General features: G+C 35.4%; 1 long non-coding RNA gene across 1 annotated transcript; it reads left to right on the forward strand.

Annotated features, from left to right (window-relative positions):
• Nucleotides 1-14,909: 14,909 nt before the first annotated feature.
• On the forward strand, nucleotides 14,910-16,170 carry LOC115702567 (uncharacterized). The gene is made up of 2 exons (XR_004008925.2): nucleotides 14,910-15,475; nucleotides 15,798-16,170. It is a non-coding gene; the product is annotated as an uncharacterized LOC115702567 (long non-coding RNA).
• The last annotated feature ends 55,919 nt before the right edge of the window (nucleotides 16,171-72,089 follow it).

Raw genomic sequence — 72,089 nt, forward strand, 5'->3', positions numbered from 1 at the left:
ATCAGAAATAACATTTAATGTTGCATGGTTCACAAGATTTATTTCATGATTATATGTACATAATGTATAAATTCATCTGAAACCCTTTTCACATACTTGATCCTGTTTATTGTGCCGTCAACACATTGGAAAGTAAACATGACTATGTGAATAAAGTTTCCTAGATTTATCAGACATAGGGTTTTACTGATATGATAATCTACAACAGAGTTTACTTGCATTTGGAGAAGTACTATGTTCTTTCCAGAGCATTGGTTAAAGTAAAGCTCAGGTTGGATGCATGGAGTATGCATCGGAAGGGACCGATATTGAACTTTGACTTAGATTTATTAAACTTACCGTAATATCTATTCAAGTCAATATCGCCTAGTTGATCCTAGATCAAATGTTCTTAATCCTGTTATGATTAGGCTCAATCTCGAGAGGCTATTCGTGTTCTTTGACATGTTAGTTAAGCCTACTTTTAGGTCAGGGTGATACGTACATTTTGGGAACACGGTAGTGCAATTGAGTGGGAGCGCTATCATAAACATGGAATCTATAGCTTCTATCTGGAAAATAGTAAGCAAAGGATGATCTCCTTCGAGCTTGACCAAACGAACATAAATGGTGGAGTACTCATTTCACATAAGCTGAAATATCATTTATACGGGGTCAAGTGTTTTAAGGAATAAATACATTGTAGGGTGTAACGGTAATTTAACCCCTTTACAGTGTAGATCATTCATATAGAGGATCATTGATCACATTAGGATTATAACAATGGATAACTAATGATGTGTCTATATGGTGGAACATATAGAGCATTCTATATACTGAGAGTGCAATTCTAAGTTCTATGCGTGGATTCAACGAAGAATTAATAAGTTAGTGAATTTTAGTGCTAAATTCTTGATCTACTTATTGGAAGCTCGGTTATATAGACCCATGGTCCCCGCACTAGTTGAGATAATATTGCGTGTAAGACTCATATAATTGGTTTTGATTAATCAATTATAATTCTCAATTTAGACTATGTCTATTTGTGAATTTTTCACTAAGTAAGGGCGAAATTGTAAAGAAAGAGTTAATAAGGGCATATTTGTTAATTATGATACTTTGTATGGTTCAATTAATAAATATGATAAATGACAATATTATTTAATAATTATTTATAGTTATTAAATAGTTAGAATTGGCATTTAAATGGTTGAATTAGAAAATTGGCGTTTTTGAGAAAATCAGATGCAGAAAAGGTAAAACTGCAAAATTGCAAAAAGTGAGGCCCAAATCCACTAAGCATGGCCATCCACTTTTATAGGCAATTTAAACTGATATTTTCATTATTTTAATGCCAAATAATTCAAACCTAACCCTAGTGGAATGCTATAAATAGATAGTGAAGGCTTCAGGAAATTTACACTTAAATTTTCTACTTTTTCATTCAGAAAAAAACTGAGCCTCTCTCTCTCCCTATCTTTGGCCGAACTCACTCTCTCTCTCTTCCTCATTAAGATTTCGAAAATCTTAGTGTATGAGTAGTGCCCACACACAGCAAGTGATACCTTAATCATAGTGAGGAAGATCGTGAAGAAAGACTTTCAACAAGAAGGAGGTTTCAGCATCAAAGATTCAGAGAAAGAGATCCAGGTTCAGATATTGATAATGCTCTGCTACAGAAAGGAATCAAGGGCTAGATATCTGAACGGAAGGAGTCATATTATTCCGCTGCACCCAATGTAAGGTTTCCTAAACTTTATATGTGTTTATTTCATCGTTTTAGAAAGTTCATATTTAGGGTGTTAATCAACATACTTGTGAGTAGATCTAAGATCCTGGTAAAATAAATTTCCAACACATAACTCTAACAGCCCCTATAACTCAAAATCACTACTTGAAACCAACTAATATCTTGAGAAAAACATAACTAGAGAGTAACTAGGGTTTACCTTGATTTAATCCCCCTCCAACCCTTGCCGAAAACACAAAATCCAGCAATGAATTCCCTTGGTCTTGGCTGGTTCGAAGAGAGAGAAAGGAAAGAGAGGGTTTCCTTTGATTTTTCTTCTAATTTCTCTAATTTTCTTTAGTTGGATAAAGGTTAGGAAAATCAATTTCCTTGCTGAAATTAACTTTGCTAGGTGTCAAATAATTAGTCAGCCACCTAACTCTCCCCTTTGACAAATGACTAAAATGCCCTTTAACTTAAAACTAGGGTATTTTCAAGATTATGGGTAAAATGGTCAAATTCATAACCCCGCTCAACTCCGATATTTTATTTTCTCCAAAATAATCCCACTAAGAAATAAAGTTCTAAACTTACCCATGAGATCAAACTAGTCATCCTTCGCATTTTGCGTTGTCGCCAAGCAAAAATTACAAAAATAACACAATTCACATATAAGTCAAATAATACCCCTAGAGTTTAATAAAATCTCCAAAATTGAGAAATTATAACTCTAATGCCCATTTCTAACAATGAGGCCTACAGATAATTAAATTCATAAATAATTATAAAAATAACATAAATTAGTGCTAATTGCCTTTACTAATCCAAATTACTAAAGCGGACATTACACTTGTTCAGTTGTATTATTTGTGCTCTTCAATCTATTTGTTAAAGTTGACCAATAGATCTTCCCGTGACATATAGTTTAAGGACATTGTAGTTCAATCGAGTGGGAGCACTAATCATGGATACAGAATCTATAGCTTCTATCCGGACATAGAAGTGAAACGATAATTTCCTTCGAGCTTAGCTTAATAGAGATAAATGATTAAGTACTCATTTCAGTGATTATATTAGTTCACTGAAATATCATTTATAGGTAAATGTTTTAAGGATAAAATACATAACGGTAAATTTATCTCTACTCAATGTAGATCATCTGTAGAGGATCATTGATTATTAGGATTATAAGAAATGGATAATTCATAGCGTATCTATATCCTTGAACATATAGAGCGCTCTACATAATTGAGAGTGCGATTCCAAATCTATAGTGGTGTAAGGAGGAATTAATAAGTTAGAGAATTTACTTGGGAAATTCTAGATCTACTTATTAGGAGCTCGGTTATATAGGTTCATGGTCCCCATACTAGTTAAGACAATACTGCTTGTAAGACTGGGTTAATTTATTTTAATTAATTAATTATAATTCTAAATTAGATTATGACTTATTTATGAATTTTTACTAAGTTATGGCTTGATTGTGAAGGAAAAAGATTTTAGGGTTTATTTGTTAATTAAAAGACTTTGTGGAGTATAATTAATAAATCATATAAATGATAATTTTATTTGATAATTAATTATAATTATTAAATTAATAATTTTTGCATTTATAGGATTAGAATTGGAAAATTTGGCATTTGTGAAATAATAGATAAATGGTTGAGAAAAATGATAAAAAAAAAATATAATTAGTGTAGGGCCCACATATGGCCAGCCACTATAGCCTTATTTTGCTATTATTTTATCATTTTTATTCCATATAATTCAATCCTAACCCTAAGTGAATTAGTATAAAAAGAAAAGAATAGTCTCATTATCCAACTAATGCTTTTAAACCTAGTTTTCATTCTGTCATTCAACTGGTGTTTAGAGACTTCTTCTTCTTCTTCCTAATTTCAAAATCCAATAGTTTTCATCACAAAATAATTTCGAGCCTTAATGATTGAGTGCATGCCCACCCATAGCAAGTTAGTCCTTAATCATAGTGTGTAAGACTGTGAAGAATCCAAACAACAGAAGGAGAATCGGGCTCAGATCTTGATAATACTCTGCTACAGAAAGGAAACAAGGGTGTTAGAGATCTGAGTGGAAGGAAACATTATATTCCGCTGCAACCAACGTAAGGTTTCTCATACTTTATATGTGTTTAAGTTTCATTGTTTTGTAAATTCATATTTAGGATGTGAAAAACATACTTGATAGTAAATCTAAGTCTGGTAAAATATAATCCAACAGTTTGACCATTCTAGGGTGGAACGTCATTGTTGCACCCAACATTTTGAGTTCTTCGGTTAGTGCGCTCACCACTAGGGTAACTAGTGGCACTATCCTCATTCGAATTGGGGTAAGACTCCCCAGTGCGAAACCTACTCTGGCCTTGCCTTGGCGGGACATCTGACCGTCATTGGGTTAATAGGATGGTGGCCTTGTTTGGGACATAGTCGATCCCCCTGCCCGTGAGGTTTTCCCATGATTCCTAGGGCGGTGAGATCCCTTTGGGACATAGGGACCTTTTCTCCAAAGGGGATCCCTTATGAGGTGGCTCTTCAACCTGAGATCCTACCCTCTTGTTGAACAATCTAATTAGGTTGTTAGCCTCCCTATTTTAGCGGTTCAACTTTGCCTGTTGGGCTTGGAGGATTGTAGCTTCCTGATCCATCCACTCTTGAAGTTCGCATCTCTACTGGGCAAAAACATCGCCCATAGCAGCGCGTGTTGCTTGTTGGTCATGATGAAGGAGATTTGTATGACCCTGTACTTGTCCTACGACCTCTCTCAACCAGGAAAGTTTAGAGTCGTCCCCTAGGTCCACGTGGGGTTCGTTATAGGGTTGCCAACCGCAGGTCAAGTCTCACCATCATAAACACGAGGTCCAACCCTCGTGCCAGGAACTTCAGTTGTTGGTTGAACAATGGCCCCCGTAGGAGGCTCTTTACTTGGTTGGACCTCTGTTGTAATATCACAATAAGCCTAATGGTAAATAATTAGGGTTTATATTTATATTATGAGTTAATCAGGTAATAAGTGGGATTATGATCCTACTAATTTATTTCACCATAAAATGTAAAATTTGCTAAAAGTGAGTAAATAAGCGTAATTTGTAAATTACGGAGATTTATATAGCATGTGTGAATATAATATGAGTTATTTGTGAAATAAATATATTTTCAGGTTCGACGACCCTAGAGACCCGATTGGAGGCCAAAAATGTCACAACAGTTTTAGTTAGAAATATTGATGGAATTATTAATATAAGTTGATTTTAGCAATATGAGGGTATTTTAGGGTACTCGAAGTTGGCGAAATACCCTAAAAATAGAGATTTCTTAATAGCTAAGAAATAATAAGATAACTATTAATAATAAATTTTTTATTAATATTATTATTAATATTATATATATAAAACGATACTTCAGTTTCATTTCGTTTTAAATATATATCTATATATATATATATATTAAGTTTTAAGTTATAACAGTAGAAAGAATGCAGAACGAAAACCTCGTTCTCCCTCCTTCGACAAAACCTTCTCCTCCTATATTCATTTTCTTCGATTTTCATCCCGAAACTTAGTGATCTAAGCTCCGGTAGCAGTAGGATAGCAAATCTTTGAAAAACAAAAGCTTAAGGTATGGTTTAATTTCGTTTTAAGTTTAAAACAATTAGTTTCGTACAGGGGTTTTATAAATTAGAATAGTTATGAAGGTTCTGACCTTATAAAATTATTCTCGGGTAGTCATGGGACTAGTTTGATGTTTACTTGTTGAATTTGAGGTGATTTTGAGTTAGAAATCGAGTTTTGAACTTTTAAAAGCTTAGTCCGAACGTTAATGGCGTTTTTCATTTAAGGGGTCGATTTTTATTTCTGTTACGTAAGGATGGTAATATTTATGGTATATATGCGTCCTGTGAAGCTTGGAGTGATTGGGATAAGTTTTGGTAGTATTTCGGTGAGTGCGAAAATTGGGATTTTCGAATTTTATAGTTTTTATAAATTCTTAAGAGATCAGAAATCGTATTTTTGTCATAACTTTTGATTCGGGTGTCCGTTTTGGACATTCTATATATCATTTCGAAGCTTGCGACGAGCTCTACAAAATGATGTATGTTTTAGAGCCAAAATATAATTTTTATTTTAGTGTATTTATACTGCGGGGTTTGGTAGAAAACTCTAGATTGTCTTATGTGAATATAAGCAGTATTTTGGGATAAACACTTATTCGTTTATCATTGTTGTGACATAGGGTCGAGATCATTGGGGATAGTTCTCCACTTGGGTTGGCTGAAATGTATGAACCTGGATTAAAGGTAAGAAAAGTATATTGTACTACATAGTACATTGTATGTAATACAATTAGTATTGTTATGAATTGATTAATATTGAGATATAGTTAATATTGTTATATATTGAAAAGATTGATTGGTTGAGTATTGATAATGTGATAATATTATGCATGTGATATATGGGCTCACCTAATTAGGTGATATAATTTTCCTGGCGACGTACTGGATGTAAGTACCGCCGTCAGTGATATATGATGAGTACCGAGTGTATGTACGGGCTCACCTGATTAGGTGATGCGATTTTCCTGGCGACGTACTGGGCGTAAGTACGCGCGTTAGTGATATATGATGAGTACCGAGTGTAGGTACGGCTCACCTGATTAGGTGATGCGATTTTCCTTGCGACGTACTGGGCGTAAGTACGGGCGTTAATGACATGATAAGTACCGGGCGTAGGTACGAGCTCGTCTACTTAGACGATGCGATATATTGGTGCCAAATTGTGGCACGGGCTCACCTGATTAGGTGATGCAATTATATGATATATGGGTGCAGGTTTTTGGCATAGGCTCACCTGATTAGGTGATACAGTTACGCAACATATGAGTGCCAGGCTATAGCACGGGCTTGTCTGATTAGGCGATACAATACAAGATTATCAGATTAAAGCATCGACTTGCCTAATTAGTCAACATGATGATATGAAGATGGTGTTGGAAATATTTTACCAGGATCTAGATTTACTACCAAGTATGTTTCATTAACATCCTAATATGAATTCTAAAACAATGAAATAAACACATAAGAGTTTAAGAAAACCTTACATTCGGTGCAGCGGAATATAATGACTCCTTCCATTAAGATCTCTAGCCCTTGATTCCATCTGTAGCATAGCATTATCAAGATCTAAATCTGGATCTCCTTCTCTCCTTCTTTGATGCTGATTATCCACAGTTTTACACACTATGATTGAGATACCACTTGATGTGTGTGGGCACTACTCTATCACTCAAGGGATTTTCAAAATTTTGAAGAGAAGAAAAGAGAGAGGAAAGTGGCGGCTCAAGAATTCTCTCTGAAAGAATGAGATACAATTGTGTGTTGTTTCCTGAAGCCATTACTTTCTATTTATAGAATGCCCTCTAGGTTTAGGTTAGAATTGTGTGTCATTAAAATAATGGAAAAATAAAATGGTAAAAGCCTATGCATAGTGGGCGGCCCATATAAGGAAATTGGGCCTCACTTTGCAACTTTCCCATTTTGTTATTTTTCAATCCCATTTTCTCAAAAATGCCAATTTTCCAATTTAACATTTTAAATGCCAATTCTAATTATTTAATAACTTAAGAATAATTATTAAATAATATTGTCATTTAATATATTTATTAATTTAGACATATAAAGTCTCTTAATTAATAAATAAACCTAGAATCTCTTTTCTTTAAAATTTCGCCCTTGCTTAGTGAAAATTCAGAGAGTAGACATAGTCTAACTTTAGAATTATAATGGATTAATCAAAATCAATTAACTGAGTCTTACAAGCAGTATGGTCTCAACTAGTATGGAGACCATGGGTCTATATAACCGAGCTTCCAATAAGTCGAACCGAATTTACCAAGTAAATTCCCTAACTTATTAATTCCTTATTGAATCCACTCTTAGAACTTGGAATTGCACTCTCAGTCATATAGAACGCTCTATATGTTCCACGATATAGACACGTCATTAGTTATCCATTGTTATAATCCTAATTTGATCAATGATCCTCTATATAGATGATTTACACTGTAAAGGGATTAAATTACCATTACACCCTACAATGTATTTTATCCTTAAAACACTTAACCCTGTATAAATGATATTTCAGCTAAGTGAAATGAGTACACCACCATTTATTTTCATTTGGTTAAGCTCAAAGGAAATCATCCTTTACTTTCTATCCGCCAGATAGAAGCTATAGATTCCATATTTATGTTAGCGCTCCCACTCAATTGCACTACCGTGTTCCCAAAATGTACGTATCATCCTGACCCAAAAGTAGGCTTAACTAACAAATCAAAGAACACGAATAACACTCTTGAGATTGAACCTAATCATATCAGGATTAAGATCATTTGATCTAGGATCAACAGGTGATATTGAATTGAATAGATATTACGGTAAATTCTAATATATCTAATCAAAGTTCAATATCGGTCCCTTCCGATGTATACTCCATACATCCGATACTAGTAAACTTTGCCAATGTCCTGGAAAGGACATAACACTTTTCCAAGGTGTAAGAATACCTATCGCTTATTATACCATGTCAGTCTAAATCCAGTGTTCTGAAAAATCAGGGAATAAACTTTCGAACATATAATTAAGATTATATTCCACTGTGCTGACAACACTATAATCATTAACAAATTCATATGTTTTGGACTTAAATGGAATTCATACATTATATATATAATCATGAAATAAATCATGTGAACCATGCAACATAAGATATTATTTCCGATCTTTATTAATAAGTAAATCTGATTATATTAAAATGAGTTTTATTTAGGGCACAAAACCCAACAAACTCCCACTTGCACTAATATAAAACAAAATGTGCATTTCTAATAATCTCAACACCTTGATATACAAATCAAGTGTAATAGTAGTAAACTCCTCGTAATAGGATCTGACAGGTTGAATTAAACACAACCTCTGCTCCACCATTACTCTTCCTTAATCACAAAATCCTTGATAATGTGAAATTCCTCTCTATATGTCTACTCTCTTGGGATACTAGATTCTATACTTTTGGCAACTACTTTTTCGTTATTTAGGAAGTAACCCTAGTAGTTAAGGCAAGTCGGAACGGTGCCACAAATGTATAGAACTTTCCTTAAACTGAATAAGTACCTTTCCTGCAACTTGAAAATTCAGTCTCTTTCTGGTAGACTAAGAGACTTCAGATAGGTTTTTACACTTCTCCAAAATCACTACTCCACCCCTAGAGTAATCACCATTTTATCAATAGACTTTCTAGCATAAAGGCAAGTCTTGAAATCTGATGTGGTGTAGTCTAAGAGTTTTAAACACACCCTTATTGACTAACATATAGTTCCTCTTCTTAATCTTAAGATTTACTTGATTGTCTTCCAATGTTCCTCTCCTGGATTAATCTGATACCTACTCATTACTCCCACTCAACAGCAGGTGTCTGGTCTAAGGCATACTAAAGCATATCTGAGACCTCTCACTGTTGATTTAAGAAATTCTTCAATGGCTTTATCTTTTCTGGAATAGTTGAGACTTTCCTTAGATAAATAAAATCTATGCTTAGAAGTTGTGAAGCTTCTATAGATTTCCATTGGAAAGAAAATGCTTCAGCATCTTACTAAAGTAAGTTGCTTGCATTAGAGTAAGTAATTACCAGGTATACCACAAGCCATAGATTTAGATAAACTCAAACCTATAATACTAGGAACAGGAAGTTTTTTTGAGTCCATTGAAAAGACTTATTAACGAAAATTTCCTTTTATGTCCTTGTAATAGAAAACTTTAGGTTACTCCATGTGAATGGATTAAACCATAGTTCTCTTGGCTTTCTTCTTAGTTTCTTATCTTGACAATCCATTACTTGTTTAAACTTACAATGGATTTTAATCACTAGTGTCTTCCAAGTCATAATAAGGTGAGTTCCTAGAAACTCTCCCACTACGACAAGGTACCGTGAATTATGTCTAAGAAAACTAAATGGTATTGACCTCTTCAGTTGTGTTAAGACAACAAAGGCAGTGGGATCATCTTGTAACGAATAAGATGATAGAACACTTATGGAATCAAGAAAAAATTATCTCCTTTATTTGCTACTTTATTTTCAGACTTAGTCATTTTCTTAGAAAAGTAGTATTTGTTTAAACAAACACTTTCTTATCTAATGACTATGGGATGGTCCACCCCTAATCACTTAGAATAGCTAACAAACATGCAAACCAGGGTTAACAGTTCTAGCTTTTCTTAAGATTTCGATTAGGTCATCCATGAATCTAGTAATGATTTACATTAAGTATACAACCATTGCATCATTCTGAAATTATATTACCATAGAAGGATTTAGGCAACGACTAGTAACTAATTATCAATATGCAAATTGAATTTCTGGGGAGGTAAGTTTGGATATAATTAAAAAATCAAATTAATGATCTTTGAACTGCATATCTACTAACTTTTTTTTCTCCAACCTTATCAGTTCGCAAGATCTTTAACCACTTACCTTAATGGTTTTCCACCACTGCTAGAAATTCATGAAATTTTTCAAACATTTCAAATTTCTTTTGCATAAGGTAAAATTTAGAGTGATCGTTTTAAGAATACAACGAAAACTCATATCCACCCCTGAATGTACATCCATCTACGAATGAGATTATTATACTTTCAGTGGATATAGGCATATTAACTCTTTGTAGAGAATGATCTTGTCAAAACCACTATGAACAAGATACAAATGCCATAGATTTATAAAATATGGTTGTGTCTTTTGATGACTTGGATTACATCAAAGAGTTCTTAGAATAGTGCAAGTGGATTCTAGTCACAGAATACTAAACTCATACTGTTTGAATCCAATGAAAGAAAATAGTTATTAAACACTTGTGAAAGTGTAACTGTATAATGAGTAATTCTTTCTTGGACCACCACTACTAATCTAACTCTAAGTTTGATTTGCTCATACAAGTAGGAGATTTCTAAGATTGGGGATTTATATCATCTTGGGATAGAATTTCGAGAATATAATCATATGCGTCATTTAATATCTTAAGAGAAAATATAAAATGACATTAAATGATTTATAGACCATTCATCCAATGATATGTTATAAGCTAAGAGGAATTAGAATAATTTCGTATTTAAATAAGAATCTAACGATGCTCCCATTAGCGAGAGTCAAAGTAATCTTATTTATACAATCTTCTTGTTTCATATTGTAAATACTAGTCTAAGGTGTCATCAATTGATGAACAGCTAGATGTTGCATTTACAATATTTATCTTTCGAGATCTAACACTATTATGTTTGTCTAATGGTGAAAATCCATTAGGGATTTATCTCATTAGAACAACAAACCAAGTTAGACCAGCAATGAAGATTCGAAATTAAACTACAAATTAATAACAGAAAATAACATGGTTCAATATAAATTCGTACACAATTCAGAAATTATTAAACATATAGCAAGTAGGAATTACCGTTATAATCCTAATTTGATCAATGATCCTCTATAGATGATTTACACTGTAAAGGAATTAAATTACCGTTACACCCTACAATGTATTTTATCCTTAAAACACTTAACCATGTATAAATGATATTTCTGCTAAGTGAAATGAGTACTCCACCATTTATATTCGTTTGGTTAAGCTCGAAGGAAATCATCATTTACTTTCTATCCGTCAGATAGAAGCTATAGATTCCATATTTATGTTAGCGCTCCCACTCAATTGCACTATCGTGTTGCCAAAATGTACGTATCACCCTGACCCAAAAGTAGGCTTAACTAGCAAATCAAAGAATACAAATAACACTCTTGAGATTGAACCTAATCATATCAGGATTAAGATCATTTGATCTAGGATCAACATGTGATATTGAATTGAATAGATATTACGGTAAATTCTAATATATCTAATCAAAGTTCAATATCGGTCCCTTCCGATGTATACTCCATACATCCGATACTAATAAACTTTGCAATGTCCTGGAAAGGACATAACACTTTTCCAAGGTGTAAGAATACCTATCGCTGATTATACCATGTCAGTCTAAATCCAGTGTTCTGACAAATCAGGGAATAAACTTTCGAACATATTATTAAGATTATATTCCACTGTGCTGACAACACTATAATCATTAATAAATTTATTTGTTTTGGACTTAAATGGAATTCATACATTATATATATAATCATGTGAACCATGCAACATACAATGTTATTTCTGATATTTATTAATAAGTAAATCTGATTATATTGAAATAGATTTTATTTAGGGCACAAAACCCACCAGATGGTTGCTTTATGAGGTAACATATATATTATTTATATGATTAAATGAATATGAATTCCATTATTGGTATAATGGTTTTGTATTGCCAAATATCTGTATACTGATGTTTATTCATGGCAGATGCCAGTTGTGATTTGGATTTCATCTTATGAACAATGGGTGATGGGACAATGTTCGAATAACAAACTATATGATTGTTATTATTAGTTTTCTTGCTGAGTCCTTGTGACTCACAGGTGCTATGTGGTGCAGGTAAAGGAAAAGAAAAGTTAGATCAACCATGAGGTGACAGTCTTCTCCAGCAATGTACTGTTGGGTTTTATGCCCTAAATAAAACTCATTTCAATATAATCAGATTTACTTATTAATATAGATCAGAAATAACATTTAATGTTGCATGGTTCACATGATTTATTTCATGATTATATGTATATAATGTATGAATTCATCTAAAACCCTTTTCACATACTTGATCCTGTTTATTGTGCTGTCAACACATTGGAAAGTAAACATGACTATGTGAATAAAGATTCCTAGATTTATCAGACACAGGGTTTTACTGATATGATAATCTACAACAGAGTTTACTTGCATTTATAGAAATGCTATGTTCTTTCCAGAGCATTGGTTAAAGTAAAGCTCAGGTTGGATGCATGGAGTATGCATCGGAAGGGACTGATATTGAACTTTGAATTAGATTTATTAAACTTACCGTAATATCTATTCAAGTCAATATCGCCTAGTTGATCCTAGATCAAATGATCTTAATCCTGTTATGATTAGGCTCAATCTCAGGAGGCTATTCGTGTTCTTTGATTTGTTAGTTAAGCCTATTTTTAGGTCAGGGTGATACGTACATTTTGGGAACACGGTAGTGCAATTGAGTGGGAGCGCTAACATAAATATGGAATCTATAGCTTATATCTGGCGAATAGTAAGTAAAGGATGATCTTGTTAGGTTTTATGCCCTTAATAAAACTCCATTTCAATGTAATCTATTTTATTCAACATCAATAAAGAAACAGAAGTATTTTTCATTCATTGGTGTATGTTTTGGTTCACTTTATCAATTATTTTTCTATTTGATTTATAAATTCATATTAAACCCTTTTCACATACTTGATCATGTTTATTGTGCTGTCATCACATTGGAAAGTAAACATGACTATGTGAATAAAGTTTCCTAGATTTATCAGACACAGGGTTTTACTGATATGATAATCTACAACAAGAGTTTACTTGTATTTGGAGAAATACTATGTTCTTTCCAGAACATTGGTTAAAGTAAAGCTCAGGTTGGATGCATGGAGTATGCATCGGAAGGGACCGATATTGAACTTTGACTTATATTTAATTAAACTTACCGTAAAATCTATTCAAGTCAATATCTCCAAGTTGATCCTAGATCAAATGATCTTAATCCTGTTATGATTAGGCTCAATCTTGAAAGGCTATTCGTGTTCCTTGAATTGTTAGTTAAGCCTACTTTTAGGTCAGGGTGATACGTACTTTTTGGGAACACGGTAGTGCAATTGAGTGGGAGCGCTAGCATAAACATGGAATCTATAGCTTCTATCTGGCGAATAGTAAGCAAAGGATGATCTCCTTCGAGCTTGACCAAACGAAAATAAATGGTGGAGATCTCATTTCACATAAGCTGAAATATCATTTATACGGGGTCAAGTGTTTTAAGGATGAAATACATAGTAGGGTGTTACGGTAATCTAATCCCTTTACTGTGTAGATCATTCATATAGAGGATCATTGATCAAATTAGGATTATAACAATGGATAACTAATGATGTGTCTATATGGTGGAACATATAGAGCATTCTATATACTGAGAGTGAAATTCTAAGTTCTATGCGTGCACTACTACAAAATTGGCTTTTCCCAACGGTTAATAAGGGGGTCAATTATAAAAACTGTTGGAAAAGGCAAGAGGATATTTTTTCCAACGGTTTAGAACCGAAGCAAAGAAACCGTTGGGAAAAACTAATGCCAACGGTGGAGAACCGTGGGCAATACTAAATGGAATTTTTTAAAAGAAACAGCGAATGGCAACAGTTTATAACCGTTGGGAATACTAAATATTCCCAACACTTTATAACTGTTGGGAATACTTAGTATTCCCAATAGTTATAAAGTGTTGGGAATACTTATTATTCCATGTTCTTTTTAGTATACAAAAACAAGTTTTTAGATTAAAGAAAAGATTTTTTTCCTTAATAAAAAAAATTGTATTTAATAAAAGAAAATACTAAAAAAAAGTTTCAGATCTAAAAAAAAAATTGTACTTTTTTTCTTAGTAAAATAAGTTTGTATTTAATAAAATAAATTACCAAAAAAAAAAGTTTCAGATTTAAAAAATAGAAAAAGAATTTTTTTTGCTTAATAAATTTATAAATTGAGAAATTTAGAATTTATATATTTTAATTAGAGGATAATTTTAGAAATTATTTGTATTTAAAAATTTATTGTGAAAGTTATTCGAAAAAAATTATTGTGAAAAAGAAAAATAAGGACTAAAATACTATTGGATAATTATTTGAGGTCTTAGAATTATTTTGAATTTAGTTACAAAAATTTTATTTAGTAAAAGAAATTTATATACTTTTTTTTTGCTTTATATAAGAAATTTATATTTAATTAAAAATAATAAAAAAAAAAGTTTCAGCGATTTAAACCAAAAAAAAAAAAGATATAAATAGAACATTATAAAATATTATTGCACAATTCATGTGAATTTAGTTATAAAAAATTGTAGTTAATAAAATTCTTATATTTTTTTTATTTTTAATTTTTTCTTAATAAAAAAATTATATTTAATTAAAGAAAATAACTAAAAAAAAATATGTTTCAGCTATAAAAAGAAAAAAAAAGAGGGGTATAAATAGAACTTAGTATATAATTTATTTTTGTTTGATAGGTATATTTTAAGAATGTGAAGTAAAATAAAAATATTTAAAAAATTTAGTATAATTAAAAATATATATTTTATAATAAAAATTATTAAAATAAAGTGTTTTTGAGATAAATAAAATATCTCTAAAATAATTAATTAATTAATTGGGAGTAAAATGAAATAAAGTATAATTAATAAATAATCAAAATTTCTTTTGAGAAAATAAATAACCAGGTTTAATGTAAATATTTTGGTAAATAAATTTAAGGGTATAAAAGGAAAAATATGAAAACCCTAATCTAAACCCTATTTCCTCTTCTTCTTCCTCCTGCCTCTTCTTTTATCCTCTCTCTCTGGCCTCTTTTCTCGAGCAGCTCTGCTCGCTAGACGGAAGTGCTCCGGCCACCCCAGGTCCCGATGGACCTCACCACGTAGATCCCCACCCCAGAAACCCCCAAACCCACCCCTTTCCTCCCACTCGATCCCTCCTTTCTCCCTCTCACCATCACTCTCGTCTGATTTGGGCACCTCCAGGTATGAATATTAGTAACAACCACGGTGAGATCTCATTATAGTTATATTTGGCCTAATTGTTTTAAAATTTTAATTCAGATTTTCATTATGGTTATATTTTTATTTTCATGTTTTATATATATATATATATTCTATCGATGACCCACTCTCAATTTTAGGTAAATAATCTTTTTTTTTTTTTTAATTTATTGGTATGATGATGATGATGATCGAGGACACACATAATATTTGAATTTTGTTTCTCATTGTTCATTTTATCTTTGCTATATGATTTGTTAGATTACATATATATATGTAATTAATTATTTTCTTATTTGTGTAGGTTTTGTTTCATATTTGGTTGAGTAAAAAACCCAATTTGTGTAGGTGTGTCTCGTTTCTTTGTGAAGAAAACCCAATTTGGGGTTATCCTCCTTAAGGGCTTCAAGAATATGTGGCTCGATCCTTCTTGCATCCACTCTGACTGAGAACTACCGCCACTAGTGGAGGAGCTCTGGCGAGCATTTCAACCAGCCGTAGCCGTTGTTCTTAGAGTTTGAGTTTATTTATTTGGATATAAATTATTTACTATTCAGTGTAATTGTTTGAATTCGATAAACGTGTGTAAATTAATTCTTAAATTGTATATACTTTATATTGAAAAATATTGTAAACATAATAATTTAAATTTATATTTATGATTGTAATTTCTTTAATTTTTGTTTGTATTATTATTTTTTTTCTAAATTTATTTATAATATTATTGTAATTATATAATAAACTAGCTTAAATTTATTTTTTTAATCTACATAATATTTTTGCCAACAGTTATAAACTGTCATTTAAAGTAATTTTTTTCCAATAGTTGTAAACTGTCATTTAAAGTAACTTTTCCCAACAGTTATAAACTGTCTTTTAAAGTTTCATATTTTTATGACACCCACATAGCCAACGGTTTTAGGAACCGTTGGGAAATATTATAAAAGACAGTTATAAACCGTTGCAAAAAGCCAATTTTGTAGTAGTGGTGGATTCAACAAAGAATTAATAACTTAGTGAATTTTAGTGCTAAATTCTTGATCTACTTATTGGAAGCTCGGTTATATAGACCCATGGTCCTCCCACTAGTTGAGATAATATTGTTTGTAAGACTCATGTAATTGGTTTTGATTAATCAATTATAATTCACAAATTAGACTATGTCTATTTGTGAAATTTTCACTAAGTAAGGGCGAAATTGTAAAGAAAGAGTTAATAGGGGCATATTTGTTAATTATGATACTTTGTATGGTTCAATTAATAAATATGATAAATGACAATATTATTTAATAATTATTTATAGTTATTAAATAGTTAGAATTGGCATTTAAATGGTTGAATTAGGAAATTGACATTTTTGAGAATATCAGATACAAAAGGTGTTAAAATTGCAAAATTGCAAAAAGCAAGGCCCAGTCCACTAAGCCATGGCCGGCCACCTTTGTAGGCTTTTTAAGTTGATATTTTCATTATTTTAATCCCAAATAATTCAAATCTAACCCTAGTGGAATGCTATAAATATGTAGTGAATGCTTTAGGAAAATTACACTTCTGATTCAGAAAACCTGAGCCTCTCACTCTACCTTGGCCGCCACCCTCTCTCTCTCTTCTTCCTTGATAATTTCGACCTAACTTAGTGATTAGAGTAGTGCCCACACACAGCAACCAATACCTCAATCATAGTGAGGAAGATCGTGAAGAAAGATCATCAACAAAGGAGATTCAGCATCAAGGATTCAGAGAAAGAGATCCAGGTTTAGGTCTTGATAATACTCTGCTACAGAAAGGATTCAAGGGTTAGAGATCTGAACGGAAGGAGTCATTTAATTCCGCTGCACCCAATGTAAGGTTTCTTAAACTTTATATGTGTTTAATTTATCGTTTTAGAAAGTTCTTATTTAGGATGTTAATAAACATACTTGTGAGTAGATCTAAGATCCTGGTAAAATAATTTCCAACAACTGGCCTCAGATCCATGGTAATTGATTTACTTGCAAGAAATTTAGACTTTAAAACGATTGTTTGTATGTTTTTGGATTGTATCATGTTGTATTGAGTGTTATTTGATGATTGATTGATGTTTGTACATTTTCGTGAAAAATAATTAAGCAAGTTACTTTTTTACAGAACTCAATTTCGATTTTATTTGAATTAGTTATGAATTTTTGAAGATTTGAAAAAATCGGGGCTGTGCTGAAATTTTCCTGCGATCGCGAAAACTGTCCGTACAGCTCACAATTTTTTTCGTTTTTTTTCGATTTTTCATGCTTTTTCATGGAATTAACTTCCGATTTTTTGTGTAGTTCTATATTTATACTATTACTATTCCTAATTCAATTCTAATTATCATTTTGAATTAATTTAATATTTTTTAAATTTAATTCAAGATATTTGTGTAATTTGAATTTCAATAGAATTAGTATCTATCTTCTTGCTTAAAAATCTATCTTATTTTAAAATTTGATTATATCTTATCTTATTTTAAATTTAAAATAAGATAATTATAATCATGTAATTTTTAAATGATATAAGATATTTTGCTAATTTTTTAAATTTTGTTATTTTATTTATTTAAATTACATTTAAAATTTGAAAAAGATATTTATTTATCTTTTCTAATTTTTTATTTAATTTTTATTTATAAAATAACATTTAAAAATTTAAAAGTAGTTAGCAGATTTTTGAAATGATATTTAGGTTGGTTGAAACCTAATTTTTCAAAATTGTAGGTTTAATTTTAAATTTAAATATTTAATTAATTTTTCGAAATTTTTTTTAAATTTTCGAAAATTTTTTTTAATAATTTTTCGAAATTAATTATTTAATTTAAAATTAAATAAATCCTACATCCAACTATCCAACTAACCTTGTTGCAGGAGTATGTGTTTTAACTTGTGTGTAAGTTTTCAAAACCTATTATTACTTGATTGCAAATAGCCATGGTTACTTTTTGCCAGATCTAATGATCCGATGGCTCCCTTGGTCAAGATAATAATTTGTAACAGGTAAATTTACAATCTTCTTTCATCTGTGTATGACCTAGCAACATGATAGGATCCATCCAAAGTGTGCCTGTGTGAGCCTATGTGTTTAATTTTATTATAGATGCATATAGGTTGTTGTTGCTAAAATAAATTATCATAGTTCTTGATAGAATTTATTTAGGCCCATTTAGTTTTTGGGCCTATTCAATTAATAACAGTTATTCTTATCAAGGTTAAATTCCTCTCTTTTGGGCCTTGTGTGAGAGTTGGGAGCCATAGAAGTGGGTACGACATACTGAACCCAGCCCCCCTCACATGAACCACCCCAATTGTGAAGGCCCATTTGCCTGATTTGAATGACTGTACTAGGTTAATTACACTAGTTTAACCTAATTAAAATTGATTAGCAACATAATTAATTTCATTTATTTTGAAATTAATTTAGAAAATCATAGTTTAAGAATTTTATATTCTAAGCTAAACTATATGTATTTTCTTGTATTTAATTAAATATAGAATTATAACCATCTAGATTCTTTCTGAAACTTAATTTAAATTTTTCATTAAATATTCCTATTTAAGTTGATATTTAGTTATTTACAACTAACCAACTTAAATCTGAATATCTTTTGGATTTAAAATTTCAAAATTAAGTTGAGGAATTTTAGGCATTGGTTATTAAGATTCTTTAGATATTTTTTAGGTTAATATCTTTTCGAATATTAACTTAAAATGGAATATCTTCAAATTAAGTGGTTACAACTTAATTTTAATTTAATTAAATCTGATTTAAAAGATATTTAAGTTGATTTTTTAGATTCTTCTAAAACAACTTAAACAAGATATTTTCAAATTTGTTCCATTTAATATTCAAATTTATTTTTTGAATTTAATTAATAATTGAAAATTAATAAAGTTGATTTTTTATTTAAATCAATTTTGATTTATAATTTTTCATTATTATATTATGGAACTTGTTCGATATTTATTTGAATTTTTTTTTTAATAATTGAAAATTAATTAAAGTTGATTTTATTTTAAACCAACTTTAGTTTGTAATTTTTCATTATTATAATATCGAATTAAAATGATTATACAAAATACATATAATAATTTTTTAAATAATGAGTTTTTAATCAAAAGACATTCGATCTCCATTGTGGGTTTTACACCGCGTTTGTTTTAGTGAGTAATCCTCCCTAATGGAGGAACGTTCATTAGCAATTTCGCACCGTTTAACCTCGCATGATAAGTAGTTTGTAAGTGTTTTGTATGGTATAAATCACCCTAATGGTGGCGACCATACTTGACTTGCAAATTATGAAACAATGGTGGAAGCTCATAAGATAGAATTGCCTTGACTCTCGCCTAAACGGGACAACGCTGAATTCCAATCTTGATCGAATAAAAGGTCGCTAGAATGGTTATCATTTTAGATGAGCTGACAACTCTATTCAATGGATGATGCTTTGACTCTCGCCTAAACGGGACACTGTATCAGTTTGTTGAAATACCTTGGAAAATAAACTATGTTAGATTTAGTATTTCTATAACATATGTCATTACTTGTTATTTTCTAAACTGTGTATGAATTTATGAGCCAAAACCTTACTTCTGTTTTATTGATGTGTTGTAGTGTCATTATGAATAACCCTCACCCCGATCCTCTCTCAGTTACTATCTTAGCAAAAGAACTCTATAGTGTGAAAATGCATCCTGGTAGTCGCATTAACTCGCACCTGTTGATGATGAATCTGAAGTTCCAAAAGGCAAATCTTGTAACACCCTAACTATTTTAGGCGTATTACGTGATTTTTAAACGTACTGTGCAGCTCGTTGCTAATCAACGAGGTTTATGGAAAAACGTGATTAATTAAAAATTTTGCTTTTTCATTAACTTATAAACCATTTTACAAAAGTCTCGGGATCCCGATTTATAAAAATATTTACAAACGTTTTAACTGTTTAACTTTTACATCAAAATGAAAGTCGTCTAACGACAGTTACAAAAATCTCAGCCCTGCTGTCCCGAGGATCGTACGCTCCAGGCCTAACCGCCCCGACATGTACAATCTCATAAGCTCGCTCACGGTCCATCAGCAACTGCCTTGCCTTTACCTACGCATGAACATAAACTGTGAGTCGACAAACTCAGTAAGAAAAGCATAATAATATCATACATAAAACTGACTGCCGTGTCCAACACGATACTGAGTCCCGCTACTGCCATGTCCAACATGGTACTGAGCACTACTGCCATGTCCAACATGGTACTGAGTTTTGAACGTTCAGGGGACGGTACTATTGACAAGTATCCTCCTGATCGGTCGAACCGGTCATACTCCGGCTGCTGGTCATACTCCAGCCTGTACCGACGGGATAGGTCAATAGCAGTGAACCACCAACCAAGTGTCAGCCTGATCGGTCAAACCGGTCATACTCCGCCGTCTTGGTCATACTCCACTCGTACCGACGTGACGGGGTTGGATGGTTCGAAGCCTAAATACATATCTAATGTAATCTAGCAGTGCTTCCTACATGCACGCTAAACATGTAATCTACATATGCATACTGTTATACTAATCTTACCTGGATTCCGATTTCGTGTGTGCCGGTCAACCCGACCGGAACCGAAGCCGAACGGCGGATTACATCGGCTCCTAAACCATAAAAATCACAACGCTATAAGTGACACGCTAAATCACTTCCCGGGGACTAAAACTTGAAACTAAAAGTTTCCCTATCGATAAAAAGCATGGCAATACCGCTAAAAACCCAAAAACGAGGAAAACTAGGGTTCTGAAAAATCCCCAACCGGCAGACGGTTGCCCAACCGAATTCGGTTACGGGAAATTCTGAACCCCCATCCGACCCGGATGCTCAATCGAATTCGGTTCCTCGCAGGCAGCAACCATAAAATCTCATAACTTGACCAATTCGACCCCAATTGGTCCCAAACTTTCCAGACCTGTTCTAAATACCCTAAAGAACAAATCCAAGGCAACAAACCTACCCAGAAACCACAAATACAAAATTTGCCATTGGAGCTCAAGCTTTGAGTTCCAAACTCAAGCTTGAGCAAACCACCTAAACAAGCATGCAAACCAACTTAATTCAACATAACTAAGCATAATATCACCTCTGCAAACTAACAAGAACAGCAGCAACAACACAGAACATAATCACAACATTTTCCTTCCAAAATTCATACTTTTTCACATAAAAACTAAAAGCTTAACAATCTAACCTACATGCTTTCAACATAGCTTAATTCCTATCAATTTAACATGCTTTGAACCACATAAAATAATCACAAAACACAGCAGCCAACAACATCCAAAACAACATGCATTCATCATCTTTTTCACACATTTTCCTCAAGAAAAACAAGGTAGAACAATTATTTAAAGAAATACCTCAACAATGGTTACTAGAGCTAGCAAACTAGGGCTTGAATCACCACCAAAAATCCTAGCTTTGAACCCCAAGTCTCAGCCGAAATGCAAGAGGAAAAGAGAGAGAGTTTTCTATTTTTTAAACTTTCTAATTTTTGACTAAGTGTAAAATTGAGAGAAAAGGGATTTTCAAGCTTAATATACCATTTTATTAAATCCATTTCAGCCAAAAGCAATTAAATAAATAAACATTTATTTCATTTAATAAACTCATATAAGACAAAACACTAATGGGGCAAAAAGACCAATTTGCCCCTCCACCATAAAATCATGAAAAATCATACTAAAGGGGTATTTTTGGGACATTCTAAATTCCCGGCCATTCCCGACATTCCCAATGTCTAAAACCCGTCCCCAAAATACTAACATACTAAGTTGTGATTTCTACTGAGCCAAACGCCGCGTTCCAAAATACCGGACACCGGAAATACGAAACATAAAAGCTACTGATAACATACTCATGCATATCTGAATTCCATAAATATCAATACTAAATTATTTAAATAGCTATAAATAATTTCATGATTAACATAAATAACTGCTAATTTCCAAATTAACTAAGCGGGCTTTACAACTATTCCCCCCTTAAAAGGATTTCGTCCCCGAAATCTAACCTGAATAACTCTGGAAATTGAGCTCGCATATCTGATTCTAGCTCCTGTGTGGCTTCTTCCACCTTACTTGTTTCTCCGCAGAACCTTGACCAACGCTATGGTCTTATTCCGAAGGACTTTATCCTTTCTATCCGGGATCCGCACCGTCGTTCCTCATAAGACATATCTGACTGAAGCTGAAGACTCTCATAGCTGAGTATATGAGAGGGGTCTGAAACGTATTTTCTCAACATTGAGACATGAAATACGTTGTGCACTGCTGATAAAGCTGGAGGCAATGCTAACCGATATGCCACTTGACCTATCTTCTCGAGAATCTCGAAAGGTCCTGTAAACCTAGGGCATAACTTGCCTTTTTTCCCGAAACGTTTAATCCCCTTCATCGGAGATACTCGCAAAAACACATGGTCCCCTACTCGGAACTCAACATCCCTACGTTTCGGATCTGCGTAACTCTTCTGTCTGCTCTGTGAGGCAAGCATTCTAGCTTTAATCTTTTCTATTGCCTCGTTGGTCCGCTGAACTGACTCTGGACCTAGGTATTTCCTCTCCCCTGTCTCATCCCAGTGGATAGGGGATCTACATTTCCTACCGTACAACAGTTCGTAGGGTGCCATCCCTATCGTACTCTGATAACTGTTGTTGTACGAGAACTCTATCAACGGTAGATATTTACTCCATGAACCCTCAAAGTCCATAACACAGGCTCTCAGCATATCTTCCAATATCTGAATTGTCCTTTCGGACTGACCATCTGTCTGAGGATGAAATGCTGTACTGAATTTTAACTTCGTACCCATTGCCCGTTGCAAACTCTGCCAAAATTTGGAGGTGAATTTCAGATCTCTGTCCGAAACTATAGATTTCGGTACCCCGTGAAGTCTCACTATCTCCCTGACATATAACTCTGCCAACTGATCCACTGAAAATGTCGTTCTAACCGGCAGAAAATGAGCGGATTTCGTAAATCGATCCACCACTACCCAGATGGAATCATGCAAACCCGTGGTCCTAGGTAACCCGACCACAAAATCCATTGTAATATCCTCCCATTTCCATTCTGGTAGGGTTAGAGGCTGCAACAACCCTGCTGGTCTCTGATGTTCAGCCTTGATCTGCTGACACGTGAGGCATCTCGATACGAATTCTACCAAATTCTTCTTCATACCGCTGCACCAGAAGTACGGTTTCAAATCTTGGTACATCTTGGTGGTGCCGGGATGCAAAGAATATGGAGTAGAATGAGCCTCCTCAAAGATCTCGTTTCTCAAGTCCACACTGTTCGGGACACAAACCCTGGCTTTATACAAAAGCATTCCACTAGCTGACACTGAAAAGTCTTTGGCCTGACCAGCCAATACCTCATCTCGGATCTTCACTAACTCCGGATCTGACGTCTGAGCAACCTTTATTCTTTCTAACGGTATCGATTGCAGCGTTAAGTTGTGAAGCCGACCTACCACAAACTCAATGCCGGATCTAACCATATCCTCTCGCTAGCCGAGGTGAGATCCGAACCATGCTAGCTACCCGCCCGGACCCTTTCTCGCTCGTGGCATCGGCCACTACATTGGCTTTCCCGGGATGGTAAAGGATCTCACAATCATAATCCTTCACTAATTCCAACCAACGCCTTTGTCTCATGTTCAAATCTTTCTGAGTAAAGAAATACTTGAGACTTTTATGGTCGGTATAGATCTCGCACTTCTCACCATACAAGTAATGCCGCCAAATCTTCAGTGCAAAAACCACTGCGGCCAATTCTAAATCATGGGTCGGGTATCGCTGTTCATAATCCTTTAACTGACGGGAGGCGTAAGCGATAACCCGATCGGCTTGCATCAATACGCACCCCAAACCCTGTTTGGATGCGTCACAATAGACCACGAACTTCTCCTCGTCCGAAGGCAAAGCTAGTACGGAGCGGTAATCAACCTCTCGTTTCGGCTCTCCCCGAAAACTAGCTTCGCATTTATCCGACCGGTATAAATCGCCGATTCTTCTTTGTAAGCTCGGTTAGGGGCATTGAAATTTTGGAGAACCCCTCCACGAACCTACGGTAGTACCCGGCTAATCCCAAAAGCTTCGATCTCTCGTCATCGTCTTCGGTCTCGGCCAATCCTCGACGGATTCGATCTTCCCGGGATCCACCTTGATCCCGTCCTTACCCACAATGTGTCCTAGGAAGGACACCTGAGACAACCAGAACTCACATTTCTTGAACTTGGCGTAGAGTCTATGTTCTCGAAGTCGTTGCAGTACCATTTGAAGATGTATCTCATGCTCCTCTTCTGACTGAGAGTACACGAGGATGTCGTCGATAAATACAATCACACAGATATCGAGGAAATCCTTGAATACTCTATTCATCGTGTCCATGAATGCCGCAGAGCATTGGTTAGTCCGAATGACATAACCGTAAACTCGTAGTGTCCATACCTAGTGCGGAAAGCCGTCTTTGGAATGTCCTCCTCTCGAATTCTCAACTCGATGATAACCCGAACGGAGATCAATCTTAGAAAAGACCGTCTTCCCCGAAGCCGATCGAACAAGTCATCGATCCTAGGTAATGGATATTTATTCTTCACCGTCGCCTTGTTCAACTCTCCGTAGTCGATGCACATCCTCATAGATCCATCCTTCTTCTTGACGAACAAAACCGGGCTCCCTGTGGTGACACACTGGGCCGAATGAACCCTATGTCAAGCAACCCCTGGAGCTGAATCTTCAATTCCTTAAGTTCAGCTGGAGCCATCCTATACGGGGCTTTAGAAACCGGATCCACCCCTGGTGCCAAGTCAATCACGAAGTCAATCTCCCGCTGAGGTGGTAACCCTGGAAGTTCTTCGGGAAAAACGTCCAAAAATTCCCGAACCACTCTGATGTCCTCTGGCCGAATGGTGTCTGGCCGAGTGGTGTCCACCACCACGGCCAGAAACCCTAAGCACCCGCCGTGCAATAATTCTCTCGCTGACATAGCCGAGATCACCGGGATCCGAGATCCCTGAACCGAACCCACAAACACGAACGGTTCTTCACTTTCCGGTTGGAAGACCACCATCTTACTCTTACAGTCAATGCTCGCCGAATATTTAGATAGGAAATCCATTCCTAAAATAATATCAAATTCGACTAAGCTCATCTCTATCAGATCAGCGCTTAACTCTCTACCATCTATCCTGATCGGCATAGACCTAATCCACCTATTGGAGATAACCAATTCTCCGCTGTGTAATGTGGTTCCAAACCCTGATTCATATCTATCAAAGGGTCTACCCAACTTACTAAAAACTCTGGCCGCCACATAAGAACGTGTAGCCCCAGAATCAAACAGCACTGAATAAAGTGAGTCGTTAATAAAAAGCTGACCTGTGACAACTGATGGGTTGGCATCTGCATCAGCCTGCGTGATGGCGAATACCCTGGCTGGAGTGGGTATCGCTGGAGCTCTCGGTGCCTCTGGCCGGAGCTGGGGACATTCCCTCTTGAAGTGCCCGGGCATGCCACAATGAAAGCATCCCTGTCCCTTGCACTCACCCCGATGGTGCCTCTTGCAGCTAGGGCACTCGGGATAGGAGAATCGGGTCTCATTACCACCAGACGACTCCCTCGTTCCGGTTCCCCCGAACCTCTTGTTCGACTCGAGCCGCCGGAAGCGATGGGTGCCCTCTTCCTCCGATCAATGGCCGAACCACTACTCCCCCGCCGAAGCCCGATGCAGAGGGGTAGGAGCTCCGCCACTAACCGAGTACCGGCCGATTCCGACATGCACCCCACCGCGCCCCCGCTCGCGGTGCCTTCTCCACCATCCGAGCATAGGTGGTGCCGTCGTCCTGTGGTAATCATCGGGTCATGCTCGATCTTGGGACTCAACCCGTCCCGTATACTTCTCCTTCCCCGCCGAAGTCGGTCGGCACAATTCCCGAGGCTAACCTCGCCAACCGGTCAAACTGAGTGGTATACTCAGTGACACTCATGTTCTCCCGCTGGGTCAGGTGAACGAACTCTTTCCTCTTGGCGCTTCTGACCGCCTCATTATAGTATTTCGCGTTGAAGAGTTCCTGGAACCTTTCCCAGGTCATGGTGGTGACATCGTGAATCTGAGACACCATGTCCCACCATACCAGGGCATCCTCCTGGAACTGAAATGTGGCGCACACCACTCTGTCATTACCGGTGACACCCATGAAGTTCAAGATTCTGGTGATCACCGTCAGCCCACCGGCCGGCTTTCGATACATCTGGACCTCCCAGGAATACCGGTGGTGCTTGTTTCCGAACCGCTCATACAATGGTTCCAATCTATGGGCCGCCACCACTATCTCGGCACAGGCGGCGAGGGCGGTGTGCCACCGGAACTACGGGCACGGAACCGGCAGGAGCACCCCGCCGTCTCAACCTCTCGAATCTCGAGGTCTTGTTCTTCGATCCGGCTTGCATCTTCGCAAACCGCAACTCCCGGTCGGGGCTCCACGATCGAGGCAGGGGAGCCTGGGCAGCCTGTGGCGGGTCCTCAACACCCCGACCACGAGCCCTGCCTCGGGGACCTCTACCTCGGCCCCTAGCAGGTGGGGGAAATCGAGCTCCCTCTCCCTGATTCGACCCCACAGAGTTGCCCCGACTCCTGGTAGTCCGCCTGGCGTCCATCTATTTAGAACCGCCTGCGAAACCAAGAGTTGGCATATCAGGTCGTATTCAAGGCGAGCTTACTAATGCCGCTTAATTTGGAAATTAGAAATGAAACATGCGCCTATTCTACTATCAGGCTACTAACATGCTTCCTAACAAGCTTTTCTTTTTCATAATTGAATAAAATAAACTACTAAAGCAATAAAGGCTTACTGAACCGTGAACCGAGCTAACTGCTGATGACGATTGTACATGTCGTGACGATCTTCGGAAGACAACCTGGCGGCTCTGATACCAAAATTGTAACACCCTAACTATTTTAGGCGTATTACGTGATTTTTAAACGTACTGTGCAGCTCGTTGCTAATCAACGAGGTTTATGGAAAAACGTGATTAATTAAAAATTTTGCTTTTTCATTAACTTATAAACCATTTTACAAAAGTCTCGGGATCCCGATTTATAAAAATATTTACAAACGTTTTAACTGTTTAACTTTTACATCAAAATGAAAGTCGTCTAACGACAGTTACAAAAATCTCAGCCCTGCTGTCCCGAGGATCGTACGCTCCAGGCCTAACCGCCCCGACATGTACAATCTCATAAGCTCGCTCACGGTCCATCAGCAACTGCCTTGCCTTTACCTACGCATGAACATAAACTGTGAGTCGACAGACTCAGTAAGAAAAGCATAATAATATCATACATAAAACTGACTGCCGTGTCCAACACGATACTGAGTCCCGCTACTGCCATGTCCAACATGGTACTGAGCACTACTGCCATGTCCAACATGGTACTGAGTTTTGAACGTTCAGGGGACGGTACTATTGACAAGTATCCTCCTGATCGGTCGAACCGGTCATACTCCGCCGCTGGTCATACTCCACTCGTACCGACGGGATAGGTCAATACCACTGAACCACCAACCAAGTGTCAGCCTGATCGGTCAAACCGGTCATACTCCGTCGGTCATACTCCACTCGTACCGACGTGACAGGGTTGGATGGTTCGAAGCCTAAATACATATCTAATGTAATCTAGCAGGCTTCCTACATGCACGCTAAACATGTAATCTACATATGCATACTGTTATACTAATCTTACCTGGATTCCGATTTCAGTGTGCCGTCAACCCGACCGGAACCGAAGCCGAACGGCGGACATCGGCTCCTAAACCATAAAAATCACAACGCTATAAGTGACACGCTAAATCACTTCTCGGGGACTAAAACTTGAAACTAAAAGTTTCCCTATCGATAAAAAGCATGGCAATACCCCTAAAAACCCAAAAACGAGGAAAACTAGGGTTCTGAAAAATCCCCAACCGGCAGACCGGTTGCCCAACCGGAATTCCGGTTCTGGGAAATTCTGAACCCCCATCCGGAATTCCGGATGCTCAACCGGAATTCCGGTTCCTCGCAGGCAGCAACCATAAAATCTCATAACTTGACCAATTCGACCCCAATTGGTCCCAAACTTTCCAGACCTGTTCTAAATACCCTAAAGAACAAATCCAAGGCAACAAACCTACCCAGAAACCACAAATACAAAATTTGCCATTGGAGCTCAAGCTTTGAGTTCCAAACTCAAGCTTGAGCAAACCACCTAAACAAGCATGCAAACCAACTTAATTCAACATAACTAAGCATAATATCACCTCTGCAAACTAACAAGAACAGCAGCAACAACACAGAACATAATCACAACATTTTCCTTCCAAAATTCATACTTTTTCACATAAAAGCTAAAAGCTTAACAATCTAACCTACATGCTTTCAACATAGCTTAATTCCTATCAATTTAACATGCTTTGAACCACATAAAATAATCACAAAACACAGCAGCCAACAACATCCAAAACAACATGCATTCATCATCTTTTTCACACATTTTCCTCAAGAAAAACAAGGTAGAACAATTATTTAAAGAAATACCTCAACAATGGTTACTAGAGCTAGCAAACTAGGGCTTGAATCACCACCAAAAATCCTAGCTTTGAACCCCAAGTCTCAGCCGAAATGCAAGAGGAAAAGAGAGAGAGTTTTCTATTTTTTAAACTTTCTAATTTTTGACTAAGTGTAAAATTGAGAGAAAAGGGATTTTCAAGCTTAATATACCATTTTATTAAATCCATTTCAGCCAAAAGCAATTAAATAAATAAACATTTATTTCATTTAATAAACTCATATAAGACAAAACACTAATGGGGCAAAAAGACCAATTTGCCCTTCCACCATAAAATCATGAAAAATCATACTAAAGGGGTATTTTTGGGACATTCTAAATTCCCGGCCATTCCCGACATTCCCAATGTCTAAAACCCGTCCCCAAAATACTAACATACTAAGTTGTGATTTCTACTGAGCCAAACGCCGCGTTCCAAAATACCGGACACCGAAAATACGAAACATAAAAGCTACTGATAACATACTCATGCATATCTGAATTCCATAAATATCAATACTAAATTATTTAAATAGCTATAAATAATTTCATGATTAACATAAATAACTGCTAATTTCCAAATTAACTAAGCGGGCTTTACAAATCTACTAGGAATTGATTTATCAAGAGAACAATGGGTCCAACTTATCCTTAATAGTCTTCCTCCGGAGTATAATGAATTTGTTATCTCTTACATGATCAACAATTCTAACTCCTCCGACATGGACAAGCTCGAAGCAGAATTACGAGCCCATGAACGGAACTTGATTGCAATGGGTCCCCCTGGGTTTGCAATCAATAATCGAAGGAAAAGGACTAGGTATGAAGGATCTAGCAAAACTGCTTCTTCAAGTACAATTATCAGACATAATCTTCTATGTTCGAATTGTAATGGAAAGGGTCATCATGAAGAACGATGTCCCAGGCTTCTAAACAATTCAAACGAAGGTAATGCTTTTGTCTTTGAATCGTGTGTTTTAGAGAATGACAAATCCATCTGGATTGTTGATTCTGGGTCTACTAACCATGTATGTTCTTCACTGCAGTTGCTTGAAACTTGGGAAAATCTGCTTCCAGGAGAGTTACAGCTTAAAGTTGGCAATGGCGAATTAGTATCGGTCAAAGCTAGAGGAAAAGCCCGCATCAAGTTTCAACAAAGATTTTTAATTTTAGAAAATGTTTTGTTTATTCCAAACTTTAGTAGAAACTTGATTAGTGTCTCATGTTTGCAAACACAATCTTATATATTGAATTTTTCGAGTACAAATTGTTCAATTTCTCGTAATGGATTTCAAATATGTGTTGCTATAATGGAACAAGGGCTTTATGTTTTAAGACCAAGTACTCAAATCTCACTAAATAGTGAACTTTTCAGTGTAGCTAGACCTAGAAACCTAAAAAGAAAAGAGATTGATAATGATGATCAAACTTATCTATGGCATTTACGTTTAGGTCATATAGGCTTTGATAGACTCAATAGGCTCACCAAAGACGGTCCATTGAAAAATGTCGTATTAGGTGAACTGCCAGTATGCGAGTTCTGCCTAGAAGGAAAAATGACTAAACGTTCTTTCTCTGCAAAGGGAGAGCATGCCAAAATCCCTCTAGGGTTAGTACATTCCGATGTCTGCGGACCTTTGAATGTCAAAGCCCGAGGTGGTTATGAGTATTTTGTCACTTTCATTGACGATTTCTCTAGATATAGTTTTCTTTACCTAATGCAAAAGAAATCTGAAACGTTTGAAAAGTTTCAGGAGTTTCATGCTTTGGCCCAAAACCAATTAGGTAAATCATTAAAGATCTTGCGAACTGATAGGGGTGGAGAATATATGGATATGCAGTTCAAAGATCATTTAATTGAACTTGGAATTGAATCCCAATACACTGCCCCAGCCACTCCACAACAAAATGGAGTTGCAGAAAGAAGAAATCGCACTCTTTTGGAAATGGTTAGGTCTATGCTGAGTTATTCAACTCTGTCTACGTCCTTCTGGGGATATGCTATACAAATGGCAAATGACATTCTAAATGTTGTTCCATCTAAAGCAGTCCCTAAGACACCCGTCGAACTTTGGAATGGTCGAACACCTAGTTTACGCCATTACAGAATTTGGGGGTGCCCTGCTCATGTCTTAAGAAAGAAAGAAGGCAAACTTGAATCACGTACCGAAGTATGCATGTTTGTCGGAAATTCTAAAGAGACTAGGGGTGGACTATTTTAAAGTCACAAGGATAATAAAGTGTTTGTTTCTACAAATGCTACTTTCCTTGAAGAGAACTATATTAAAGACTACAAACCGAAAATTAAAGTTGTTCTAGAGGAATTGCTATCAGATATAAGTCCTTCCAATGTTCCGTCCTCTTCCACTCGTGAAGAAGACAATCCCACTCCCTCAGTTGAACAAACTGAGAAATCTACTACTAAAGTTTACGTTCGTAAGACAACCGTACCTCGTCGTAGTGGGAGGGTTTCAACAAAACCTGCTCGTTATGGCTTGGATGGTGAAATCAATATGGTCGTAGGTGACGGTATTGATGACGATCCATTAACCTATAAACAGGCAATGGCTAGTCCGCAACGGAAACGATGGTCAGCCAGCATGGATTCAGAAATGGATTCCATGAAAAAGAACAAAGTCTAGGAATATGTAGACGCACCTGACGACTATCATCCGATAGGATGCAAGTGGGTTTACAAGAAGAAAAGAGGAGCTGGAGGCGAAGTCGAAACTTTTAAAGCTAGACTTGTAGCCAAGGGTTATACCCAAAGAGAAGGTGTGGACTATGAGGAAACTTTTAGTCCTGTTGCCATGCTCAAATCCATCCGAATTCTTCTCTCCATAGCTGCTGCTTTCGATTATGAAATCTGGCAAATGGATGTCAAGACTGCCTTCCTTAATGGGGTACTTGAAGAAACCATCTATATGGAGCAACCAGAAGGTTATGTTCTTCCTGGGCAGGAAAAGAAAGTTTGCAAGTTAAACAGGTCTATCTATGGACTTAAGCAAGCTTCTCGCTCATGGAACAAAAGGTTTGATGAAATCATCAAGACCTACGGCTTTCTTCAGAATGAAGATGAACCTTGTGTTTACCAACTCAAGGAAGACCAAATAGTAGTATTCCTGGTCCTTTATGTTGATGACATTTTGATCATTGGAAACAATGTCAAGAAAATGACTCACGTCAAGGAATGGCTCAACACTCAATTCGATATGAAAGATTTGGGTGAAGCAGCCTATGTTCTTGGTATTCAGATTATCAGAAACCGGAAGAACAGATCTCTTGCTCTCTCTCAAACAACCTACATAGATAAAGTCTTAGAGAGATTCTTCATGAACAATGCCAATGGGGCAAACATGCCTTCTAGATATGGTATTCGTCTATCTAAGGAACAATCACCGACTGATCCTCAAGAGATAGAGGACATGGCGAATATTCCCTATGCATCTGCAGTTGGAAGTCTAATGTATGCAATGTTATGCACTAGACCTGACATCTGTTATGCTGTATTGGAATGCAGTTAAGTATATTCTGAAATACTTAAAGAGTACAAGGAATCTTGTGTTAGTCTACAAGGGTGGTGCTTTAAATCCCATAGGCTACACTGATTCAGATTTCCAGGCAAGTCTTGAAGATAGGAAATCTACATCTGGGATGGTGTTTACTCTTGGGGGTGGAGCAGTGGTTTGGAGAAGTGCTAAACAAACCGCGATATCGGACTCAACTATGGAAGCTGAATACATAGCAACAGCCGAAGCTGCTAAAGAACTTGTCTGGCTAAGAAAGTTCTTCACCAGCATAGGAGTTGTTCCTGGAATGGAAAAGCCTCTGGTACTACTCTGTGATAACAATGGAGCAATAGCAAACAGCAAAGAACCTCGAAGCCACAAGAGAAGCAAACACATTGAAAGGAAGTATCACATTATCAGAGAATACGTGGCAAGAGGGGATGTACTAGTTGAGAAAGTTGACACAGAGGACAACCTAGCTGATCCATTTACCAAAGTCTTGGCAGTGACAGCCTTTGAAAAGCACCGTCAGAATTTAGGATTAATTGATATGTACTAATTAGTTTTATATTAGTGCAAGTGGGAGTTTGTTAGGTTTTATGCCCTAAATAAAACTCCATTTCAATGTAATCTATTTTATTCAACATCAATAAAGAAACAGAAGTATTTTTCATTCATTTGTGTATGTTTTGGTTCACTTTATCAATTGCTTGTCTATTTGATTTATAAATTCATATTAAACCCTTTTCACATACTTGATCATGTTTATTGTGCTGTCATCACATTGGAAAGTAAACATGACTATGTGAATAAAGTTTCCTAGATTTATCAGACACAGGGTTTTACTGATATGATAATCTACAACAAGAGTTTACTTGTATTTGGAGAAATACTATGTTCTTTCCAGAACATTGGTTAAAGTAAAGCTCAGGTTGGATGCATGGAGTATGCATCGGAAGGGACCGATATTGAACTTTGACTTATATTTAATTAAACTTACCATAAAATCTATTCAAGTCAATATTGCCAAGTTGATCCTAGATCAAATGATCTTAATCCTGTTATGATTAGGCTCAATCTTGAAAGGCTATTTGTGTTCCTTGAATTGTTAGTTAAGCCTACTTTTAGGTCAGGGTGATACGTACTTTTTGGGAACACGGTAGTGCAATTGAGTGGGAGCGCTAGCATAAACATGGAATCTATAGCTTCTATCTGGCGAATAGTAAGCAAGGGATGATCTCCTTCGAGCTTGACCAAACGAAAATAAATGGTGGAGATCTCATTTCACATAAGCTGAAATATCATTTATACGGGGTCAAGTGTTTTAAGGATAAAATACATAGTAGGGTGTTACGGTAATCTAATCCCTTTACTATGTAGATCATTCATATAGAGGATCATTGATCAAATTAGGATTATAACAATGTATAACTAATGATGTGTCTATATGGTGGAACATATAGAGCATTCTATATACTGAGAGTGCAATTCTAAGTTCTATGCGTGGATTCATCAAAGAATTAATAAGTTAGTGAATTTTAGTGCTAAATTCTTGATCTACTTATTGGAAGCTCGGTTATATAGACCCATGGTCCCCCCACTAGTTGAGATAATATTGTTTGTAAGACTCATGTAATTAGTTTTGATTAATCAATTATAATTCACAAATTAGACTATGTCTATTTGTAAAATTTTCACTAAGTAAGGGCGAAATTGTAAAGAAAGAGTTAATAGGGGCATATTTGTTAATTATGATACTTTGTATGGTTCAATTAATAAATATGATAAATGACAATATTATTTAATAATTATTCATAGTTATTAAATAGTTAGAATTGGCATTTAAATGGTTGAATTAGGAAATTGGCATTTTTGAGAAAATCAGATACAAAAGGTGTTAAAATTGCAAAATTGCAAAAAGCAAGGCCCAGTCCACTAAGCCATGGCCGGCCACCTTTGTAGGCTTTTTAAGTTGATATTTTCATTATTTTAATGCCAAATAATTCAAATCTAACCCTAGTGGAATGCTATAAATAGATAGTGAAGGCTTCAGGAAAATTACACTTCTGATTCAGAAAACCTGAGCCTCTCACTCTACCTTGGCCGCCACCCTCTGTCTCTCTTCTTCCTTGATAATTTCGACCTACCTTAGTGATTAGAGTAGTGCCCACACACAGCAAGCAATACCTCAATCATAGTGAGGAAGATCGTGAAGAAAGATCATCAGCAAAGGAGATTCAGCATCAAGGATTCAGAGAAAGAGATCCAGGTTCAGATCTTGATAATACTCTGCTACAGAAAGGATTCAAGGGTTAGAGATCTGAACGGAAGGAGTCATTTAATTTCGCTGCACCCAATGTAAGGTTTCTTAAACTTTATATGTGTTTAATTTATCGTTTTAGAAAGTTCTTATTTAGGATGTTAATAAACATACTTGTGAGTAGATCTAAGATCCTGGTAAAATAATTTCCAACAGATCTCCTTCGAGCTTGACCAAACGAAAATAAATGGTGGAGATCTCATTTCACATAAGCTGAAATATCATTTATATGGGGTTAAGTGTTTTAAGGATTAAATACATTGTAGGGTGTAACGGTAATCTAATCCCTCTACAGTGTAGATTATTCATATAGAGGATCATTGATTAAATTAGGATTATAACAATGGATAACTAATGATGTGTCTATATGGTGGAACATATAGAGCATTCTATATACTGAGAGTGCAATTCTAAGTTCTATGCGTGGATTCAACGAAGAATTAATAAGTTAGTGAATTTTAGTAATAAATTCTTGATCTACTTATTGGAAGCTCGGTTATATAGACCCATGGTCCCCGCACTAGTTGAGATGATATTGCTTGTAAGACTCATATAATTGGTTTTGATTAACCAATTATAATTCTCAAATTAGACTATGTCTATTTGTGAAATTTTCACTAAGTAAGGGCGAAATTGTAAAGAAAGAGTTTTAGGGGCATATTTGTTAAATATGATACTTTGTATGGTTCAATTAATAAATATGATAAATGACAATATTATTTAATAATTATTTATAGTTATTAAATGGTTAGAATTCGCATTTAAATGGTTGAATTAGAAAATTGACGTTTTTGAGAAAATCAGATGCAGAAAAGATAAAACTGCAAAATTGCAAAAAGTGAGGCCCAAATCCACTATGCATGGCTGGCCACTTTTGTAGGGAATTTAAACTGATATTTTCATTATTTTAATGCCAAATAATTCAAACCTAACCCTAGTGGAATGCTATAAATAGATAGTGAAGGCTTCAGGAAAATAACACACACTTTTCTTCTGACTTTTCATTCAGAAAAAACTGAGCCTTTCTCTCTCCCTATCTTTGACCGACCCTTCTCTTTCTTCTTCCTCTTGAATTTCAAAATTCTTAGTGTTAGAGTAGTGCCCACACATAGCAAGTGATACCTCAATCATAGTGAGGAAGATCGTGAAGAAAGACTTTCAGAAAGAAGGAGTTTCAGCACTAAAGAATCAGAGAAAGAGATCCAGGTTCAGATATTGATAATGCTCTGCTACAGAAAGGAATCAAGGGCTAGATATCTGAACGGAAGGAGTCATATTATTCCGCTGCACCCAATGTAAGGTTTACTAAACTTTATATGTGTTTATTTCATCGTTTTAGAAAGTTCATATTTAGGGTGTTAATCAACATACTTGTGAGTAGATCTAAGATCCTGGTAAAATAATTTCCAACAACTGGCCTCAGAGCCATGGTAATTGATTTGCTTGCAAGAAATTTGGACTTAAAACGATTGTTTGATGTTTTGGATGGTATCATGTGGTTTGATGATCGATTGATGTTTGTGAATTTTCGTGAAAAATAATTGAATATCTGTTTCTGGAATTATTTTTATTGGATAGTATGGAAAAAATTAAGCAAGTTACTTTTTTACAGAACTCAATTTCGATTTAATTTGAATTAGTTATGATTTTTTGAAGTTTCAAAAATATCGGGGTGGTATCGCAGCACCTCGTGCGCGCGCGGAAATCATGCAACCTCCCCCTGCGCCGAGTTTTCACGCCCAAACACCCCCCATGCACGCGCGGACATGTATGCTCAGCATACTGTCCATACAGCTCGCATTTTTTTCGTTTTTCTTCGTTTTTTCATCCTTTTTCATGGATTTAACTTCCGATTTTTTGTGTAGTTCTTATTTATACATTTACTATTCCTAATTCAATTCTAATTATCATAATTAAATTAATTAATATATTTTAAATTTAATTCATGATATTACTGTAATTTGAATTTGAAAATAGTAAATATCTATCTTTTTTGCTTAATTATCTATTTTATCTTTAAATTTGATTATATCTTATCTTATTTTTAAATTCAAGGTCAGATATTAAATTTTTTAAATTAAATCTTTTTTTAAATAATTTGACCTTATTTAAATTTAAAATAAGATAACTATAATCATGTAATTTAAATTGATGTAAGATATTTTGCTAACTTTTAAATTTTGTTATTTTATTTATTTAAATTACATTTAAAATTTGAAAAAGATATTCATTATCTTTTTTAATTTTTTATTTAATTTTTATTTATAAAATAACATTAAATTTTTAAAGTAGTTAGCAAATTTTGAAATGATATTTAGGTTGGTTGAAACCTAATTTTTCAAAATTGTAGGTTTAATTTTATTTTTTTTTTTAAATTTCGAAAATAATTTTTTTTATTTATTTAATTAATTATTTTTTGAAATTATTTATTTAAAATTAAATAAATCCTACATCCAACTATCCAGCTAACCTTGTTGTAGGAGTATGTGTTTTAGCTTGTTTGTAAGTTTTCAAAACCTATTATTGCTTGATTGCAAATAGCCGTGGTTAACTTTTTGCCAGATCTAATGATCTGATGGCTCCCTTGGTCAAGTAAATAATTTGTAACATGTATATTTACAATCTTCTTTCATCTGTGTATGACCTAGCAACTGTTGGGTTTTATGCCCTAAATAAAACTCATTTCAATATAATCAGATTTACTTATTAATATAGATCAGAAATAACATTTAATGTTGCATGGTTCACATGATTTATGTCATGATTATATGTACATAATGTATAAATTTATCTGAAACCCTTTTCACATACTTGATCCTGTTTATTGTGTCGTCAACACATTGGAAAGTAAACATGACTATGTGAATAAAGTTTCCTATATTTATCAGACATAGGGTTTTACTGATATGATAATCTACAACAGAGTTTACTAGCATTTGGAGAAGTGTTGTGTTCTTTCCAAAGCATTGGTTAAAGTAAAGCTCAGGTTGGATGCATGGAGTATCCATCGGAAGGGACCGATATTGAACTTTGACTTAGATTTATTAAACTTACCGTAATATCTATTCAAGTCAATATCGCCTAGTTGATCCTAGATTAAATGATCTTAATCCTGTTATGATTAGGCTCAATCTTGAAAGGCTATTCGTGTTCTTTGATTTGTTAGTTAAGCCTACTTTTAGGTCAGGGTGATACGTACATTTTGGGAACACGGTAGTGTAATTGACTGGGAGCGCTAGCATAAACATGGAATCTATAGCTTCTATCTGGCGAATAGTAAGCAAAGAATGATCTCCTTCGAGCTTGACCTAACGAACATAAATGGTGGAGTACTCATTTCACATAAGCTGAAATATCATTTATACGGGGTCAAGTGTTTTAAGGATTAAATACATTGTAGGGTGTAACGGTAATCTAATCCCTTTACAGTGTAGATCATTTATATAGAGGATCATTGATCAAATTAGGATTATAACAATGGATAACTAATGATGTGTCTATATGGTGGAACATATAGAGCATTCTATATACTGAGAGTGCAATTCTAAGTTCTATGCGTGGATTCAACGAAGAATTAATAAGTTAGTGAATTTTAGTAATAAATTCTTGATCTACTTATTGGAAGCTCGGTTATATAGACCCATGGTCCCCGCACTAGTTGAGATAATATTGTTTGTAAGACTCATATAATTGGTTTTGATTAATCACTTATAATTCTCAAATTAGACTATGTCTATTTGTGAAATTTTCACTAAGTAAGGGCAAAATTGTAAAGAAAGAGTTTTAGGGGCATATTTGTTAATTATGATACTTTGTATGGTTCAATTAATAAATATGATAAATGACAATATTATTTAATAATTATTTATAGTTATTAAATAGTTAGAATTGACATTTAAATGGTTGAATTAGAAAACTGGCGTTTTTGAGAAAATCAGATGCAGAAAAGATAAAACCACAAAATTGCAAAAAGTGAGGCCCAAATCCACTAAGCATGGCCGGCCACTTTTGTAGGAAATTTAAACTGATATTTTCATTATTTTAATACCAAATAATTCAAACCTAACCCTAGTGGAATGTTATAAATAGATAGTGAAGGCTTGAGGAAAATTACACTTCTGATTCAGAAAAACCTGAGCCTTCTCTCTCCCTATCTGGCCAACCACTCCCTCTCTCTTTCTTCCCTCTGGAATTTCGAAATTTTTAGTGTAAGAGTAGTTCCCACACACAGCAAGCGATACCTCAACCATAGTGAGGAAGATCGTGAAGAAAGACTTTCAGCAAGAAGGAGTTTCAGCATCAAAGATTCAGAGAAAGAGATCCAGGTTCAGATATTGATAATGCTCTGCTACAGAAAGGAATCAAGGGCTAGATATCTGAACGGAAGGAGTCATATTATTCCGCTGCACCCAATGTAAGGTTTCCTAAACTTTATACGTGTTTATTTCATCGTTTTAGAAAGTTCATATTCAGGGTGTTAATCAACATACTTGTGAGTAGATCTAAGATCCTTGTAAAATAATTTCCAACAACTGGCCTAAGAGCCATGGTAATTGATTTGCTTGCAAGAAATTTGGACTTTAAAACGATTGTTTGATGTTTTGGATGGTATCATGTTGTATTGAGTGTTATTTGATTATTGATTGATGTTTGTGAATTTTCGTAAGAAATAATTGAACATCTGTTTCTCCAATTACTTTTATTGGATAGTATGGAAAAAATTAAGCAAGTTATTTTTTTACAGAACTCAATTTCGATTTAATTTGAATTAGTTATGATTTTTTGAAGTTTCGAAAAATTCGGGGTTGAGCAGCACCCTCGTGCGCGTGCGGATTTCATGCAAATCCTGCATTCCGCCGAGGTTGCACGCCCAAGCACCCACCAGGGCGCCCATGGACAGGACAGTATGCTTGGCATACTGTCCGTACAACTTGCAATTTTTTCGTTTTTCTTCATTTTTTCATACTTTTTCATGGAATTAACTTCCGATTTTTTGTGTAGTTCTGTATTTATACTATTACTATTCCTAAGTCAATTCTAATTATCATAATGAATTAATTTAATATTTTTTAAATTTAATTCAAGATATTAGTGTAATTTGAATTTAAAAATAGTTAGTATCTATCTTTTTTGCTTAATTATCTATCTTATTTTTAAATTTGATTATATCTTATCTTATTTTTAAATTTAAGGTCACATTTTAAATTTTTAAATTAAATCTTTTTTTAAATAATTTGACCTTATTTAAATTTAAAATAAGATAACTATAATCATGTAATTTTAAATAGATGTAAGATATTTTGCTAACTTTTAAATTTTGTTATTTTATTTATTTAAATTACATTTAAAATCTGAAAAAGATATTCATTTATCTTTTTTTAATTTTTTATTTAATTTTTATTTATAAAATAACATTTAATTTTTAAAAGTAGTTAGCAAATTTTGAAATGATATTTAGGTTGGTTGAAACCTAATTTTTCAAAATTGTAGGTTTATTTTTTAAATATTTTTTTTATTAATTTCGAATTTTAATTTTTTTTTTTTAAATTTTTAAAATTTTCGAAAATAATTTTTTATCTAATTAATTATTTTATTTTTTGAAATTATTTATTTAAAATTAAATAAATCCTACATCCAACTATCCAGCTAACCTTGTTGCAGGAGTATGTGTTTTAGCTTGTTTGTAAGTTTTCAAAACCTATTATTGCTTGATTGCAAATAGCCATGGTTAACTTTTTGCCAGATCTAATGATCTGATGGCTCTCTTGGTCAAGTAAATAATTTGTAACAGGTATATTTACAATCTTCTTTCATCTGTGTATGACCTAGCAACATGATAGGACCCATCCAAAGTGTGCCTGTGTGAGCCTATGTGTTTAATTTCATTATAGATGCATATAGGTTGTTGTTGCTAAATAAAATATCATAGTTCTTGATAGATTTTATTTAGGCCCATTTAGTTTTTAGGCCTATTCAATTAATAACAGTTGTTCATTTTAAAGTTAAATTCCTCTCTTTTAGGCCTTGTGTGAGAGTTGGGAGCCATAGAAGTGGGTACGACATACTGAACCCAGCACCCCCTCACATGAACCACCCCAATAGGTTAATTAAAGGGTTAAGAAGCAAAATGGCCCTAAATTTGGTAATTAAGTTAGTAAATGTCCACTTTTTAAAAAAATTAAGAAAATGGCCAAATTTAATAAATTAGCTAATAAAAATTATAAAATAAATTTATCACATATTTTTTTAAAAAATATATATAATAACAAAATTAAATTACATAATTTTTTTAGCATTGCATATTATTATATTGTAACAAAAATAAATAAATATATTAGATCATTTAAATATATACAGCAGTATTAGATATATCGTAGTACAGAAAATTAATATATCGTAGTAATAAAATTATATACCACAAAGAAATTATAACAATACTAAATTAATACTCAAAAAATATATATATCATGCTAACAAAATTATATATACCACCATTAAAATATAAATACATACCAAAAAATTTATATATAATAAAAGAGAAACTAAATATCATATTAAATAAATAATATATTATAGACAACAAAAATCATATACCATACAATAAAATATAATAAAATATATATACGTACAATAAAAAATAAAACAAAATAATATAATATTATTAAAAAAATTATATATATATATATATATATATATCATATTAACAAAATTATGTATCACCTTTATGTATACTAAAATAAAAACTAAACATGCATTATCTAAAATAAAATGATATACTATACAATAAAACTTATATACCATATAACATAAAATATATACCTTACAATAAAAATATATATAATAATAACAACAAATAAAAATAAAAATATATAGGATGCTAATAAAATTATATATCATGTCAACAAAAGTACAATAGAAAATAAAACTTAAATATTATTTAAAAAAATTATATACCGTATAACAAAAAATACATATACCATACACCAAAACATATATACAAAAAATAATAATAATAAAAATATAGATTACTAATAAGTAGAACCTCTATCCAAGAATACACTTGGGACCAAGTAAATTATATTCTAATTGGGAGGTTATAACTAAATAGAGTTACACTAGAAAAAAAAAATTAAAAAACCAAAAAATATCAATGTAACAATAATAACAATAAATAATCATTAATACTATATCATAATAGAAATATTTTAGAGTAAATATAATTTCATACATATATTATAATTTAAAATAAAATTATTAATTTCACATAAATAAATTTACAAAATACATGTATATATTTTATTAAGATGTAATTATTCTTATATAGATGTATAATGTTAATACGGGACTTAGAATATGTATAACTAATTACAATTTAGAGGTTATTCTTATTTATAACTGGCCCAAATCGGGACTTGATTTTTTTTATAACAAATTAGAGGTTATTCTTGAATAGAGTATTCTTAAATAGAGGTTCTACTGTACATATATATATATATATATGTATGTATACTATACTAACCAAATTATATACCACAATTAAAATATATATACTATGACCATTGTATATAATAAAATAAAAACTACTTAAATATTATTTAAAATAAATAATCATACAATCAAAAAATATAAAAATAATAATTAAATATATGTAGCATGGCAATAAAATTATATACATATACTAAAATATTTTTATTATGCTAATAAAATTATATACCACTATTATACATATCATAATAAAAATTAAATATAATCTAAGAATAACAATATACCATACGACAAAATAGAAATATACCGTACAACAAAATCTATATACCAGCAACCCAAAATAACTTATAAAAAATTAAAAAAATTGACATAACTTTAAAATAAAAAAGATTTTAACAAAACTAATGTAGATATACCATAATGTTTAAATAATTTGCTTCTAATTCTAAAAAAAAAAATAAAAATAATAATGATTTTGAAATGAGGACATTTACTAACATAGTCTTATGATTTAGGGCCATTTGCTTTTTTTGAAATGAGGACATAAACTAACATACTTCTATGATTTGGGGCCATTTACTATAATTTTCCTTAATTAAACTAGTTTAACCTAATAAAATTGATTAGCAACATAATTAATTTCATTTATTTTGAAATTAATTTAAGAAAATTATAGTTTAAAGAATTTTTTATTCTAAGCTAAACTATATGTATTTTCTTGTATTTAATTAAATATAGAATTATAACCATCTAGATTCTTTCTGAAGCTTAATTTAAATTTTTCATTAAATATTCCTATTTAAGTTGATATTTAGTTATCTCTAACTAATCAACTTAAATCTGAATATCTTTTGGATTTAAAATTTCAAAATTAAGTTGAGGAATTTTAGGCATTGGTTATTAAGATTCTTTAGATATTTTTTAAGTTAATATCTTTTCGAATATTAACTTAAAATGGAATAGTTTAGATATTTTTTAAGTTGATATCTTTTCGAATATTAACTAAAAATGGAATATTTTCAAATTAAGTGGTTACAACTTAATTTTTGATATTTAATTAAATTTAAATTTGAAAATATTTAAGTTCTAGATGTTTTTTTCTAATACAACTTAAATTAGATATTTTTTCAAATTTTGTGGAAAAGATACTTAGTCAAATAAAATATTTTCTAGATAGTTATTTCTAGACTACTTATTATTTCTAATATTAAATAGGAAAATATTATACATTGTGAAATTAATTATTTATATAATTAATTTTGGTACAATTTATTTTAAGTATATTTTTGCTAGTATTAAACTAAAGATTAACAATTAAGCCTTCTCTACACTTAACTATTTATTTCTTGAATTTAATACATTTAATTAATTTGAAAATTAAATATCTAAGTTGATTTTCATTATGATACTTAAATATTTCTTTTTCATGACACTTAATTAAATAGAAAATTGTTTTAGTTGAAATTTATTTTTTCAACTAAATTTAAATAATTTTCAAAATATATTTTTTCTTTATTTTATTAATCAATTTTCGAAATTGCATTTCTTAAATGCTGAAATTTCGAATTATATTTGAAAAATAGATTAAAGTTGTAAATTATTTATTTTAATTTTGGACCAACTTAAATCAATAATTTTTTCATTAATTGATTAATTTAAAATAAATGAATTAAAATATATTATTAGAAATTGAATTAATTAGTCAAAGAAAAATCTAGATAGGTGATATTTTTGCTTGAAGTATTTTTCTAGTGTATTTAATTAAATAGAAAATTAATATTTAAGTTAATTTTCATCATCATACTTAAATATTTGAAATTTTTCTTATATATCTAATTAAATAGGAAAATTATATTTTTTGTTGTAAATTAATTTTATTAATTAATTTTGGGCCAACATTAAATTAGAATAATTTTTTCAGGATTTATTTTTTATTTTAACATACATTTTTCGAAAATTGTATTCTTAAATACTTTAATTTTTCGAAATGCAATATATATTTATAGAAAATTAAATTTGAGTTGTAAATTAATTTAAATTAATTTTGTAACAACTTAAATTGAATAGTTTTCTAAATATTTATTGGAAATTATTAATAAGATGAAAATAATTCATGTTATTTTCATATCCATCTAAGTAAAATTTATAAATATTAAATTAAAATTTATATTTAGAATTTTTCATTCTAAATTGGAAATTTTAATTAAATAAATATATATTTAAAATAAATAGATTAAATAAAGAGAATCAAAGAAAATACAACTCACTTTAAATAATGAGCTTTATTATTATTAAGATATTCGATCTCCATTGTTGGTCTTACAATAGTTAAATGTTTTCAATATAACCTCGAGACGCTAGACTTTGTCCCCCTATGGATGGTTATTCGTTGAACGCATTTAACACCGTAAGATCTCATTTGATAAATGTTTTGTAAGTTTTCGTCTCTATTAGACTCTCCCCTACGGTGACTACTTAGAGATAAACTTATAAAATATGAAACAATGGTGGAAGCTCATAAAATGAGAATAACCTTGACTCTCGCCTACCGGGACAACGTTGGATTCTTATTTTGATCGAATAAAAGGTTGCTAGAATGGTTTGCATTTTAGATGAGCTGACAACTCTATTCAATGAATGATACTTTGACTCTCGCCTACCGGGACACTGTATTAGTTTGTTGAAAACCTTGGAAATTATTTAGGATTGTATGTTTTAGTATTTTCACTTGTCATTCCTACTTGCTATATGTTTAATAATTTCTGAATTGTGTATGAATTTATATTGAACCATGTTATTTTCTGTTATTAAATTGTAGTTTAATTTCGAATCTTCATTACTGGTCTAACATGTTTATTTTTCTAATGAGATAAATCCCTAATGGATTTTCACCATTAGATATACATAATAGTGTAAGATCTCGAAAGATAAATATTGTATATGCAACATCTGGCTGTTCATCAATTGATGACACCTTAGACTAGCATTTTTACAATATGAAACAAGAACATTATATAAATAAGATTACTTTGTCTTTCGCTAATCGAAGCATTGTTGGATACTTATTTAAACAACGAAATTATCCTAATTCCTCTTAGCTTATTCATTTCGAATTAACTCAATAACATATTGTTGCCCCTGATTTTGCCCAATATACGTGGACCAACCAGACAAGGACACGTGGATCAAGCAACTTATAATCCAAACTATTTGCTAAGTCTTTATGCAATGAAGCAGCATCCGGGACATGTCTCCCGGAGAAGGCATATGGAACTCCATATGCTCCCGGAAGCCCAAGTAACGTTAAGGCATCTCCGCGAGGTGTCAGATTTCCCCTGAGCAATCAAGTCGCATTTAATGCCGCATGGGAGGAAGCGTGTTGGGACTGCTACACGCAATAAGTCTGACGGCACAACCTCCAAACAGCAGCTACAAAGTAATGATCATTTAAGTCTATCGACGGCTACACTGTGAAGAGTCACATCAGTCAAAAGACAATAAGGACATTCCACATAAAAGCCCTACAACACCTAGGGATTTGACCATGCATTACTCATGGTATATTCATTGGGAATGCCCAACTTTATGGACACTTACAGATACACTTGTACAGTAGTTCTGGGGATCACCCCACCAAAAACACTATAAATACCCCCTCAAAGCTCATTAAATGGGATCGAGAATCTTGGGCTGCATAAGAGCAAGAACAGTAAATACTCACCAAGAACATTCTCTATATTTATAAGAGTGAAACATTCACCCAATACATTCTCTGTATCAAGTACATCCATAAATAAGATAGACGCGTGGACTAAGGCTCATTAACGCCCCAACCACGTAAAAATCCTTCTCTAATTTTCTTACAGCTCTATAAACTTATAATATTTTATTGGTTGCCGAAAACCTCGATCAACATTTTGGTGCTTTCATTGAGAGCTGAAGAAAGCTACTGCAAACATACACTTCACTTCACAAAAATGGTGGAGACTAGAAGTACTCGTCAACCTCGCCCACTAGAAGATGCTCAAGATCAAAATGAGGAAGATGTAGCCTCAAGAGCAGTGGAGGATTCTGAGGAAGAAGAAGGAATTCCTGATGATGACTACGAGGGACACCTCGATGAGTATGCCTACGACAAAGGTAGCTACTCAGAGTTGGTGCTTCTCAGGCAGAAAGCTATCGATCACAAAGCCGAGATCGAAGCCCAGAAAGCACAAAACCAAAAAATGCAAGAAGTGATGCTGGCCATGCAAAAGGCCATGGAGGCGGCTGGCATTCACGTGCATCCCAAGGCAGTGACTGCTGGACTTGGCAAGGAACCAGAGGAATCCTCGCCTAGTACCCAACAGCAGAAGTCTAGGGAGCCTAGCCCCATAAGGTATCCTGCTGAAGGGAACCAAAAGAAAAACCCTACCTCTACTCCTGGGCGAAAGAAAAAGGTGCAGGGTCCGCGAAAGGTCCGCTCAGATTTCCCTAAAGGGAAAGGTCCGCAGAGGGGCAAGCTCCAAAAAGGGAGTCCTGGCCCTCAAGATCGAGAAGACCGAAAAAGTGTTTCCGTGCACCAAGAGCCCAGAGGTAGAGGGAGAAGAGGACAGAGATGTCCTCCCATTGATTTGAGAAATCAGATCAATGGGAGTCAAGGTGACCTTCGGGATCACCTTGACCAAAAAAGATACGGGCCCGCAATCTCCACGGGTACGTTGAATGAAGGAATTATGGCAGAACTCGCCATACTTCGAAAAGACATTGCCCGAGTCTCCCGAAGGCAAAAAGGGGATGACTCCGACTCAGACTGCGAGGACCGGGAGCCATGTGCTAAGCAGATCCTTGAGGCGGAGCTCCCCAAGAACTTTAAGATGCCCGGAATGGTCGCTTATACCGGGAACTCCGATCCAAGCGACCACTTGTCACGGTTCAACCGTGTCATGACGGTCATGAGAGTCAGAAATGACGCAAAATGTCTGTGCTTCCCACTTACTTTAAGTGGGTCCGCGGAGGAATTGTTCAAGAAACTGGAACCAGGATCCGTGGGCTGTTGGAACAAGTTACAGACCAATTTCTGGAGACAGTTTGTCACCGCAAGAAAGGTCAACCTGGAGGTCAGTGCCTTGACTAACATCAAGCAACTGCCCACCGAGACCTTGAAAAACTATATAAAGAGGTTCCGAGAGGAGGCCTCAAAAACTAAGAAAGTTGATGACGGACAACAGCTTGCGCTTCTCCAGGCAGGCATCCGTACAGGGACTCCCTTCTGGAATGAACTACAACAAGAGGGGGCTGCTAGCCTTCAGGACTTCCAGAAGAGAGTCCAAAAATATATCAACCTTGAAGAAGCCCAAATAGTGGCCTATGGAGGATACTATCCCACCGGGATAGCAGGGTACATGCCCGGAGTACCGCCCTCGGGTACCGCCCCGACCGCAGCTCCACCGATAAGCAGCATCCCATTTTAGAAATCCCTCAGGGATGAATGGACAAGCTCCCTCGCACTCCGCTCCGACCGCTAGCTTGGCAGGCCCTTCCCAGGGCTCGAGGAGTAAGAGATCCTCCAAAGGCAGCACCCGGACGGGGGAGAAGCGCCAGAAAAAGGGGTACACTCCCCAGTACACCCAGTACATGGAGCTGACGGACTCCCAAGAGCGTGTGTACTTTGCTACTAGGCAAAATACGCACTACCGGAGACCGCACCCGTTGTACAAAGATAGCTCCCGGAGGGATCCGAGCAAAAGATGCGAGTACCACAATGACATTGGTCATAGCACTAACGAATGCAAGAATCTCAAGGACGAGATTGAAAACCTAATTCGATTGGGCCACCTCTATGAGTGGATCAAGAATAGGCTGCCTCACCTCAATCCGGGCCAGGCGACAAGGGGTGAGCCCCATGGAACACCGGGGGGTGCAACAGGAGCATTGGCTCTAGCTGCTCCCGCGGGCGATGCCCAGTACATCCCTGGTCTGCCGCCCAGACCCAACGGGAGGGTAGCCATGATCTCCGGAGGTCCCCATATTGGAGGAACTACTCGCAAGGAGCTAAAGCGGTACGCGGGGGCCGTGAAACACAATGAGGTTTGGGAGGTCACTCAAGTCCCAGCTCAAAGGCCCTGGCTGATGGATCAACCCATCATGTTCACGGAAGAAGACGCCAAGACGGTGCGCTTCCCTCATCATGACCCGTTGGTTATAGAGACCCCCATCGCTAATAAAGTGGTGGCCAGAGTCTTGATTGACAACGGAAGTTCCGTGAACCTACTCTTCAAGGAGGCCTTCACTGTAATAGGCCTGACGGACCGAGACCTTTCACCCAGTGGGTCCCCACTCACAAGGTTTAATGGAACGACGCTTATCCTAATGGGAAAAGTAAGACTTCCACTCACCTTGTGTCCGGACACCCCTCAGAGCACATTCAAGTACTGCACTTTTGTGGTGGTGGACTGCCCGACCGCTTACAACGCGATCCTCGGCCGACCGGCCTTGGTAGATTTCGGCTCGGTCACGTCCATTCGGCACCTGTGCCTAAAGTTCCCAACCCAGGAAGCTGGGATTGGGACGGTGAGAGGAAACCAGGGGGAAGCAAGGCAATGTTACAATGTTGCAACCCACCTCCCCGTACTGATGGTCCGGGAAACCATTGAGCCAGAAATGGCTGAAGAAGATGAGTTGGATCCCCGGGTGGGGTTCGAAAAAATTGTGGAACCAATGGAGGATGTCGAGGAAATATCAGTGTGTGACCTCGACTCCACCAAAGTACTCCGGCTGGGAAAGAGCCTAGATTCGGAGGAAAAAGAAAAAATAATAAAAACACTGAAGGGCGCCAGCGACATCTTTGCATGGCGCCAAGAGGACATGACTGGCATAAGTCCCCACATCATCACCCACGTCCTCAACGTCAATCCGGACATGCCACCAGTCCAACAAAAGCGACGCCTTCTCGACTCGGTGAAAGCCGAGGCTCTAGAGAAAGAGGTGGATAAGCTTCTGACCAACAACATGATCCGCGACGTATACTATCCGGAATGGCTAGCCAATCCGGTCCTGGTGCCCAAGCTGAATGGAGCTTTGCGAGTTTGTATAGATTTCACTGACCTAAACAAAGCTTGTCTGAAGGACTGCTTCTCGCTGCCCAGGATCGACCAGATGGTAGACGCCACTTCTGGATTCAAATTACTATCCTTCATGGACGCCTATGCCGGGTATAATCAAATAAAGATGCATACGGAGGACCAAGAGTGCACTAGCTTCAGGACCGATAAGGGGGTATACTGTTACCTAGTCATGCCCTTCGGACTAAAGAACGCCGGAGCGACCTACCAAAGAATGGTCAACCGGATGTTCAAAGGCCTCCTGGGACGAAACATGGAGGTTTATGTAGATGATATGCTCGTCAAGTCTAAAGCATGCAATAGCCATGCAGACGACTTAGAAGAGTATTTCGAGGTAGTCCAGAGATACGACATGAAGCTCAACCCAAAGAAATGCACCTTTGGGGTCAAATCAGGGAAGTTCCTCGGCTTCATCGTCAGCCAGAGGGGAATTGAGGCAAACCCGGAAAAAATCCAAGCACTCCTGAGCATGTCATCCCCCAAAAAGCATAAAGATGTCCAGAGCCTAACCGGAAAGGTTGCTGCCCTGAGCCGTTTCATCTCACGGTCTACAGACAAATGCATCCCCTTCTTCAACATACTAAAGAAGTGTCAAAAGTTTGAGTGGTCGGACGAATGCGAGGAGGCATTCAAGAAGCTGAAAGAACATATGGCCAAGCCTCCTATCCTGTCAAAACCTGTTCTCGGAGAGGACCTATTTCTATATTTGACTGTCTCTGAGCACGCGGTCAGCGTTGCCCTAGTCCAGGAAGAAGAGAAAACTCAACATCCCGTGTACTATGTTAGCAAGCGCATGATAGGAGTAGAAACGAGGTACCCCATCATCGAAAAGTTGGTCTTTTGCCTCCTGATGGCCTCAAGAAAATTGAGGCCATACTTCCAAGCGCATCCAATCAAGGTACTAACCAACCACCCGCTCCGGCAAGTCCTCCAAAAACCTGAAGCATCCGGAAGGCTCCTCAAGTGGGCAATGGAGTTAAGCCAATTCGACTTACACTACATTCCCCGAACCTCCATAAAAGGCCAAGCCTTGGCAGACTTCATTACAGAATGCAACGAAGCCGAGGCAACCGCAAATGTGCCAGCACCATCGGTCCCCACATGGAGAGTGTTTGTGGACGGAGCCTCAAATGAAAATGCATCCGGAGTAGGAGTGGCAATGATATCCCCGACCGGACTGCGACTCCAGGCAGCCCTACGGTTCGACTTCCCAGCTTCGAACAATGAGGCAAAATATGAAGCCCTAATAGCAAGGCTGAAATTAGCAAAAGTCGTAGGGGCCAAAAGAGTGGAAGTCTACAGTGATTCCCAGTTGGTCGTAAATCAGATATCGGGAGAATACCAAACGCGCGGCGAGCGAATGGCCGCATATGTAACAATAGTCCGGGAGCTGCTCCACGAGTTCACGGACTACAAAATAGAAAGAATCCCCCGAGAGAAGAACGCTCATGCGAACTGTCTGGCTAAGTTAGCTTCAGATAGTGAAATCGAGGGGCTGGGGGTAGTACCAGTGGAATGCTTGGTAGAGCCAAGCATCAAAGTAAAAGAGGCCATAATGACGGTTGGGCAAGAACCCAGCTGGATGGTCCCCATCATAGAATACATAACAAAAGGTGAGTTGCCCCAAGAAAGGGCACTGTCTCGAACGATTCAGTATCAGGCTCATCGTTATGTAATGATGGATCAAATTCTCTACCGAAGAGGACTCAGCATGCCTTATTTAAGGTGTGTATCAGACCCTGAAGCTAGACAAATTATGCCAGAGGTCCACGAAGGGTTCTGTTGAGATCATACAGGAGGACCTAGTCTCTCGAAGAAAATATTGAGACAGGGATACTTCTGGCCAACAATGAAAATAGATTGCATAGACTACGTCCAAAAGTGTGATTCGTGCCAAAGGTTCGCGAACATACCGAGAGCTCATCCCAATGAAATTACCCTGATGACTAGTCCCTGGCCCTTCGCGGTTTGGGGAATAGATCTTATTGGGTCCCTGCCAACAGGAAAAGGAGGAGTAAAGTATGCAATAGTAGCAGTAGACTACTTCACCAAATGGACGGAGGCTGAGCCCATGAAGACTATAACTGCTAAAAAAACACTAGACTTTGTTATTAAAAACATAGTGTGTCGATATGGCCTGCCTCACAAAATAGTCTCTGACAATAGAAAGCAATTTGATTGCGAAGAATTTACTGACTTCTGCAACCAACACGGAGTAGTGAAAAGCTTCTCTCCGGTGGCAAGACCGCAAACAAACGGTCAAGCAGAAGCAGTCAATAAAATCCTAAAGGTCACCCTGAAGAAAAAGCTGCTGGCCTGCAAAAACAACTGGCCCGAAGAGTTGGCAAGAGTGTTATGGGCCTACCGGACGACCCCCAGAACCACGACCGGCCACTCGCCTTTTTCAATGGCGTACGGTTGCGAAGCGATGGTCCCGGTAGAAACGTTATTCCCGTCCCACAGGAGAACGACTTACGATCCAGCCACGAATCAGGCTTTGCTTCAAGAAGCTCTGGATCAAGTTGAAGAAATCCGGGACGAGTCTCAAATACGGATGGGAGCTTATCAAAAGAAGGTGACCAAATATTTTAACTCCAAAGTTAAAAACAGAAAGTTTGCCATTGGGGATATGGTCTTAAGAAGAGTCTTTCCAGCTACCCAAGAACCCGGAGTGGGGGTACTTGGGCCAAATTGGGAAGGACCATATGAAATCGAGGACAAAATCAGTTCAGGCACTTACAAGCTAAAAAGGACGGACGGAACCATTGTGCCAAGAGCCTGGAATGTCGATCACCTCAGAAAGTATTACCAATAGCCAAAAATGTAACTTAGATTTTGTTTAAAGAGTTTGTACCGGCTAAATGTATACAGCCTCCGCATGATAAATAAAACTGAGTGCCTTAAAAACAAAGTTTCTATGCTACTCAGGGGGGTACTAAGGTATACCACACGGACAGACAAAAAACAAACTAAGTAAAATATCCTGACCCAAAGGGCAGGTCAAAATATCCTGACCCAAAGGGCAGGTCAAAAAAGAGTATGCACAAAAAAGAAAAATGAAAAGCATAAGTATAAACATCCTGACCCAAAGGACATGTCCAAAAGAAAGATATGTGCATTGAAAAAGATCATAAATAAATATAAAAATCCTAGCCCCAAGGGCAGGTCAAAATATATACAAATGGCCCGGGGACAGTCCTTAAATATTGTCTCCCCTTTAAATAAAAAAGAAACAGCTATGTAAATATTGTCTTAAATACAAGAAAATTGGCTCTAAATAAAAAAAAGAGAGAAAAAGAGTGAAATCCTGGTTGTAATGGGTTGAACTCGAAGCAGCCTAATCAATGCAGGGAGGAAGGCGAGGACCGATGCGCGCCTCCACCATGGCATCAAGCTTTTTCTTCTTCTCCCAGAATTTTGCGATCATCTCCTCGGGTTTGGGGTAGAAGGTAAGCTTGATGTTCTGGTCATTTGTAGACCAGGCCATGAAGACGCCATCATCAAAACGCTTGGCGCACCGGCTGTAGGAGACAGGAGAAAGAAGCTCATCTCTTTTTGCCTTCTTTAAGGCTTGGTCTTTGAAGTCTTTGAGCTCCTTCAACTCCGCGGCCAGGTTGGCCCTGGACTCCAAGTTTGCCCGGTGAGTTTCCTCTAAGGACCTCACCTTGGCAGCCATTTCATCCAAGGCTTCCCTGGCCTCCCGAAGCTCTCGCCTGGCCTTAGCAGCGGCTTCGCCCTCCTCCCTCAGCTCCTCTTGGTGCCTGGCCTCCAGCCTATCTCTCTGAAGGCCTCCTGCTTTATCATTGCCTCCGCTTGCGCTTCACTCCGCTTGCCCTCTTCCTCACTGGCCTTGGCAAGGGCCTCCCGGCGCTCAGCATCCTCCTGATAAAGCCACCTTTCAGCAGTAAGGTCCTAAAGGATCTTCTTAACTTCGTCCATGTCCCCAAAATCGGACAGGATGAAGCCATGATTAATTATGTTCTTGGAAAGGCGGCCGGCGTCAGCAGCAAGCTGGGAAAGGATACAAGTATAAGTAAGAATCTCCAAGAAAAAATAATAAGGAGAAAAGTAAACTACAAAATACTTACCACAGTGAGGGAGTGGCTGAGATCCTGGACTTGGAAGATGGAGTTCAAGGATGCACAAGCAGCGAACCGCCTGGGTGAACACCGGGTAAGCTGGGACGCAAACTCGCCGGTCATCTCCGCAGCAAAGGGAGCTAATGTGGGCCCGAGGAAACGATCGAACCAATCCGACAAGGGATCCAAATTTCAATCCCACGGATTCTGGTATTCCGGGTTGTTGAGAGTATTTTGCATCTCAACTCGTAAAATCCTCTTCAGAGCCTCCACTTCAGCATACCCCCGGGAGTATTCATCCATGGCGTAGTTGTGTTTAGCTATCCGGAGCTCCTGTCTCGCCTCATCTCCAGGAATCGGAGTCAGCACAATGTTGGGAGTGGCAGTGTGTTCCTCCATCTCGGGAGAGATCCCGCCATCAAGACCATGGGCCGGAGTATCACCTCTCCGTTGCCGTTTAGGCTCCTCCTGGGCAACCATTTTGCCCTTGCGCTTGCGAATCAGAGCAACTTCTTGCTCTTCTTCACTTTCTTCAACTTCCTTAGGAAGAGCCCGTTGCTCTTCTTGACCTTCTTCAACTTCCTCAGACAAGCCCCATTGCTTTTCTTGACCTTCTCCCGGAAGCACCTCCTCATCCACTAAGTCAATAGTGTCTGGAGGGGCACTGGAAGAAGTCTTTAAAGGGGTGGTCATCTGGGAAGAAGTTAAAGGAGGGGGAGCTTCAGGAGTGTGAACCGCGACAAGTTCGGCCAAAATGGCATCCATGGAAATGCCTGCTACAACAAAAGAAAAAAGGCAAGTGTTAGAACATCCATGGGAAACAACAAACACTCAGATATAGCAATCAAGCTAGTCCTACCCTGACTCTCTAATTCGGCCCTAGCAAAGTTCCGAATCTTAACGCTGGCAGCATCGTCTCCCAGATAGCTGTCTGAAGGCCAGAACCAGCTAGATGAAATATAAGCCGAAGGGTCTAAGGGAACGGGCTCCGGAGGACCAGAACCCATCCGGGACCGACCTAGGAAATCTCCTAAGTTAGAAAAATAAAATTCCTTCATATGGTCTCCCCACCGGGTCTAGGGCATCCTAAACCTATAAAGACGCTCATCGAACCCTACAGGCCTAAGACTGGCATATTCGCCAACAGAAGGGACGTAATGTACTGCTAAAGGAGACTTACCGGAGCCGGAAGTGCTGGCGCCAGGAGCCCCAGAGTTCGGCTCCTGAGCCGAAGGCTTTGGCCTAGGAGCCCTTCTCTTAGCCGAGTCCCCAATACGAAGGGGCTTCCCAGGGATCGCCTGGCTTCTCCTCTCGACCGGGCTCCCCACGCGAAGTGGCCTCCCGGAAGCTGCTTGAGCCTTGGAGTAAGCTTTCTCCTGAGCCTTCCGGTAGAGATGGTACTTCTTCTCAGCAGTGGCGATGATCTCGTCCCTGAAGATCTTCTCCGCGGCAGGCGCCTTCACATTGGGACAGATAACCCTGGAGAGGTTAGAGTCCTCCACTGATTGGTGCGGCAGGATGAGCTTGGCCTTCCAGCAATTCTCCGTCGTGACCAGGCCCCCGACGTCGAGGTCTGCCCGGTCATAAGTGGCAAAGGCCTGGGCTCTCTGAAGAAAGACCTGAGTAGGCGCGGTCCGCTCATAAGGGGGAATCCTAACCCACTCCGTGAGGAGCTCCAGATGTTCCACCGCTCGGAACCCGGAGGAGAAGAAAAAATGATGGCGATACTCCTTAACATGAGTTTGCCTATTATAAGGGACCACCCATCATTGGCAGGGTGGGCCCGGAATCCATAAAAACCATCTTTAAGTTTGTCCCCCTTCTTGGGGACGGAAACAAGTTCATAAAAATACAATATCTCCGCTGGGCTGGGAGAGCCCCATCCCCGGGCGGAGTAAAAAATAAATAAGCCTGAGAGCAGGCGGTATGCTTGAGGAATCAGTTAGTATGGCGCAAGGCCGACAAAAACTAAAAAATTAACAAAGTAATCCTGGAGAGGAAGCATGGCCCCGACCATCAAGTGCGTCTAGCTCCAAGCCCCGAAGCCGTCGTAGTTATGGTTGGGCGTCTCCGCATCACGAGGCAGCCGGTGGTACGTCCCGAATGTGGAAGGCTTGATTCTAGCTACCTCCATGATGTTCTCAAGTTGATGGGGGCAAGTTAGAGTAGAGTGAAGCTCTACCGCCTCCCATCCGGTGGCCCGAGACTTATACCCCTCCTGGGCAACGGGACCCAGTGAGACATCTTCGAGGGTAGCCAGACGCTTACTACTCTTTTGGGATGACTTTGAACCAGATGCAGACATGTTTTGATTCTGTAAAAAGAATTAAGATTCCAGCAGTTAGGCCCCATACCAAACCCTAAACCAAGAAAAAGGGAATGGGTCTCCTGGACAAGAGTCGGGTGCAATAAATTCACAGAAGACGACATTGCGCACCAAAGAAAAAGAAAGGGCAGAAAATCGAAAGAGAGCAATCTCTTCTATGCCCTAAACGACCAGTATACGAAGAACGTATGGTCTTTTGCAAAAAATAGTAACAAATACGTGACAAGAGTAGTCCTAACACCAGAAATGGTGAATCTAGACCTGTTACGTGAAAAATCTAAAAGAGTGTATTCCCAGAAACTTCAAATACAAAACCCAAAAAAAAACGAACAGATAAGTAAAAGCATGCCATGTACATTAACAGTAAAGTAAGGGGCCCAAGAAACTTACAGTGAAGTGTTGAGACTGGGGGTTCTGCTGTAGATCAAACAAAGATAAGAAGGATTGACAGTAGTGAACGAAGATGGACTGGGAAAATTGCAAAGTGTTCAACAGTGTTTTCTTGGTCTGAGAATTTTTTCTCTCTGGGAAACTTGAGCAAAGTTGGCAAGAAATGGGAAGTAACCGAAATGAAGGAAAGGTGGTGGCTTTTATAGGCAAAACTGCATGAGGAACAGGCACTATCACCTACCAATCGAACGGTTGGGGAAACGCGCGATTCAAATTCTCAAAGATCAACGAATCAGATTGATTTGTAATTAAGGCAGTGGAAACATTTGAGTGTCCGTCTGACACCATTAATGCGCCGTATCAATCAATGGGCGTGAAACGAATCAACCTCTGCAAAAAGTGAATCGCTGCATTAAAGGCCATCATTAAATGCACACTCACGCGCTCAAAGCTCGTGCCAGGAAACCGAGGAGTCAACCGGAGGCACTTGAGCAAGCCTTGTTTTATTTTTCAAATAAACAAGGCTTGGGGGTAAATGTTGCCCTTGATTTTGCCCAATATACGTGGACCAACCAGACAAGGACACGTGGATCAAGTAACTTATAATCCAAACTATTTGCTAAGTCTTTATGCAATGAAGCAGCATCCGGGACATGTCTCCTGGAGAAGGCATATGGAACCCCATATGCTCCCGGAAGCCCAAGTAACGTTAAGGCATCTCCGCAAGGTGTCATGTTTCCCCTGAGCAATCAAGTCGCATTTAATGCCGCATGAGAGGAAGCGTGTTGGGACTGCTACACGCAATAAAGTCTGACGGCACAACCTCCAACCAGCAGCTACAAAGTAATGATCATTTAAGTCTATCGACGGCTACACTGTGAAGAGTCACATCAGTCAAAAGACAATAAGGACATTCCACATAAAAGCCCTACAGCACCTAGGGATTTGACCATGCATTACTCATGGTATATTCATTGGGAATGCCTAACTTTATGGACACTTACAGATACACTTGTACAGTAGTTCTGGGGATCACCCCACCAAAAACACTATAAATACCCCCTCAAAGATCATTAAATGGGATCGAGAATCTTGGGCTGCATAAGAGCAAGAAGAGTAAATACTCACCAAGAACATTCTCTGTATTTATAAGAGTGAAACATTCACCAAATACATTCTCTGTATCAAGTACATCCATAAATAAGATAGACTCGTGGACTAAGGCTCATTAACGCCCCAACCACGTAAAAATCCTTCTCTAATTTTCTTACAGCTCTATAAACTTATAATATTTTATTGTTTGCCGAAAACCTCGGTCAACACATATCATTGGATGAATGGTCTATAAATCATTTCATGTCATTCTATATTTTCTCTTAAGAAATTAAATGAAGCATATGATTATAATCCCGAAATTCTATTCCCAATTGATATCAATCCTCAATCTTAGAAATCTCCTACTTGTATAGGCAAGTCAGACTTAGAATTTAATTAGTAGTGGTGGTCCAAGATAGAATTACTCATTATATTTGGTATAAATTTAAGTCTTTGACTTTAATTTTAGATTCCAAACAGAAATTTCTTATATTTCTAATTCCAGGATGCAATACAGTTACACCTTCACAAGGGTTTAATATCTATCTTCTATTAATGGATTCAAACTGTATGGAGTATGAGTTAGGTATTCTGTGACCAGGATCCACTTGCACTATTCTAAGAATTCTTTGATGTAACTAAACATAAGTCATCAAAATAACACAGCAACATTTTTATTAATCTATGGCATTTGCATCTTGTTCATAGTGGATTTGACAAGATCAATCTCTGCAAAGAGTTAATATGCCTATATCCACAGAAAGTAGTTCATCTCATTCGCAGATGGATGTACATTCAGGGGTGGATATGAGTTTTTCGTTGTATTCTTAAAACGATAACTCTAGATTATACCTTTTAGCAAGAAATTTGAAATGTTTAAATATTTCATTAATTTCTAGCAATGGTTAAAACCATTAAGGTAAGTGGTTAAAGATCTTGCGAACTGATAGGGGTGGAGAAATAGTTAGTAGATATGCAGTTCAAAGATCATTAAATTGTTTTTTTGAATTATATCCAAACTTACCTGCCCAGAAATTTCGAGTTGCATATTGATGATTAGTTATTAGTCGTTGCCTAATTCCTTCTATGGTAATACAATCTCAGAATGATGTAATGGTTGTATACTTAATGTAAATCATTACTAGATTCATGGATGACCTAATCAAAATCTTAAGAAAAGCTAGAACTGTTAACCATGGTTTGTTAGCTTTTCTAAGTGATTAGGGGTGGACCATCCCATTGTCAATAGATAAGAAAGTGTTTGTTCAAACAAATACTACTTTTCTAAGAAAATGACTAAGTCTGAAAATAAAGTAGCAAATAAAGGAGATATTTAATTCTTGATTCCAAATGTGTTCTATCATCTTATTTGACATATGATGATCCCACTGCCTCTGTTGTCTTGTCACAATCAAAGAGATCAATACCATTTAGTTTTCTTAGACATAATTCACGGTACCTTGTCGTAGTGGGAGAGTTCCTAGGAAGTCACCTTCTTATGACTTGGGAGACACTAGTGATTAAAATCCATTGTGAGTTTAAACAAGTAATGGATTGTCAAGATAAGAAACTAAGAAGAAAAGCCAATAGAACTATGGTTTAATCCATTCACATGGAGTAACCTAAGTTTTCTATTACAAGGACATAAAAGGAAATTTTAGTTAATAAGTCTATTCTATGGACTTAATAAAACTTCCTGTTCCTAGTATTATGTTGGGTTTTATGCCCTAAATAAAACTCTTTACAATCTGATTAGTTATCAATATAAGAAATTTGAAGTGATTGAGGTTTGCATGAATTTTACATGCTAATGGTTTAATATGTTTGATATGTTTATTACATTCATACACACAAAATCAGTTAAATCCAGATCATATGTTTATTCACAATTACAGTATCGTCAACACAGTGGAATGTGATTGTGATCATATGAATCAAAAGACTTGGTCCCTTGTTCATCAGTGTTATTGGATTTACACTAATGTGATAATCAGCGATGATGTGTACTTACACTTGGAGTAAGTGTTATGTTCTTTCCAGGACATTAGTAAAGTATACTAGTTTCGAATGTATGAGTATACATTGGACTGGACTGATATTGCAACTAAGTTAAGATATTACAAACTTACCGTTATACATATCTTTCCAAGTCAATATCAGTAGTTGATCTTAAGATTAAAAGAATCTAAATCCTGATATGCTTAGGCTCAACTCAGGAGTGCTATTCATGTTCTTAGATTTATTAGTTAAGCCTACTTTTGGGTCAGGGTGATACGTATATTTTGGGAACATGATAGTATGATTGAGTGGGAGTGCTGAACATAAATATGGAATCTATAGCTTCTACTGGTGTATAGAAGTCAAGTGATGATTCCCTTCGAGCTTACCAAATAGAAGTAAATGGATGAGCTCTTGTTTAACTGACTAATCATTAGATCACTAAACACCATTTACAGGTAGCTAAGTGTTTTAAGGGGCAAAATACATTGAGGGGTGAGAACGGTAAAGAAATCCCATCTCGATGTAGATCATCTATATAGAGGATCTTTAAATCACAATAAGATTATAACAATGGTTAAATGAGATAGCATATTGATATCGTGGAACATACAATATGCTCTATATAAGTCTGAGAGTGCAATTCTAAGTTCTAAGAGTGGATTCAACGAAGAATTAATAAGTAGGAATTTACTTGGTAAATTTGGTTCACTTATTGGAAGCTCAGCATATAGATCCATGGTCCCCATTCTAGTTGAGAACATTCTGCTTGTAAGACTCATTAATTGATTCGTGATTGATCAATTATAATTCTAAAGTTAGACTATGTCTAATTTTATGAATTTTCACTAAGCATGGGTGAAATTGTAAAGAAAAGAGTTTCTAGGTTTATTTATTTATTAATGGACTTTATATGTCTAATTAATAATTAAATTAAATGACAATATTATTTAATAATGTATTTTAGTTATTAAATAATTAGTTTTGGCATTTAAAAGGTTAGAATTGGAAAATTGGCGTTTTTGAGAAAATAGAGATAAAATTTGATAAAACTGCAAAATCAAGTGAGGCCCAATACTACACCATGGCCGGCCACTTAATGTGGGATTTCAAATTAATATTTTCATTATTTTAATGCCAAATAATTCCTAACCTAAACCTAGTAGTTGCGTATAAATAGAAAGTGATGGCTCAGTCACAATACATGCTTTCACAAGTTTTCAATAACCTTTTCTGACAGAAATTTCTCTCTTCAGAAAAACTGAGCCTTCCCCACTTTCTATACCTGGCCGAAATCATCCCTCTCTTTTCCCTTCATCAATTTCGTGACCCTAGTGAAAGAGTGAGTGCCCACACACAACAAGCAGTAACTCAATCATAGATTGGAAGACTGTGAAGGATCAAACTTGAAGAAGAAGGACATTCGGGCTCAGATCTTGATTATACTCTGCTACAGAAAGGATTCAAGGGTTAGAGATCTGAGTGGAAGGAGACATTAATTCCGCTGCATCAATGTAAGGTTTTCTTAACTTTATATGTGTTTATTTTATCGTTTTAGAAAGTTCATATTTAGGGTGTTTAAACAACATACTTGTGAGTAGATCTAAGATCCTGGTAAAATATATTCCAACATATTATAGGTTTGATTTTATCTAAACCTATGGCTTGTGGTATACCTGGTAATTACTTACTCTAATGCAAGCAACTTACTTTAGTAAGATGCTAAAGCATTTTCTTTCTAATGGCAATCTATAGAAGCTTCTCAACTTCTTAGGCATAGATTTTATTTATCTAAGGAAAAGTCTCCACTATTCCAGAAAAGATAAAGCCATGAAAGAATTTCTTAAATCAACAGTGAGAGGTCTTAGATATGCTTTTGTATGCCTTAGACCACACACCTGTTGTTGAGTGGGAGTAATGAGTAGGTATCAGATTAATCTAGGAGAAGAACATTGGAAGACAATCAAGTAAATCCTAAGATTAAGAAGAGGAACTATATGTTAGTCAATAAGAGTGTGTTTAAAACTCTTAGACTACACCACATTAGATTTCGAGATTTGCCTTTGTGCTAAAAATCTTTTTGATAAGATGGTGGTTACTCTGGGGGTGGAATAGTGATTTTGGAGAAGTGTAAAAACCTATCTGAAGTCTCTAGGTCTACCAGGAAGGGACTGAATGTTAAAGTTGCAGGAAAGGTACTTATTCAGTCTAAGGAAAGTTCTATACATTTTTGGCACCATTCCAAATTGCCTAAACTACTAGTATTAATTTCCTGATTAACCAAAAGTAGTTGCGAAAGCTATAGAATCCAGTATCCCAAGAGAGTAGACATATAGAGAGGAATTTCACATTATCAATGATTTTGTGATTAAGGAAGAGTAATGGTGGAGAAAAGGTTGTGGTTAATTCAACCTTTCAGATCCTATTACGAGGAGTTTACTACTACTACATTTGATTAGTATATCAAGGTGTTGAGATTATTTGAAATGCACATTTTGTTTTATATTAGTGCAAGTGGGAGTTTGTTGGGTCTTATGCCCTAAATAAAACTCATTTCAATATAATCAGATTAACTTATTAATATAGATCAGAAATAACATTTAATGTTGCATGGTTCACATGATTTATTTCATGATTATATGTACATAATGTATAAATTCATCTGAAACCCTTTTCACATACTTCATCATGTTTATTGTGTCGTTAACACATTGGAAAGTAAACATGACTATGTGAATAAAGTTTCCTAGATTTATCAGACATAGGGTTTTACTGATATGATAATCCAAAACAGAGTTTACTTGCATTTGGATAAGTGCTATGTTCTTTCCAGAGCATTGGTTAAGTAAAGCTCAGGTTGGATGCATGGAGTATGCATCGAAAGGGACCGATATTGAACTTTGACTTAGATTTATTTAACTTACCGTAATATCTATTCAAGTCAATATCGCCTAGTTGATCCTAGATCAAATGATCTTAATCCTGTTATGATTAGGCTCAATCTTGAAAGGCTATTCGTGTTCTTTGATCTGTTAGTTAAGCCTACTTTTAGGTCAGGGTGATACGTACATTTTGGGAACACGGTAGTGCAATTGAGTGGGAGCGCTAGCATAAACATGGAATCTATAGCTTCTATCTGGCGAATAGTAAGCAAAGGATGATCTCCTTCAAGCTTTACCAAACGAACATAAATGGTGGAGTACTCATTTCACATAAGCTGAAATATCATTTATACGGGGTCAAGTGTTTTAAGGATTAAATACATTGTAGGGTGTAACGGTAATCTAATCCCTTTACAGTGTAGATCATTCATATAGAGGATCATTGATCAAATTAGGATTATAACAATGGATAACTAATGATGTGTCTATATGGTGGAACATATAGAGCATTCTATATACTGAGAGTGCAATTCTAGTTCTATGCGTGGATTCAACGAAGAATTAATAAGTTAGTGAATTTTAGTAATAAATTCTTGATCCACTTATTGGAAGCACGGTTATATAGACCCATGGTCCCCACACTAGTTGAGATAATATTGCTTGTAAGACTCATATAATTGGTTTTGATTAATCAATTATAATTCTCAAATTAGACTATGTCTATTTGTGAAATTTTCATTAGGTAAGGGCGAAATTGTAAAGAAAGAGTTTTAGGGGCATATTTGTTAATTATGATACTTTGTATGGTTCAATTAATAAATATGATAAATGACAATATTATTTAATAATTATTTATAGTTATTAAATAGTTAGAATTCGCATTTAAATGGTTGAATTAGAAAATTGGTGTTTTTGAGAAAATCAGATGCAGAAAAGATAAAACTGCAAAACTGCAAAATTGCAAAAAGTGAGGCCCAAATCCACTAAGCATGGCCGGCCACTTTTGTAGGCAATTTAAACTGATATTTTCATTATTTTAATGCCAAATAATTCAAACCTAACCCTAGTGGAATGCTATAAATAGATAGTAAAGGCTTCAGGAAAATTACACTTCTGATTCAGAAAAACCTGAGCCTTCTCTCTCCCTATCTGGCCGACCACTCCCTCTCTCTTTCTTCCCTCTTGAATTTTGAAATTCTTAGTGTAAGAGTAGTGCCCAAACACAGCAAGTGATACCTCAACCATAGTGAGGAAGATCGTGAAGAAAGACTTTCAGCAAGAAGGAGTTTCAGCATCAAAGATTCAGAGAAAGAGATCCAAGTTCAGATATTGATAAGGCTTTACTACAGAAAGGAATCAAGGGCTAGATATCTGAACGGAAGGAGTCATATTATTCCGCTGCACCCAATGTAAGGTTTCCTAAACTTTATACGTGTTTATTTCATCGTTTTAGAAAGTTCATATTTAGGGTGTTAATCAACATACTTGTGAGTAGATCTAAGATCCTGGTAAAATAATTTCCAACAGCAACATGATAGGACCCATCCAAAGTGTGCCTGTGTGAGCCTATGTGTTTAATTTCATTATAGATGCATATAGGTTGTTGTTGCTAAATAAATTATCATAGTTCTTGATAGATTTTATTTAGGCCCATTTAGTTTTCGGGCCTATTCAATTAATAACAGTTATTCATTTTAAGGTTAAATTCCTCTCTTTTGGGCCTTGTGTGAGAGTTGGGAGCCATAGTAGTGCGTACGACATACTGAACCCAACACCCCCTCACATGAACCACCCCAATTGTGAAGGCCCATTTGCCTGATTTGAATAACTGTACTAGGTTAATTAAACTAGTTTAACCTAATAAAGTTGATTAGCAACGTAATTAATTTCATTTATTTTGAAATTAATTTAAGAAAACCATAGTTTAAAGAATTTTATATTCTAAGCTAAACTATATGTATTTTCTTATATTTAATTAAATATAGAATTATAACCATCTAGATTCTTTCTGAAGCTTAATTTAAATTTTTCATTAAAATATTCCTATTTAAGTTGATATTTAGTTATCTACAACTAACCAACTTAAATCTGAATATCATTTGGATTTAAAATTTCAAAATTAAGTTGAGGAATTTTAGGCATTGGTTATTAAGATTCTTTAGATATTTTTTAAGTTAATATCTTTTCGAATATTAACTTAAAATGGAATATTTTAGATATTTTTTAAGTTAATATCTTTTCAAATATTAACTTAAAATGGAATGTTTTTAAATTAAGTGGTTACAACTTAATTTTTGATATTTAATTAAATTTAAATTTGAAAATATTTAAGTTCTAGATTTTTTCTAATACAACTTAAATTAGATATTTTTTCAAATTTTGTGGAAAAGATACTTAGTCAAATAAGATATTTTCTAGATATTTATTTCTAGACCACTTATTATTTCTAATATTAAATAAGAAAATATTATACATTGTGAAATTAATTATTTATATAATTAATTTTGGTACAATTTATTTTAAGTATATTTTTCCTAATATTAAACTAGAGATTAATAATTAAGCCTTCTCTACACTTAATTATTTATTTCTTGAATTTAATACATTTAATTAATTTGAAAATTAAATATCTAAGTTGATTTTCATCATGATACTTAAATATTTCTTTTCATGACACTTAATTAAATAGAAAATTACTTTTAGTTGAAATTTATTTTTTCAACTAAATTTAAATAATTTTCAAAATATATTTTTATTTTATTAATCAAATTTCGAAATTGCATTTCTTAAATGCTGGAATTTCGAATTTTATTTGAAAAAATAGATTAAAGTTGTAAATTATTTATTTTAATTTTGGACCAACTTAAATCAATGATTTTTTCATTTATTGATTAATTTAAAATAAACTGTATATAAGTATATTATTAGAAATTGAATTAATTAGACAAATGAAAATCTAGATAGATATTATCTATTTTTGCTTGAAGTGTTTTTCTAGTGTATTTAATTAAATAGAAAATTAATATTTAAGTTGATTTTCATCATCATACTTAAATATTTGAAATTTTTCTTATATATTTGGGCCAACATTAAATTAGAATAATTTTTCCAGGATTTAATTTTTATTTTAACATGCATTTTCGAAAATTGTATCCTTAAATACTTTAATTTTTCGAAATGCAATATATATTTATAGAAAATTAAATTTGAGTTGTAAATTAATTCAAATTAATTTTGTAACAACTTAAATTGAATATTTTTCTAAATATTTATTGGAAATTATTACTAAGATGGAAATAATTCATATTATTTTCATATCCATCTAAGTAAAATTTATAAATATTAAATTAAAATTTATATTTAGAATTTTTTCATTCTAAATTGGAAATTTTAATTAAATAAATATATATTTAAAATAAATAGATTAAATAAAGAGAATCAAAGAAAAATACAACTCTCTTTAAATAATGAGCTTTATTATTAAGATATTCGATCTCCATTGTTAGTTTTACATCGCATTTGTTTTAGTGAGTAATCCTCCCTAATGGAGGAACGTTCATTAGCAATTTCGCACCGTTTAATCTCGAAAGATAAGTAGTTTGTAAATGTTTTATATGGTATGGATCACCCTAATGGTGGCGACCATATTTGACTTGCAAATTATGAAACAATGGTGGAAGCTCATAAGATAGAATTTCCTTGACTCTCGCCTAAACGGGACAACGCTGAATTCCAATCTTGATCGAATAAAAGGTTGCTAGAATGTTTAACATTTTAGATGAGCTGACAACTCTATTCAATGGATGGTCGCTTTGACTCTTGCCTAAACGGGACACTGATATCAGTTTGTTGAAAACCTTGGAAATTATTTAGGATTGTATGTTTTAGTATTTTCACTGGTCATTCCTACTTGCTATATGTTTAATAATTTCTGAATTGTGTATGAATTTATATTGAACCATGTTATTTTCTATTATTAAGTTGTAGTTTAATTTCGAATCTTCATTGTTGGTCTAACTTTGTTTGTTTATCTAATGAGATAAATCCATAGTGGATTTTCACCATTAGACATACATAATAGTGTTAGATCTCGAAAGATAAATATTGTATATGCAACATCTAGCTGTTCATCAATTGATGACACCTTAGACTAGTATTTTTACGATATTAAACAAGAAGATTGTATAAATAAGATTACTTTGACTCTCGCTAATCGAAGCATCGTTGGATTCCTATTTATAAACGAAATTATCCTAATTCCTTTTAGCTTATTCATTTAAAATTAGCTCAATAACATATCATTGGATGAATGGTCTATAAATCATTTCATGTCATTATATTTTCTCTTAAGAAATTAAATGACGCATATGATTATAATCCCGAAATTCTATTCCCAATTGATATAAATTCTCAATCTTAGAAATCTCCTACTTGTATGGGCAAATCTGACTTAGAGTTTATAATAGTAGTGGTGGTCCAAGATAGAATTACTCATTATATTTTGTATAAATTTAAGTCTTTGACTTTAATTTTAGATTCCAAACAAAAATTTTCTTATATTTCTAATTCCAGGATGCAATACAGTTACACCTTCACAAGGGTTTAATATCCATCTTCTGTTAATGGATTCAAACTGTATGGAATATGAGTTAGGTATTCTGTGACCAGGATCCACTTGCACTATTCTAAGAATTCTTTGATGTAACTAAACCTAAGTCATCAAAAGACACTACCACATTTTTTTTAATCTATGGCATTTGTATCTTGTTCATAGTGGATTTGACAAAATCAATCTCTGCAAAGAGTTAATATGCCTATATCCACTGAAAGTAGTTCATCTCATTCGCAGATGGATGTACATTCAGGGGTGGATATGAGTTTTTTCGTTGTAATCTTAAACGATCACTCTAGATTATACCTTATGCAAAGAAATTTGAAATGTTTGAAATTTTTTTTTAAATTTCTAGCAATGGTTAAATTAATTAAGGTAAGTGGTTAAAGATCTTGCGAACTGATAGGGGTGGAGAAATAGTTAGTAGATATGCAGTTCAAAGATCATTAAATTGATTTTTGAATTATATCCAAACTTACCTCCCAGAAATTTCGAGTTGCATGTTGATGATTAGTTACTAGTCGTTGCCTAATTCCTTCTATGGTAATACAATTTAAGAATGATGTAATGGTTGTATACTTAATGTAAGTCATTACTAGATTCATGGATGACCTAATCAAAATCTTAAGAAAAGCTAGAACTGTTAACCATGGTTTGTTAGCTATTCTAAGTGATTAGGGGTGGACCATCCCATAGTCAATTGATAAGAAAGTGTTTGTTTAAACAAATAGTACTTTCCTAAGAAAATGACGAAGTCTGAAAATAAAGTAGCAAATAAAGGAGATATTTTTTTTCGTGATTCCAAAAGTGTTCTATCATCTTATTTGACATATGATGATCCCACTGCCTCTGTTGTCTTGTCACAGCCGAAGAGGTTAATACCATTTAGTTTTCTTAGACATAATTCACGGTACCTTGTCGTAGTGGGAGAATTTTTAGGAATTCACCTTCTTACGACTTGGGAGACACTAGTGATTAAAATCCATTGTTAGTTTAAACAAGTAATGGATTGTCAAGATAAGAAACTAAGAAGAAAGCCAAGAGAACTATAGTTTGATCCATTCACATGGAGTAACCTAAAGTTTTCTATTACAAGGACATAAAAGGAAATTTCGTGTATGTCTATTCAATGGACTTAACAAGACTTCCTGTTCCTAGTATTATAGGTTTGAGTTTATCTAAACCTATGGCTTGTGGTATACCTGGTAATTACTTACTCTAATGCAAGCAACTTACTTTAGTAAGATGCTGAAGCATTTTCTTTCTAATGGCAATCTATAGAAGCTTCTCGACTTCTAGGCATAGATTTTATTTATCTAAGGAAAAGTCTCAACTATTCCAGAAAAGATAAAGCCATGAAAGAATTTCTTATATCAACAGTGAGAGGTCTTAGATATGCTTTAGTATGCCTTAGACCAGACACCTGTTGTTGAGTGGGAGTAATGAGTAGGTATCAGATTAATCCAGGAGAAGAACATTGGAAGACAATCAAGTAAATCTTTAGATAAAGAAGAGGAACTATATGTTAGTCGATAAGGGTGTGTTTAAAACTCTTAGACTAAACCACATCAGATTTCGAAATTTGCCTTTGTGCTAGAAAATCTTTCTGATAAGATGGTGATTACTCTTGGGGTGGAATAGTGATTTTAGAGAAGTGTAAAAACCTATCTGAAATCTCTAGGTCTACCAGGAAGGGACTGAATGTTAAAAGTTGCAGGAAAGGTACTTATTCAGTCTAAGGAAAGTTCTATACATTTTTGGCACCATTCCAAATTGCCTAAACTACTACTGTTACTTTCTGAATAACCAAGAAGTAGTTGCCAAAGGTATAGAATCCAGTATCCCAAGAGAGTAGACGTATAGAGAGGAATTTCACATTATCAATGATTTTGTGATTAAAGGAAGAGTAATGGTGGAGAAAAGGTTGTGTTTAATTCAACCTGTCGGATCCAATTACGAGGAGTTTACTACTACTACACTTGATTTGTATATCAAGGTGTTGAGATTATTTGAAACGCACTTTTTGTTTTATATTAGTGCAAGTGGGAGTTTGTTATGTTTTATGCCCTAAATAAAACTCATTTCAATATAATCAGATTTACTTATTAATATAGATCAGAAATAACATTTATTGTTGCATGGTTCACATGATTTATTTCATGATTATATGTATATAATGTATGAATTCATCTGAAACCCTTTTCACATACTTGATCCTGTTTATTGTGCTGTCAACACATTGGAAAGTAAACATGACTATGTGAATAAAGATTCCTAGATTTATCAGACATAGGGTTTTACTGATATGATAATCTACAACAGAGTTTACTTGCATTTGGAGAAATGCTATGTTCTTTCCAAAGCATTGGTTAAAGTAAAGCTCAGGTTGGATGCATGGAGTATGTATCGGAAGGGACCGATATTGAACTTTGACTTAGATTTATTAAACTTACCGTAATATCTATTCAAGTCAATATCGCCTGGTTGATCCTAGATCAAATGATCTTAATCCTGTTATGATTAGGCTCAATCTCAGGAGGCTATTCGTGTTCTTTGATTTGTTAGTTAAGCCTACTTTTAGGTCAGGGTGATACGTACATTTTGGGAACACGGTAGTGCAATTTAGTGGGAGCGCTAACATAAATATGGAGTCTATAGCTTCTATATGGCGAATAGTAAGTAAAGGATGATCTCCTTCAAGCTTGACCAAATGAAAATAAATGGTGGAGATCTCATTTCACATAAGCTGAAATATCATTTATACAGGGTTAAGTGTTTTAAGGATTAAATACATTGTAGGGTGTAACGGTATTCTAATCCCTTTACAGTGTAGATCATTCATATAGAGGATCATTGATCAAATTAGGATTATAATAATGGATAACTAATGATGTGTCTATATGGTGGAACATATAGGGCATTCTATATACTGAGAGTGCAATTCTAAGTTCTATGCGTGGATTCAACGAAGAATTAATAAGTTAGTGAATTTTAGTAATAAATTATTGATCTACTTATTGGAAGCTCGGTTATATAGACCCATGGTCCCCGCACTAGTTGAGATAATATTGCTTGTAAGACTCATATAATTGGTTTTGATTAACCAATTATAATTCTCAAATTAGACTATGTCTATTTGTGAAATTTTCACTAAGTAAGGGCAAAATTGTAAAGAAAGAGTTTTAGGGGCATATTTGTTAATTATGATACTTTGTATGGTTCAATTAATAAATATGATAAATTACAATATTATTTAATAATTATTTATAGTTATTAAATAGTTAGAATTGCCATTTAAATGGTTGAATTAGAAAATTGGCGTTTTTGAGAAAATCAGATGCAGAAAAGATAAAACTGCAAAATTGCAAAAAGTGAGGCCCAAATCCACTATGCATGGCCGACCACTTTTGTAGGGAATTTAAACTGATATTTTCATTATTTTAATGCCAAATAATTCAAACCTAACCCTAGTGGAATGCTATAAATAGATAGTGAAGGCTTCAGGAAAATAACACACACTTTTCTTCTGACTTTTCATTCAGAAAAAACTGAGCCTTTCTCTCTCCCTATCTTTGGCTGACCCTTCTCTTTCTTCTTCCTCTTGAATTTCAAAATTCTTAGTGTTAGAGCAGTTCCCACACACAGAAAGTGATACCTCAATCATAGTGAGGAAGATCGTGAAGAAAGACTTTCAGCAAGAAGGAGTTTCAGCACTAAAGAATCAGAGAAAGAGATCCAGGTTCAGATATTGATAATGCTCTGCTACAGAAAGGAATCAAGGGCTAGATATCTGAACGGAAGGAGTCATATTATTCCCCTGCACCCAATGTAAGGTTTACTAAACTTTATATGTGTTTATTTCATCGTTTTAGAAAGTTCATATTTAGGGTGTTAATCAACATACTTGTGAGTAGATCTAAGATTCTGGTAAAATAATTTCCAACATGTACATATTGACCTTACTGGCCTATGTGCCGAGTTACCAGGAGTTGTTTTGGACTGGTTGTATCTGATGTGTATTTTGATTTTATGTTTAAATGGTTGTCGTATATATTTCTTTAGCAAAACTTTTTATGACAGGGATTACCGGAACACACTTTTTATGTCGTTATAATGTCCGTTTTTAGTGTTTTATTTTAGTCAAGTTTTTAATATTATCATTTTTTTAATAATTAATTATTCTATTAGTATTAAACTAGTTTATAAAATCACAGATGTGGCATCCCTATAGATTAGGGCGTTACAACTTGGTATCAGAGCAGCCATGGTTTTAAAGGTCCTGAAGACTGGTCGAATATGTACATTTGCTGCGAGGATAGGTCGACTCATGGTATATAGTAAGTATTTATATTGTTTGCTATTGGATTACCTACCTAGGCTATTATAAAGTATGTTGGGAAAAGTAGCATAGTGATGATTGTGATAAGAATATGTGTATGGTATATGCATATTGATATTGATATCCGTCTGAGTTCTAAATGGTTAGAAGATGTGGACTAAATGTGTGATAAGTTAAGCAGTAAGGGCAACCAAATAGTTTTATTAGCGAGCTATCTGGGCTCGGGGCAAACGATAAGGAAGAGAATTCTTCATTGCCATAATGCTGGGAACATGTAAATTCTGTTATGCAGGATATGATTAGACAATAAGGGAAAAATAGATATGAGATCTGAAAAGAACCTGCCCACAGTTAAGAAAGATTAATGTTAAAGAAGAAAAGTGTACATATCCTGCCCCAGTGCCAGTTATGATTCAGGGGGACCCGGATATCGGTCCTTCGGCCGACTCAAGTTAGAATTTATGGGCAATATTATAATTGTTATTGATATTAAACATTGTACATTTAGTTAGAGACATCAAGAAATCTGAATGGACTGTGCATGTATGTTACTTAGTGGTAATCCATTTAACAAGATAGACATATTAGAAAGATGACAATATGAGTTAAATTGTTGATATTCCCTAGTGGAATATAGGACATGACTAGTTAATGGAGGCATCAATCTAATTGATTCAAATAACAAAATCTTTTGTTTAGAAGTGATCTAGCGTTACCAAAGGTTTATGAGTATTGTCTGGAATCCTTGGTGAATTGAAGGCAACGATTGTGTAGTAATCGTGAGATTATGTAGGCATGGGACTACCTATGTTAGCAAGAAGCATCTTGTTT

This window comes from Cannabis sativa, chromosome X (assembly GCF_029168945.1).
Source record: "Cannabis sativa cultivar Pink pepper isolate KNU-18-1 chromosome X, ASM2916894v1, whole genome shotgun sequence".
Taxonomy (NCBI): Eukaryota; Viridiplantae; Streptophyta; class Magnoliopsida; order Rosales; family Cannabaceae; genus Cannabis; species Cannabis sativa.